Below are 72089 nucleotides of genomic sequence, written 5' to 3'. Positions count from 1 at the left end.
TGACCAAAAGGGGATTGTGATGTATCATTTGGCCCAGCACCTATGTGATGGGACTCTTTTTTCTTGTCTAGACCCTACAAACATTTTGCATTGTGACATATAGCTGGGTCTGCCACCCAGGTGATGTGAATCTTCTACATAAGCCCTGGCCACAAGAATATTCTGGAATATCTTTTCATTCATCACCTAGGTAGTGATGTGACTCTTCTTCAGCCTCTACACTGCCACAAGGGAATTGTGATGTATCACATCTTTTGACTGGACCTTGCATATTTTGCAAATTGTTACTTTTACTGGGTCTGGCATTACGGGATGAGAGGTTCCTGCCAGGGCCTTCCAACAGATGGTCTTGTGACATATTTTGGCATCCATCACCTATGAAATATGACTCTCCTCACCTACATGCACCATGCACAAAGAAAAGATGGTAACATACCACTGGGATCAGCCACCAGGTGTGTGTCTAACCACTCAGGGTGTTTCTCAAAGAGAGTGTTGTAATATATCACTGGGCCCAGCACCTAGGTGATGTGACTTGTGGCCCGTGCCCATCCTTTCCTTCCTTGTTTCTTCCTCTCTTTCTTTCTTTCTTTCTCTTTCTTTCTTTCTTTCTTTCTTTCTTTCTTTCTTTCTTTCTTTCTTTCTTTCTTTCTTTCTTTCTTTTTTTTTGACAGAATCTCACTCTGTCACCCAGGCTGGCACGATCTTAGCTCACTGCAACCTCTGCCTCCTGAGTTCAAGTGATTCTCCTGCCTATCCTCCTGAGTAGCTGGGACTACAGGCGTGTGCCACCAAGCTGAGCTAATTTTTGTAGGAGTTTTACTAAGTTGGCCAGGCTGGTCTTGAACTCCTCACCTTAGGTGATCTGCCCACCTCTGCCTCCCAAAGTGTTGGGATTACAGGTGTGAGACACTGCACCCAGCCAAAGGTTGTGTTTCTTAAAAGAACATCCTGCTGCCTGTTATAATTGTAACCCCAACATGGACAGAGCCCACTGGTGAGGTCCTAAATCTCATATGCAGATGCAGTCCACAGTTGGGATTGTGACTGAGATATGCAAACATCCAGCCAGGAATGGCTCATTTCTAAAGCTACAAATGATGACTCACTTCTAAATGTAGCTCATAGGCAAGTGAGGACTTTCCTAAATGGATCAGCCAATTGGAAAGATGTTGACTGTCATTCCTGGGCTTAGAGCCACATGTAGAATCATGGGTCCATACCATCACAAATGTCTTGGAGTAGATTGCAACTCACATGCATATTGAATAAAGTATGGGGGATCAGTCAGAGTGGTGGAAAAACTATAGGGAAAGGATGCTAACCTTCTGAAAGGCCAAAAGGTTCTGCAGATCCCTGGGGAAGAATAGCTGAAGGCAGCTGTTCTATAACCCTGAGGCAGAGGGCAATGAGTGGATATAAGGGAATTTAAGGGAATTTATCTTAAACAGGCTTGTGTACTTATGTTGACCAGGAACTGACCTTTGACCAACTGCCCGTGATGTTTCCTGAAAGGGGAACTATAAATGTTAATTACCTACAGGTTGTGTTGGCTCCAAGTATTTGACGTTGTGCCTGCAATGAACAAAAGCAAGCAGCTCCAGCTTCTCGGTGCTGCAATCTGGTCACTAGAGCTGGGCAGTTCCCTAGCTTCTTTAACACTGCATATCTATGTCTTAGTACTTATTTCATCTGTCAGCCAGGATCTGTGGGACAGGACTGGCAGGTGGTGCCCCATGTGGGGAGCGACACAACGGATCATGACAGAACCCTCCAAAATGAAAGGGAAGTGACTGCACAATAAGTAATTGGTGCCTGCTGGGGATTTCCAAGTTCCGATGGATTTTTTCAAGCCAGGGTTTTATTTATTTATTTATTATTACTATTATTATTATTATTATTATTATATTATTTTGAGATGGAGTTTCACTTTTGTTTCCCAGGCTGGAGTGCAATGGCTCAATTTTGGCTCAAGAAAACCTCCACCTCCCAGGTTTAAGTGATTCTCCTGCCTCAGCTTCCCAAGTAGCTGAGATTACAGACATGCACCACCACGCCTGGCTAATTTTGTATTTTTTAATAGAAATGGAGTTTCTCCATGTTGGCCAGGCTGGTCTTGAACTCCTGACCTCAGGTGATTCACTCACCTAGGTCTCCCAAAGTGCTGGGATTACAGGCATGAACCACCATGCCCAGACTAAAGCTAATTTTATCATGGGAAAACAATCATCAGTTCAACAGCAATAGTATATAAAAATATTGAAACAACTGTTAAAAGCTAGTGGAGCCTCGGTTTCGAAGGCTCAATTAAGAGACCTAATGCAAACTGTTGTTTTCCACAGCCCGTGGTTCCCAGAAGAAGGCACACTAGACCTAGAGCTCTGGGAACAAGTGAGAAGAAATCTTAGACATTATGCACACAGGCAACAAATCCGACTAACATCTTTAATGTTCTTTAATGTTATGGTCCTTAGTTAGGACTGCTTTTGTCCTGCTCTATACAGAAGAGCCTAAAAAGGGAAGGGAGGAAGAAATATCATCTACCTTACTGCTGCCTCCTCCTCCTCCTCCTCCTCCTCCCGCCCCCCCCGCCCCCGCCTCAGCCCCACCATTATCTGGTAAAGGTGCCACAGAGGAGACAGAGATTTTCCCTGAGCCCTCTCCCAATAAATTGGGGAAAAGACAAGGGATACATTATAGTTATGGGACCCTGTCTTAGGTAAGTGGCATTAGAAGGGGAGCTCTTGGTCTGCCCGATGAGGGAAGATCAACAAGGCAGTCAGGTACATGAACCCATTACTTTCAAAACTTATAAAGAAATAAGAAAAAGCATTAGAGAAAATGAAGTCACTAGCCCATTTAGGAGAGGATTACTTGAGGGCATAGCAGAAAAATACCATATGACCCCATGGGACTGGTCAATACTAGCTAAAACAACTTTAGAAGCCAGTCAATACCTCCTCTGGAGGGCAGAATATGATGAGTTATGTGAACAGCAAGTTAACCAGATCAGTTGGCCAGGCAAAACATAACAGCTGCTATGCTCCAGGGGAGGGGTCCCTATGTTAATATATAACAACAATTAAAAATTTCCCCCAAGCTTATGTGCATATGTCTTTGTGCACTCACAGGGCCTGAGAATGAATTCCCAAAGGTAGAATTCAACAGGGATCTTTTGTAAATGCACAACAAGGGCCCCAGGAGCCATTTGTTGAATTTATCAGTTATTTAACCCAGATAACAGTGGGATGTACCCATTCTACCCTTAACAGTATGCTTAAAAAAACAGAAATGGGCCGGGCGCGGTGGCTCAAGCCTGTAATCCCAGCACTTTGGGAGGCCGAGACGGGCAGATCACAAGGTCAGGAGATCGAGACCATCCTGGCTAATCCGGTGAAACCCCGTCTCTACTAAAAAATACAAAAAAAAAACTAGCTGGGCGAGGTGGTGGGCGCTTGTAGTCCCAGCTACTCGGGAGGCTGAGGCAGGAGAATGACGTAAACCCGGGAGGCGGAGCTTGCAGTGAGCTGAGATCCGGCCACTGCACTCCAGCCTGGGCGACAGAGTGAGACTCCGTCTCAAAAAAAAAAAAAAAAAACCAGAAATGGGGAATATGAGTAGGAACCCTATAACGTTACTAGCATGAGCCTTATTTACCCTTAATTTCTTAAATTTAGATAATAAATTTCAATCAGACATAGAAAAGCACTTTGCAAAAACCTCTCAAAATATAAGACCTTAAGTGTTATGGAAAGATGTAATAAGTTGTTGGGAACAGGCCCCCAAATCTGGCCATAAACTGGCCCCAAAACTGGCTAAACAAAATCTCTGCAGCACTGTGACATGCTCGTGATGGCTATGACACCCATGCTGAAGGTTGTGAGTTTACTGGAATGAGGGCAAGGAACACCTGGCCCACCCAGGGTGGGAAAACCGCTTAAAGGCATTGCTGAACCACAAACAATAGCATGAGCAATCCGTGCCTTAAGGACCTGTTTCTGCTGCAGATTACTAGCCAGAGCCCATCCCTTTGTTTCTCACAAGCAATACTTTAGTAAATCTATAATCTATAGAAACAATGCTTATCACTGGCTTGCTGTCAATAAATATGTGGGTAAATCTCTGTTTGGGGCTCTGAGTTTTGAAGCCTGTGAGACCCCTGATTTCCCACTCCACATGCTATATTTCTGTGTGTGTGTCTTTAATTCCTCTAGTACCACTAGATTAGGGTCTTCATGACTGAGCTGGTCTCGGCAAATAGTAATGTATAGTGTGGTCCAAATTATTTGTTAACATGGGGAAGAGGATATGCTTGTGTTCACGTCCCCTCAAGTCCTCTTTGGATTCCAGCGCGACACACCAAACCTTACCACAGCATGGCCAGGACCCAACCCAGTACCAAAAATGAAGGAAATGATCCTGCAGAAACTGCAACCCCGGAAAATGCCACTTCCTTGGACATCACAGGCCACTGACATTACCTGGGAGATGCTGAAGAAGACAACTCAGAAGGCTAAGTGAATTCTGCTGCAGAAAAAGAAACCATTCACTCAGATAATGTGTTCCTTTCTATGCTTTCTGTTGTACATTGCAACTCTTGTAGGGTATTGATTCTTCTTATTCTCTCACTTTGCCTGAAACCTGTAACTGCTATATTCTATTGGGCCCATCTTCTAGATCCACCTTTCTTCCACACTGTTACTTGGGCAGAGATCCCCTTTCTAGCCTCTAAAAATGTGACTGATTGACTGGGAGGGATTGACATAGCTCTGGTGGGGTCCCTCAGTAATGGCATACATTGGACTGAGGTGGCAAGTACCACTACATACCACTCCTTGATTGCAAAAGAATAATATTGATTATACTCATGTTTGTTTTATATTATTTACTGGTTCTAGGATGCAAAGCTGGGACACAAGCTGTAACCACTATGCCAGTTAAACCTGTCACTGCTCACATCTGTATGCTTCAATAATCAAAACTTGATGCAAAAAAAAAGGGGGGAGAAGTGAGGGGATCGGTCAGAGTGGTGAAAAATCTATAGGGAAATGCAAACCTCCTGAAAGTTTGGAAGGTCCTGCAGAGCCCTGGGGCAGAATAGCTGAAGGCAAACTGTTCTATAACCTTGAATCAGGGGGTGAGGAGTAAATATAAGGGAATATGGGGAAATTTATCTTAAACAGGCTTGTTCATTTATGTTGACCAGGAACTGACGTTTGATCATTTGCACACATGACATTCCTTGAAAGGGGAACAATAAATGTTAATTACCTGCAGGTTGTATTGGCTTCAGGTTTTCAGCATTGTGCCTGCACTGAATAAAAGAAAGCAGCTCCAGCTTCTTGGTGCTGCACTCTGTCCAATACAGCCAGGCAGTCCCTTAGCTGCTCTTACACTGCATACCTGTGTCTGAGTACTCATTTCATCCATCAACCAGGGTCTGTGGGACAGACCCAGCAATAAAGCCCTCACATACCCTCAATAAAGACCCTTACATGGTCCAGCACACAGGTGACATTGTGATACTGGTATTCACAACCAGTCAACCATAAATATGTCATCCTTTTAGATAAACACAGTCTTATTCTGAAGTTCTGAATCTCATCCCTGGAGGCAGTGGAAAGTTGCAAAATTGACTCTCATATGTGGATCTGGTCCACAGCTGGTGACTCAGATCAAGATTCAGCACACCTATGAAACAATGGAGTTTACTGAGAGACACAGTCTGAAGGAGAGAATGAGGCTCTTATTCATGAATTCATCCACATTGAGATTGTGGTTTGTGTACTTAGACCCAATCTCCAAATGGTCTTGACTCTCATATCTAGAATGGGAATATGTGAAAAATTATTCATGTTATCCCTGAGCCTTTTTGCATATGTGATTGTGACACATGTCTCTGTTCATAACCTGAGTGATTTGACTCTCCTGCCTGGGCCCAGCACACAGATGGGATTGGGACATATTGTTAGAACCAGTATGTAGATGATGTGACTCTATACTTATGCCTTGGTGCTGCCAAAGAGGGCATTGTGACATATCACTTGTCCCTGCACCCAGGTAATGTGCTTGTCCTTTCTGTGCCCTGCCCACATTGGCTACTGTAACATATTGCTGGGTCTAACACCCAGGAGATATGAATCTCCTACCCAGACCCCGGCTACAGGAGGCATTTTGCCATATTCCTGGACTCATCTATTTGATGTTACTCTCTACTTTTACACGGGCTTTTCCCTAGGAGACATTGTAACATATCGGGGCCAAGCACCTATGTAATGTTTCTCTTTTCTCCTATCTGGGCCCAGACCACAGAAGCCAGAGTGACTAATCCCTAGTGACATTTCACAGGTGATGTAATTTTTCTGTCTCATACCTGTCCACAGAGGACATAGTGAATGTCCTTGGCCCACTAAACTAGATTATATGACTTTTTATTTTTGTCTCAGACCTGTCAACAGTGAGGATTATGACAGATCACTCATCTAAGCATTTACATAATATTTTTCCCATGCCTGGGCATTGCCCACTGGGGTGATTGTGACATGTAACTAGGTGAAGGCCCTAGGTTATGACTTTTCTACATGAGCCTCACCCACATAGGGTGTTTTGACATATCTCTGAAGTTCTAATTTAGGTAGACTGCTGCATGGGCTCTTCGTTTTTCAGGAAGTATGGTCCCATATTTTTTTGACCTAGCAATAAGGTGATGTTACTCTCTTCTAGTGCTTGGGCTCTGTCCAAAAAGGGCATATTTCAAGAGTCACACGGTGTTGGGCCCAGCCACATTTCAATATACAAATTGTATATTGTGTATATTAAAAACTGTGTATGGCTGGGTCCAACACCTAGGTGACCTAACTCTCCCACATGAGCCATTCTAATAGGGGAATTATGACATATTTTGTTTATCACCTAAGAGAGATGTAACTCTCTTTTTCTAGCTGAGCCCTGTATAAAGGCAGGATTGTGACCTATCACTGGACCCAGCATCTGGTTGTATCACTCTCTTTTTTCTTTTTTCTTTTCTTTCTTTCTTTTTTTTTTTTTTTTTTTTTTTTTTTTTTTTTTTTAGATGTCTCACTTTGTATCCCAGGCTGGAGTGCAGTGGTGTGATCATGGCTCACTGCAACCTCCATCTCCCAGGTTCAAGTGATTCTCCTGCCTCAGCCTCCCGAGTAGCTGGGATTGCAGGTGTGTGCTACCACACCCAGCTAAGTTTTGCATTTTTAGTAGAGATGGGGTTTTGCCATGTTTGCCAGGCTGGTCTCCAACTCCTGACCTCGAGTGATTTGCCAGCCTCAGCCTCCCAAAGTGCTGAGATTATAAGTGTGAGCCACTGTGCCAGCCCTTATCACTCTCCTCTTTCAAATTGGCCCTGTGTGTTTTAGGTATTAAGACATATTGGTGGGTCAAATCAAGTAGGTGAGAGGCTCCAGCCTGGGCCCTGCCCACAAGAGGCCTTGTGACATATCTCTGCATCCATTATTTTGAGGTGTGACTTTCCTCTTGCATCTGCATCATGCCCACACAGAAGATTGTGATAGACCCCTGGGTTCAGCAACAAGGTGGTGTTTTTCTTGTACCCAGGTCTTAACTGCGGAAAACATTGTGACATATAGCTGGGCCCATTACCCAAGTAATGTGTCTTTGCTGTTTGTGCCCTGCTTTCTGGAGAAAATTGTAACATAACCCTGGCCAGGCAACCAGGTGATATGACTCTGTGCCCTGGAAAAATTGTGACATATTTCTGACCCAGCACCCAGGTGATGTTAGTCTTTTGCTTTCTTTCTACTCACAGTTTGGGTTGTGACATATACCTTACCCAAGCTCACAGTTGTGATAATGACACTAATACCATGAATCAGCCAAAAGGAGAGATGCTGGCACTTGTAACTAAACTTAGAGAAATGGGTATATTCCTGGGTCTTCTCTAGATAATAACGTCATAAAGGATTACTTTTCTTTCACATTTGTATAAAGACTTTGGATGGTATAGAGAGTGTCATCACAGGACCAAGCACACAGGTTAGACTGTGTTTCCATATGCACAACCTACCAAATGTTAGCACTGTTACCCTGACACATGGACAGTGCCCACTGGAGAGGTACTGATTTCACAGGTGAGTGCAGTCCACAGTAAAAATTCTGACTGTCATATGTGTTCATGACCCCAGAGTCAACATAGTGACTCTTCTTCTTTTCTTTTCTTTCTTTCTTTCTTTCTTTCTTTTTTTTTTTTTTAGATGGAGTCTTGCACTGTTGCCCAGGCTGGAGTGCAATGGCACAGTCTCAGCCCACTGCAACCTATACCTCCTGGGTTCAATCGATTCTCCTTCTTCAGTCTCCAGAGTAGGTGGGATTATAGGTGTACGCCACTAGGCCTGGCTAATTTTTTTCTTTTTTTTTTGTAGTTTTAGTAGAGATGGGGTTTCACCATGTTGGTCAGACTGGTCTTGAAGTGTTGACCTCAGGTGATCCACCCACTTTGGCCTCCCAAAGTGCTGGGATTAGGGACAGTTGTTTAAAGACATTTTGTTTCTGACTAGCAGTCTCACCCATTATCTCTTTATTCTGGAATTTCTAAAACAAAAGAATATATGTAGCCAATCAATAGCTTATGCATTTAAATATGAATTCTTGGTAAACAACTTAGGGATTACCTTCTCACTTTTTTGAAAAGACTCACTTTCAATGGCTGTTAATTGAAACATATATTCAGGGCAACTTAAATCTGTCCTCCTGGTGGCCATCCTCAATATCTGACCTTGAGTAAATATATTTCAGATTACATTTTAACCTTTTGATTATCTTAAGTTGACTCAGGGCTGGCCTGGAACATTCTCCTGGTTGTAAATACTCCGACTATAAGCTACCTGCTCAGTAGAGGAAACTCATCAACAGCATGACCTAGAAAGTTCAAAGACACATGTGGTGAGAAGCTCATTGGGGCCTGGCTCCTAATTGCAAGGACAGTTGCACAGGTGTGTCTGAATGCTTGGAGAGCCTGGTCTTTCCTCACCCAATGTCTCTCACCAGCTGTATCAACCACATCTTGGCCTTTTGTCATTCTGTTCTCTGGGGTGAAAACTCATCTTCAGGACTGTCTACAACAAAACAGAAACATCAGGTTACCAAAACCTCAGGATCAGTGATTACAGATTGGGTTAAGAGTGTGCGCTTTCTTAAGGATGATAAGCATGGAAAATCAGCAAATAACTTCAGAATGATACAAGAAAAAATGCCTCTAATGAGTACTTATACAGTAATTCAACTTGATTTGTTCTGTACGTGGTAGGGAAAATGGGATAAAATATCGTAAGTTCAAGCATTTTTGCTGCTCAGTCAGAATGAAACCCTGCAGCAGGCATGGGCATGTTTCATGAGGGAAATAGAAGAAAAAGAGTTGGACATACAAGATGATCCTTTATGACAAGCCCCCCTGCCACTTGGTTCAGTGGGCATTTTTAGGTGAAGTGGAACCTCTTTCTGTCAGGTCTGAAGGTTCAGATGTGTCGGTCCTTTCTGCCCCTAGTCCACCTGAAAGTTCTATTGGGAACACTTTGTCCCTCCACCTTACCCTTCTAGTCCCTCTCTACACCCACCACACCCTGAAGAATGGATCCCAGTGGGTACTACTCATAATGGAGCTGCCTATCAACCTCCAAAGGGAAATCTCTGTCCACTTAGGTTGCAAATGGGGAAGAAGGCACTGTGAGAGGACATGGACCCTTTTCTCTGTCTGGTTTGGCTCTATAATAGACAAGTTTGATCATTTCTCTGAAGATCAAGAAAAATTCATAGATGAGTTTGAAAAGTTAACTCTGGCCTGTACTTTATCTTGGCAGGATCTGTATGTTTTGTTGTCTCTGTTGTACAATGGAAGAGAAAAAATGCATTTTGGGGAAGCTAGGATCCATGCAGATGCATTATTGGCTTGCAGCCTGAACCATAATATATATCAGACAGGAGGTATAGCAGTTCCAGATCAAGATCTAGAGTGGAATGTCAAAGGGCAGAGAGGACTTGGGAGAAGAGATCATATGGTCACTTGTTTGTTGGAAGAGATGAAGAAATGTAAGAAAAATCCTGTTAACAATGAAAAGGTTAAGGAAGTTTCTCAGGGCAAAGATGAGAATCCAGCTTTGTTTCAATAGCGTTTAGTTGAGTCGATCAGGAAATACACTAACACTGATCCTGCCTCAAGGTAAAGATAAATCCTTCTGGGAGTCCATTTTATAACCCAGTCTACCCCTGATATCCACAGAAAAGTAGTAAAAGCAGCTATGGGTCCCAAAACTTCTAAGGAACAGCTTTGGATATGGCATTTTTAGTTTTTAATAACAGGGACAAAGTGGAGGAAGGAGAAAGAGGAAGAAGGACCTCCACAAGGTGCAGCTGTTGGTTGCAACCTTAAGCTAACCTCCCATGTGGGGTTGCCCTCCTAGGTCTTGGCTTGAACAAGGGAAGCTGAAACGTGAAAAGGCCAAAGCTGGGCATCTGAGTCATTGTGCTTTGGGCATAAATCAGTGTGCACACTGTAAGAAAACAGACTATTGGAAGAGGGATAATCCAGTGTTCTTTTTTTTTTTTTTTTTTTCTTTTTTTTTTTTTAGAGACGGAGTCTCGCTCTGTCGCCCAGGCTGGAGTGCAGTGGTGCGATCTTGGCTCGCTCCAAGCTCTGCCTCCTGGGCTTACGCCATTCTCCTGCCTCAGCCTCCCGAGTAGCTGGGACTACAGGCACCCACCACCACACCCGGCTAATTTTTTGTATTTTTAGTGGAGACGGGGTTTCACTGTGTTAGCCAGGATGGTCTCGATCTCCTGATCTTGTGATCCACCCACCTCGGCCTCCCAAAGTGCTGGGATTACAGGCGTGAGCCACCGCGCCCAGCCCTAATCCAGTGTTCTGAAGAGAGCTGTTGGCACCCAAACTAATGATGAGTGAAACAGCCAGGCAAGTGCCCAAGAATGACGGGGCCTGAGACCTTCTGCCACAGCTTCCATCAGACAACTAGCCATATATCTGGAGAAGACTCGGTAACCTTTGCCATGGCAGGCAAGGATATTAACTTTCACCAGGCACAGTGACTCACGCCTGTAATCCTAGCACTTTGGGAGGCCAAGGTGGGAGGATCACTTGAGGTCAGGAGTTCAAGAGTAGCCTGGCCAACATGGTGAAACCCCATCTCTACTAAAAATAAAAAATAGTAATAAAAAAAGTCCGGAAATTACTTGAATCTGAGAAGCAGAGGTTGCAGTAAGCTGAGATTGTGCCGCTGCACTCCAGCCTGGGCAACAGAGCGAGACTCTGTCTCAAAAAAAAAAAAAAACAACTTTCTTCTGGACAGCTTACTCTGTTTTGACCCATTATAATGAGTCTCTGTTGCCCCAAAACTGTATGGCCACAGGGGTAGAATGACAAGCCCATAGATGCCATTTTACCTATTCTCTATGCTGTTTTTCAGAGACCTTGGTTTTCTTACACAACTTTCTTATCATGCCTGGATGACTCCAGACAGTTGCACCAACTTCTCTTTTGTAGATGAATCCAATAAACTGGCTTTACAATAACACCTGGAAGTTTAAACCACACCAAGTACAAGGAGTCATAGAAGCTAAAGCACACCAGTGGATGACAATGGGAGGCTTATTGAAATAGCAGGCATTTTCCCAGACACTCCTGATAAACTGTTGACATGAGGTGCTAATCAATGAAAAATAGTTAAACATTTGCATGACTCTACCCATTTGGGAAGAAATTTCCTGTTTCAAATAATGTCTTGGCTTTTTATAGAAAAAGGATTACTTAAAGCAGTAAACCAGGTTACTCGAGCCTGTGAACCACGTGCCTGAAATAACCCAAATGACCAATGTTTATCTCTTCCTTTAGTAAGGCCTGTTCAGCATAGAAGAACATACCCTGGTGAAGATTGGCAAATAGACTATACTTAGATGCCCCCATGTAAAGGGTTTAAATATTTATTAGTATTCATTGACACTTTTACTGTTTGGATTGAGGCTTTTCCTAACCAACCTGAAAAGGCAATTGAGATTCCCAAACTCCTACTAAAAGAAATAATTACGCCCCTGGGTGAGGTGGCTCATGCCTGTAATCCCTGCACTTTGGGAGGCCGAGTTGGGTGGATCACCTGAGGTCAGGAGTTGAAGACCAGCCTGGCTAACATGATGAAACCCCCATCTCTACTAAAAATACAAAAAATTAGCCAGGTGTGCTGGTGGGCATGTCTAATCCCAGCTACTTGGGAGGCTGAAGCAGGAGAATCGCTTGAACCTGAGAGGCAGAGGTTGCACTGAGCTTAGAGCATGTCACTTCACTCCAGCCTGGACGACAAGAGTGAAACTCCTTTGCCAGAAGGAAAGAAAAAGAGAGACAGAGAGAGAGAGAGAAAGAAAAGAAAAGAAATAAAATAATTCCTATATTTGGGCTGTTGAAGAGTTTACATAGAGATAATGGCCGATATATCTTTCACAGTGACAAATACACAAAACATATCTTGAGCCCTAGAAATTTAGTACTGCTTTCACTCAGTGTGAAGGCCACAGTCTTCAGTGAAAGTAAAAATTGCTAATCAAACTCAAAAAAGGACTCTTGCTATGCTATGCCAAGAAACATCAAAGACCTGGCTGTGTTTACTATCTGTAGCCTTACTACAGATTCCAGTGGCCTCTAAGGGAAATCTGCAGCTCAGCTCTTTTGAAATAATGTATGGAAGGCCTTTTTTAGCTACATACCTTCTAGTAGACACAGATACTCTCAAGCTATAGAAGTATGTGACAAGTACAAAACACACTCTGAATATGGAAATCAAAGACTCCCTTCCCCAACTAAGGAATATAATCTTGTTACAACCCAGCCAGGAAATTGGGTCCTATTAAAAACTTGGAAAGAAGGATCCCCAGCAGATCAACTTTCCCCAAAGTGGAAGGGACCCTATCAAGTTCTCTATAGTACCCCAACTGCAGTTAAAATTCTGGGAATAAATAGCTGGGTCCACTTAACTCGAATTAAACCTGCCTTTTATGAAGGCCAGGTGAACACAAGAGACTGATCCTGTTTATCCCCATGAGCCAGTGACCTCCAACTCTTGTTCAGAAGAAATGAAAGGGATGGGTAACATAAAGATATGGATTGGCATTCTACTCTTGGGTATTAGTTGGAATCATGCAGAGAGTAACTTATTTACTGAGTTGGCACAGACTTCATCCTCTCTGCATAATCAAACAAACTGTTGGGTATGTAGATATTTTAACAGAGACCCAAAGGTAACCTGTGCTTTGATGAAAACCAAATGTTTTGTGTATGCTCCAGACTATTTACATAACATTACCCAGGTCATAAATGTTTTAGGCACTCATGTATCTCTGCCATTTACGTGCTATCAGTCAACCATATACCAGTTTGGTTCCAACAACTGCCCACTTCTTGAAAGGCCTTCCTGTTTAGTTTACTTGGAATAATTTTACTAATTTTATTTTGCTGTTCTGGAATATATTGTGGTTGTACTCTTAGTGTAGGAATGCAAGACAAGCTCACTAAATGCTTTCTTAAATTGGACACTTAGTAGTCTTCCAGATATCACCTTTTTTTGGAACTCAAAGTTATGAACGACCTTCACCATACCAACACTGTCTGACTGAGTTTCTCTCTACCCTGAATGCAAGAGAGCCCGATGGTTAGGCAGAAATATTATCGCCCCTAATCAGCCTGAAAAAGTTACAGAAGACGAATCTTAATCTCTCTGCAACACTTAGGATTAAGGGTCCGCTTGTAAAAGAAGGGGAAAAAATGTCAGAATCATTTGAACCAGAGCGACTCCATTTTGAGAGAGAACTAGGAAAATGACGCTGAGACTTGCTGGGCTGCATTCTCAGCAAACTAGGCATTCCTAGCCTCTAGATGTTTATGGTTAAAGAAACGAATTAATAATGTTGACTAAGCAGAACCAGATGGAGGAATGCCCAGATATTCCAACATCTGGGGAATAAAGGCATTCCTAATTTTGCTTTAAGAATAATATCGAGTTGGCCAGGCGTGGTGGCTCACGCCTGTAATCCCAGCATTTTGAGACGTCAAGGCGGGTGGATCTCCTGAGGTCAGAAGTTCGAAACCAGCCTGGTTAACGTGGTGAAACCCCATCTCTACCACAAAAACAAAAATCAGTCGGGTGTCATGGTATGCACCTGTAGTCCCAGCTACTCTGGAGGCTGAGGCAGAAGAATCGCTTGATCCCTGAAGGCGAAGGTTGCAGTGAGCCGAGATCGTCCCATTGCACTCCAGCCTGGGCAACAAGAGCGAAACTTTGTCTCAAAAAAAAAAAAAAAAAAAAAAAAAAAAAAAAAAATTATTCACACATTCAATACATTGAAAAAAAGAGACAGCAAAGAAGAGACAGAATTTTTCCGTGCTCTGGGATGGGCCTGGTTAAGCTCAGGGAGGAAGCCCCGCCCGAAAAGGCTGAAGCTTAGGCTGTCAATCTTTCTTCATTCAGCTCAACGTCTGATGACATCTTCTGTCACTCGGGGCCTTAGAAGGCGGGGTCTTAAACGTTATCCAAACAGAGACGCTGTCCTGGGAACTGTCCAATCAGGCATACAGCTGGAGCGAACAGGGCGGCTTCCGGGATTTGGCGGGGCCTTTGTCTCTAACTGAAGCGGGAGCTTCAGGTCTTCTCCTCACTGCTTTGTGTCTTCTGGTTTTAGGGGCGCAGCCTCTGTGGCCCTGTGACCTGCCCCCTGGAAGCCTAGAAATGGTGAGAGTGCCGGGTCTGACATCCCGAGAGAGGGAACGGGGCTGGCTGGAACCATTGGGAAGCGGCTGTGGCGGGACTCAGGCCTCCCCGCAATCAGCTTTACAATCTGCGCCCCGAGTTCTCCTTCAGCTCGGCCTCCGCCCCCTTCAGCCATGAGATGGCGGCGGCGCTGACAGCCGGGCTCTGGGCGTCCTGTCTCTTCCCTGCGCAGTGACTGTGCCCTGGCCTGGAGCCCTCTCTGCGCAGCTCTGCACCAGTAGCCCCGCGTCTCTCTCAGATTGTGCGGGGACCACGGGAGAAAGGTCAGGGCAGAATCCTGACTCGGGGTGCGGGTTCATCAATGGGAAGAGCTTTGATCCGCGGGGTTTTCAGGCCATTTTTTTCCTATTAAAAATTTATGAGCGTCACTGCAAAAACATTAAATAATTTAATCAAAGTGTGATTCAAAAATTTTAGAGCACCTTGCTGTGGTTTGTAATTTGTAATCCATGGAAGGAAAGGCTTTTAAAAGTTTCATGATAAAGAAAACCAAATTCCATAATTGGCTAGGTACAGTTATGTAGATTTTGTTGTTGTTTTGTTGTTGTTGTTGTTTTGTTTTCTCTCTCTGTTGCCCAGGCCGAAGTGCAGTTGTGTGATCTCGGCTCACTGCAACCTCCGCTCCCCGGGTTCAAGAGATTTTTCTGCCTCAGCCTCCCTAGTAGTTGGGACTACAGGGGCCCGCCACCACATTTGGCAATTTTTTTTTTTTTTTTTTTTTTTTTTTTTTAGCAGAGATGGGGGGGGTTTCACCGTGTTGGTCAGGCTGGTCTCGAACTCCTGACCTCAGGTGATCCACCCACCTTGGCCTTCCAAAGTTTTGGGATTACAGGCATGAGCCACTGTGCCCGTCCTAGTTTCTTAATTTTTACAATCAAGGTGGAAATATCCTGGTTGTGTAATCAGAGCTTAATTGGCGGTTTATAGTTGGTTAAGCCTGGATTTTGTTTCTGCCAATGTAGTAATTTATCAAAAAATGCTCTTCAGTTTAGATTTTTTTTTTTTAGAAGTAGAAATCCAGGAAATAGAGCCACCTAAATCTAATTTCCTGCCAATTAATGATTTTCACACTCCACAGGGGACTGATTTTTCCCTGAATTTTTCACTAGTGTCCCAAGCAGGGCCTCAAGTCTGCCCCTCATCCCCTATTCCTCCAGCCTGACTGGCTTGCAGTAAGATACTAAATTTTCAGTTTCGTGACATTGCCAAATGCCAGTTTCTCCTCCCTAAATAACTTTATCAACTATTTGTCCTTTAGTGTACATATTGATACCTATTTTAATGAATAATTTTTTTTTTTTTTTTTTAATATTTGAGACAGAGCCTTACTCTGTTACCCAGGCTGGAGTGCAGTGGCATGATCTAGGCTCACTGCAGCCTCCGCCTCCTGGGCTCAAATGGTTCTCTTGTCTCAGTCTCCCAAGTAGCTGGAATTATAGATGCCTGGCACCATGCCTGGCTAATTTTTGTATTTTTAGTAGAGACGGGGTTTCATTATGCTGGCCAGGCTGGTCTCAAACTTCTGGCTTCAAGTGATCCACCCTCCTCAGCCTCCCAAAGAGCTGGGATTATCCATGTGAGCTACCGTGCCTGGTGAATTAATTATTTTTTGACAAAGCATTTGATGGCACATTTAAAGAGATTTTATTTTATTTTTTGGTAAATATTTCCTATGAAAATAAAGCAAAGAATAATCTGACACTATTGTAAACTATCTCTGTGTATTTTTTTCTTTTATTTTCCCTAGTCACATATATCTTATCAGGATATTTTTGGGTCAAGATTTTTTTTTTTTGGAAAGTTTATAGGGTGATATGTCTTCAGTCACCCTTCAGTTTTTGCTTGGACCTGGGTTTCAGTACTGCATGGTGATAAACAATGATACCCACTGTGGCTATGTCTGCTAGAGTGTCTAGTGAATATCAGCTACTGGGTCATATTCTCTCATAGGACAACCTGAGGTATTGAGTGTAGCTTCTCAAGTGTGCAGATGGATGCCTTGGGGCTAAGAGGCATTTTCTGGTGCACTTTTGTTTTTTTAAAAAAACTTAATTCCTTGAGACATTAATATTGTCTTCACCCAACCCAACTTTCATTTCTTGGAGACACATTGCTGGTCAGCCAATAGATACAAGCATTGAGGAGAAAAATAATTTCTGCGTCCCGGATTCCTTTAGGGGTCAGAAAAATAGCGCAAGAAAAATAGTAAAAAATTTCTAGAAAAAAAATCAGCATTCCAAAAGACCAAAAAACCACCAAAAACCAAAAAACTGACTCCATTGTGGTGGTGTAAGAACTTGCGGTGTAAAATGCGCCTGAGGCACTCACTGGGGCATAGTTCAGAGTCTCCTGAGAGGGGTTATTGAGCACATAAGTGAGAAGGATGGGATAGGACAATAAACTAATCGAATGGCCTGACTTGACACACGGGTAAGACGTGCCTTGAAAGGATTTGTTCACTTATTTTGACCTAAGGTTTATGTATTTTTTTAAGGCAGAGTTTCCCTCTGTCACCCAGGCTGGAGCAAAGTGGTGCCATCTCTGCTCACTGCAACCTCCAAATCCCCACTTCGGGTGATTCTCATGCTTCAGTCTCCCAAGTAGCTGAGATTACAGGTGTGGACCACCATATCCAGCTAGTTTTTCTATTTTTAGTAGAGATGGAGTTTCATCACGCTAGCCAGGCTGGTGTCAAACTTCTGGCCTCAAGTGACTCACCTTCCTTGGCCTCCTGAAGTGCTGTGATTACAGGCATGAGCCACTGTGCTCAGCTGACCTCAGTTTTTTAACTGTATATTGCATTTTATTAATAGAACTGGAAAGGTAAGAAAATATTTACAAAGGGCATAAAAGGTGAGTTTCAAAAAAATTTCATAATTTATTTGTTGAAAACTGTTACTTTATCTTTCTCAGTGAGTTTAGAAATTTTCTCAAGCATGCGTTTTTATGGCTGAGTGATTTAATACAGAATTCCATCTCACTTTTAGAATGGTAGCTCAAGGAAAAAAAGAAAAATCTCTCTTCAGTTTCGCTGTAGACAATGAATACATTTCCCAAAAAAATGTGGTAGATAATTGGTGAGTTACGTGTATTACTGAACACTTCAGTTCCTTTTCTTAGCAGGATAAAATTTTGACAGTGAATATCTTTGTTCTACATCCTTTTTTTGTTTACTACATGATTTTTAATACAAATAATAATACATTTACTGCCTGAAAGGAATACATACTTTTGCTTTTCTTACTGAGGTATAAAATGTAAGCACCTTAAAATGTTCTTTGGTTATATGAACACTGTGCTTGAGTACTTTTGCTGAGTTTTTCTAACAGTTTTAGTTTCAAAAACGAAATTAATAACTCTAACATGGAAATTAAAGCTTAAGCTGCAGGAGGGTGCCCCTTGTAAGTCACAGGTCTGGTTGCCATGAGGAACAAAGCAAAGTAGGGGAGTTTTATTACCTCTAAAGCAGCTTGTCTTTCTTACTGTGTCCTGCCTCCGTTGGCTGGAGTTGGACGGCACCATCCGATTGGCTAAACCCAGTTGGCTAACTTGAAAAGTGCAAGAATGCGGTTATATCGGTGGGAAGGCAGGAAGATCAGTTTCAGCGGAAGTAGCCCTTGCGATGGGAGGAGTAATTCACAGAGTGTGTAGCAGATGGGGGATGTGAACTCCATAGATAAGAACTGGGGAAAAGGTTGTTTACCAGGGAAGGGGGAACGCAGAGAGTAAAGAAGTCGTCTCGTCTTGAAAGCAAGGAAAAAAAGGGCAAAAAAACTTAAGTAAGCTAAACTTTTGAAGAAGAATTTCTTACAGTATTCAACATCTATGCATTCATTACACGATTAAGAAAATGCTCATTTAAACAGGATGGCATTTATTACCCAGGAAGTTATGAAAAAACTATCGGGAGATACCTGCTTATTAGGGTGCTAAAGAAAGACTACTTAAAATCACTATTAAAAATTGTAGAACATGGAAGATATCTGTATCTTGGACTTTCCATAAAAATGATATTTTCTTATGGTTAAATTCAGACTGTAATTTACTTTCGTGGGGGCAATATCTCAGTAGTGATGCTGTGTCCTGGGTGCATCAGCACACTATAGAAACTTGTCCTGGTGCAGTTGATGTTAATAACTCACTTAATAAGCTCTCACAGATTTTTTCTGTATGGAGTTATTTTTCTCTTCATCATTAAGTATCTTTATGCCGCCGATGTGCATAAACCATCACATTTAATTGGCAGCTGCCAGTTTTTTTTAGGTATTCTTTGCATTATCTTTTGTTGGTAAATGAAAGCTCTCATCTTTGTTTACAGACCAGAAAAACTGAAAAAAAACAGACTCTTCCACTTATTGGATATTTGACAAAATAGTCTTTTGGGGCCAAAACATTTGCATTACTAGTGAGCTTGATAGGGATTCAGTAACTCAGACTTTATTTCAGATCTCCTGAAAAAATAATCTGCATTAACGAGATATCCAGTTTATTGTACACATTTAAATTTGAGTGGTACCTTCTAACTCAACATGTTTATTTTGTCTGAAAAATATAAACAGCTATGTCTTTTTCATCTGAAAAATATACACAGCTCATTCTGTATTATGTAAATACAGCACTCAAAAATGTACATGTTAGTACATTTTTACACTTTATCATTCAGACAAGTATCATATATACACTGATGTGGATATTATGCCACTCTCTCAGAGTTAGAGAATACATTAGAAAACGTTTGTGTTTTGACAATTATTTTATTGGATAATTTCAGTCCCTCTTATAAGTTAGAATCAGTTCTGTTCACTTTCTGATTTTACCTTGAGTCAAATGAAAAATTCTGCCCATAGCCACTTTGTAAATATTTGTGTTTGTGTGTGTTTTCCAGGGACTGTTGACATTTAGGGATGTGGCCATAGAATTCTCTCTGGAGGAGTGGCAGTGCCTGGACACTGCACAGAAGAATTTATATAGGAATGTGATGTTAGAGAACTACAGAAACCTGGCTTTCCTGGGTGAGGATAACTTTAATACAAAATTTTTAATATAAACTAAAGCTTTTATTTTTCTTTCGTAGTGTTTTCTGGTAATTTATGCCTTCATATTTCTGTTTTCAAGAAAATCCTGGGGATTTGTCTGTTTAGAAAAAATTTCTTCAAGATGTTTCATCTTAACCTGAACTTTCCTCATTCCTGTGCTGATCTGTGCTCTTCACTTTAGATTAGTGGTAATTTCAGAAGCTTAGTGGCATAAAATATTGTTATTCACAGCTAAAAATCTCAGCGCCATTACCAATTTTTGATTCAGTAGTACCAGGCAGTGAAATTAAGAACCTACACAATTAAAATATTCTCTAAATATTTAAAAATGTCTGTTATAAATTAGTATATGATATAAATTTATTAGAATATTCTATTATATCCCTTTTACTTTGCACATTACTTGGTAATTGGAGCATATGAGCAAGATTCATGTTAATTATTTTTAATAAAACAGGTGTTGCTGTCTCTAAGCCAGACCTCATCATCTGTCTGGAGAAAGACAAAGAGCCCTGGAATATGAAGCGCCATGAGATGGTGGATGAACCCCCAGGTAGGTGAGAGTAAATACAACAGATGACATGGATGAGAGGTCTAACGTCAAGAAGAAAGCCAGTCTTTAAAGTGATTTGGAAAGCTGCGTTCCAAAGGAAATAAGTTTCTGGGAAGCCTGAAATTAAAAAAAAATGATACTCTCACATAGGGGCATCTTCTGCTTATGCTTATAAAATCTCAAAGAATTCTACTTTCCCTTCAATGATCTTCCTTAACGTTTACAGTGACAGCCAAAGTACTGTTCATGGCATATAAAAGAACGTGCAGTCTGACTTTTTCTTGTTTTTGTGGACAGATAGATATCTGCGTAATTTTGAGACACTCTATGTTAATTTTTTTTTTTTTTTTAAATGGAGTTTTGCTTTTGTGGCCCAAGCTGGAGTGCAATGGCATGATCTCGGCGCAGTGCAACCTCTGCTTCCCGGGTTCGAGTGATTCTCCTGCCTCAGGCTCCTGAGTAGCTGGGGTTGCAGGTGCACGCCACCACACCTGGCTAATTTTTCGTATTTCTAGTAGAGACGGAGTTTCATCATGTTGGCCAGGCTGGTCTCAAACTCCTGACCTCAGGTGATCCACTCACCTCAGCCTCCCAAAATGCTGGGATTACAGGCGGGAGCCACCGTGCCTGGCCTAAACTATTTTTTAAATTCTCTTTTTGCATGAGAGTAGTGGTTTCTGTTTCATTGGGTTTTTTGTTTGTTTGTTTGTTTTTCTGCTCATTTCATCCTGTTTTTTTCTTTCTTTCTTTCTTTTTTTTTTGTTTATTTAATATGACCAATTTTACTTCCTGCAGAAAGGGGACACTCGCCAGCAGTTTTGCCACGAGAGTACACTGAACAAAGGAGACAGGGTCATTGATAACCTGACATGTTCACTTTACTGCTGTGTCCGGTTTCCATTGGCTGCAACGGGCATCCTGTTTTCATTACTATAGTCTTGAAATATAGTTTGGGCTGGGTGTGGTGGCTCACACCTGTAATCCCAGCATTTTGGGAGGCCAAGGCAGGTGAATCACGAGGTCACGAATTTGAGACCAGCCTGACCAACATGGTGAAAGCTCATCTATACTAAAAAGAAAAAAAATTAGCTGGGCGCCTGGTGGGCGCCTGTAATCCCAGCTACTCTGGAGGCAGAGGCAGGAGAATCGCTTGAACCTGGGAGGCGGAGGTTGCAGTGAGCCGAGATCGTGCCACTGCACTCTAGCCTGGGTGACAGAGCAAGACTCTCTCTCTCTCTATATATATATATGTATAGTTTAAAATTATAAAGTATAATGTCCTTTGCTTTGTTATTTTTCCTCAAGATTGCTTTGGCTATTCAAAATTTATTGTAGTTTCATGTACATTTTAGGATTATATTTTTCATTACTGTGGAAAAAAAACTGGAATTTTGATACAGAGTTTATTGAATCTAGAGATCACCTTAGATAATATGGCAGTTTCACAATCCTTATTCTTTCAATAGAAATAAAATAGTTTTAAATTTATTTGTGTCCTCTCTAATTTTTTTTATTGATACATCGTTCACTTAAAAGACTTATGAGCTCCTTGGTTATATTTGCTCTAAAATTGATTATTTTATTGCTATTGTAAATAAGAATGTTTTTCCTCTATTTTATCAGAGATGGTTTTAAGTGTATGGAATGATAACATAATTGTATGTTAATTTCATATTTTGCTAATCAACTGAGTGTATTCATTAGTTTAAACAAATTTTAATGTACTTTTTTATATATAAGATTACATAATTACAAACAGCAACATTTTACTTACTGGTTTTCAATTTCAGTGATTAAATTTTCCTTTTGACTATTTCTTTCACATACTTTCAGTGCTATGTTAAAATAGAAGCACTGACAGCAAGAAACAATAGTTTTGCATTGGTGTCTGTAAATTTGAAGGAGCAAACACCTCTTCAGGATTTTATAAACTGGTTTCAGAAACTAAAAATCTGTTTTTGTTGTACCCCCAGGGTGATAGAATGCCCTCTGGGCTTGTAGTGAAGAGGGGTTGTAGCTTGGTTTTAAGTCTGCTGGGTTTGCACAAGAGTTCACTTTTAGTTGTCTGCTTAAATTGGGTTTGGATAGTTGTAATTCTCATTTAAATTTTAGACAGAGTGAATATCCTTCAGGACTTTGCTCTGCTGGGCAGACCCAAGGGCAGGTTTCTGCAGTCAGGTCTGTATATGGTGTTTTTTATATCAGGATGTGGATGAGCATGGCTTTCACCCAGTACAAGAGAGGATTTTCCCAGGTCACTTTGGATTTCTGCATAGGCAGAACTGGCCATGAACTGTGGCTAGGGGAGCTGGAACTGGAGGCATGAAACTGCTTCAGGGACCACAGTGAAGGCCAAGGTCTGAGGCCTGCCATCATGGCTATAAATGGAGGTTTTCCTCCAGGCCTCTGGGAGGGCAGCCCCCCTGCCCTGCTCCCCACTGCTGGCCCCCAAGATTGTGGCTGTGAAGAGTTTGGGCTGGTTACAGAATTAAGTTTAAAATTCTCCGTGGAACCAAGTTAGGTGGAGCACTTTCTTGTCTGTAGCCAAAAACAGTAGTTTGCATGTAGTTTGCAGCCCGAATGGGGGCCTGCCTTCTAAACAGAATTACCTTGAATCTTGGGCTTTAGCAGAGTTTCACAACCCCTTTCCTGGATCTGAGAGCTCTCTTAAAGGCACTTTTTCTTTTAGATGAGGTCTTGCTACATAATCCAGGCAAATCTTAATATTTTGACCTCAAGCAATTCTTCAACTGTAATGTACCATATAGTTTTCATTACAGGTGTGAACCATGATGCCTCGTTCTCTCATAAAAGCATTTTTGTGAGGAATGGGTGACACATTTTCTTGCTGTCAGGGGATAAGCAAATAGGTCACCTTTTATTTTTTTATCTTATTAATGTCACTCTCCATATAAATTTTTACATTCTGTTTTCTACTTCAAATGTGTCTGTAATTTTACATTCTGACATTTAGGGCAATATTCTAGAATTTGCATGTTGTTCCTGAATTAAATTAGATAATTAATATGCAGGCAGGCAAAAAGGAATTATAGAATTTTCAACCACTTTTGTCAGCCTATATCTAAATAATAACATAATTTATTCCCCAAATATTTGTTTTATATATGAGGCTCTGACCATATTCTGCTAAATATATATATAATTTAGCAACGTAAGGCTATTCTTTGCTTCTAAACTTGGATTACAGTAGTTTTATTTTGTGTAAAAATAGCATATGTTTAAAACATAAAAATGGACACTAGTTTCTTTTAAATGCTTAAATCTATTAAAAGTTTCTCATTACCATCTCCTATTTACGATTGTACTGCATTTTCTCTGAAATTTTATTGCCATACAATACATGCCAGTAATTTTAAATGCCTGCCTTCCATGAATGCACAGTTACAGTCAAACACTGCAGTTATCTAGACAAATTATCTGTTAATGTACATAAATGTTGCCAACTAGATGTAATGAGTAAATATTTCTGTTATTGTGTTGCAGTTCTATATTAGTATTTTTTGTAATGTAGTGTAAGTTTCCTAACGTCAGTTTATTGTGCCTACTGCTTTTACTTATATATTATGTTCTGTATACTTTAATGCGGAGTTTAATTAAAAGATAAATGAGCCATGTCTATCACAATCAAATTATATATATATCTACAAATATGACCCCAATTTTGGTTATACCTTATATATTCTTTCTTAGCTCTTTTTTTTTTTTTTTTTTTTTCCTTTGAGAGGAAGTTTTACTCTTGTTGCCAAGGCAGGAGTGTAATGCACGATCTCAACTCACCGTAGTCTCTGCCTCCCGGGTTCAAGTGATTCTCCTGTCTCAGTCTCCTGAGTAGCTGGGATTACAGGCATGTGTCACCACACCCAGCCAATTTTGTATATATCTTTTTTAGTAGAGATGGTATTTCTCCATGTTGCTCAGTCTGGTCTCGAACTCCTGACCTCAGGCGAAATGCCCACTTTGACCTCTGAAAGTGCTGGAATTACAGGCATGAGCCACTTTGCCTGGCCTCTTAGCTCATTTTCAATGTTGGTTTTGTCTTGTCTAAGGGAGTAGCCTTGGAAATAGCCTTATTTTCACCATGTATTTAATGATGAATATGTATTTCCTTTGTGTGAGAATAATTCTTTTGTGATTTGAAGGTAATTTTTAAAAAAGATTTGTAATCCTGTATCGTTGCCAGTTTTTAAAAAAATTATTGTTTTAAAAACACATAACATATAATTTAGCTTCTTCAATCTATTTAAATGTACATGTCAGGGCCAGGCATGGTGGTGGCTCACATCTGTAAAACCAGGAATCTGAGAGGCCGCGACAGGAGGATTGCTTGAGCTCAAAAGATTGAGACCAACCAAATATGGAGACACTCTCTCTACAAATATTTTTTTCTAAGAAATAGCAAGGCATGGTGGTGTGCACCTGTGGTCCCAGCTACTTGAGAGTTTGAGGGTCAGGATTACTTGACCCTGGGAGCGTGAGGCTGCAGTGAGCCATAACTGTCCCATTGTACTCAAACTTGGGTGACAGATTAAGACCCTGTCTTAAATATAAATATATATATATATTTTTTTATTTCAGGCATGTCATGTATATTCACATTGTTATGCAAAAGACTTCTTGAAATTTTACATCTTGTAAAACTAAAACTCAATATCCATTAAATAACATTTACCCATTTTGTACTCTCTTTAGCCCTTGAGAAACACCCTTCCACTTTCTGTTTTTACAAGTGTGACTATCTTATATATTTCGTATAAGTGAAATCATAACATCTATCATTTCGTTAATGGTTTATTTCAGTTGGCATAATATTCTCAGAGTGTATCTTTAAATGTGACAAGATTTTTTTTCAAGGCTGAATAATATTCCATTGTATCAAATATGTCTTCAAGGTCCTATGTTAGATATTTTAGATATAGAAACATAAATGGAATCACTGGATTTAATAATTTATTAATTATTTGAAGTACATTTATAATATTATAAAATAATGGGTGTATCCTTGTTTTCCACCGACAATCAACCCAACTTTTGTATTTTTAGTAGAGACAGGGTTTCACCATGTTGGTCAAGCTGGTCTCAAACTCCTGACCTCGGAATTCTCCCACCTCGGCCTCCCAAAGTGCTGGGATTACAGGCTTGAGCCACCATGCCCAGCCAAGGGTTTCATTTTTATTGCGTCATCAACAGATTTGGTGTTTTCAAAAAATTGTTACTGGCAATTTAAGTGAGTGTGAGGGGATTTTGTTTTTCATTATGATGTTTATGCATTTCTCTGGAAATTAGTTTTGAGTGTCCTTTCAAATGTTTTGATGGAAATTTATTTCAATTTGTCTATTTCTAAATAAAGTTATTCAACTTTATTGTTCAGTTTTTTTTTTGGGAGACGAAGTCTTGCTCTGTCGCCCAGGCTGAAGTGCAAATGGTGAGATCTCCGCTCCCTGCAACCCCCGCCTTCGAATTCAAGCGATTCTCCCACCTCAGCCTCATGAGTAGCTGAAATAACAGGTGCGTGCCACCACGCCTGGCTAATTTTTATATTTTTAGTAGAGACGGAGTTTCACCATGTTGGTCAGGACGGTCTGGAACACCTGACCTCGTGATCCGCCTGCCCCTGCCTTTCAATGTGCTGGGATTACAGGCGTGAGCCACCGCACCCAGCTATTGTTCAGTTTTAAAAGTTGTTTGTAGTTTTTGAATATTGACTCCTATCACATGTAATTTGTAAATATTTTCACCCATTTTCTAGGAGGCATTATCCCTCTTTTAAATATTTATATGTGCAGAAATGTTGAAGTGTAGTGTAGTTAAATTTTTTGTTTTTTTCTTTGATGCTCATGCATTTAATTTTGTATCTAAGAAAATGGTGCCAAGACTAATGTCGTGTTTTCCCTATATATTTTAAAGAGATTAAGAAGTTATCCAGTCAGGCGTGGTGGCTCATGCCTGTAATCCCAGCGCTTTGAGAGACTGAGGTGGGCAGATCATAAGACAGGAGTTCGAGACAATCCTGGCCAACATGGTGAAACCCCGTCTCTACTAAAAATACAAAAAAATTAGCCAAGCGTGGTGGTGTGCATGTAATCCCAGCAACTCGGGAGGTTGAGGCGGGAGAATCACTTGAACCCAGGAGGCAGAGGTTGCAGTGAGCTGAGACCACGCCACTGCACTCCAGCCTGGGCTGCACTCCAGCCTGGGCAACAGAGCGAGACTCTGTCTCCAAAAAAAAATGTTAATCTTCCTACGTCTAATTAAAAGATTTTTCACATATGATATAGGTCAATAATCGACCTTCATTTTATCAGTATGGATATTCAGCTTTCAACATAATTTTTTGAAAAGATTATCTTTTTTCTGTTGTGTGCTCATATCAGTTTTGTGGGAGATTATTTGGCCTTATACAGTAGGGTTCATTTCTGGGCTCTCTATTCTGTTCTTTCATCTTTGTGTCAGTACCACGTTGTTTTTGTTATTGTTGCTTTTAGTATGTTTCAAAATCAGAAAATGTAATGTCTCTTTGTTGTTTTTTATGGGTGTTTGGCTGTAGTTCATAATAAAATTTTAACATTTTAAACAGTATTTCCTTAAAAAACTCCTATTTGGATTTATATAAAAATTGCTATTGCTATTTTTTGAGATGGAGTCTCGCTCTGTCGCCCAGGCTGGAGTGCAGTGATGAGATCTCAGCTCACTGCAACCTCCGCCTGCCAGGTTCAAGCAATTCTTCTCTCTCAACCTCCAGTGTAGCTGGGATTACATGCCGAGCTAATTTTTTTGTATTTTTAGTAGAGATGGGGTTTCACTGTGGTGCCCAGGCTGGTTTCGAATTCCTGAGTTCAGGCAATCCACCTGCCTCAGCCTCCCAAAGTGCTAGGATTACAGACGTGAGCCAATTCACCCAGCCATAAAAATTATATTGAATGTGTGTACCACTGTAGGTTGTATTGACATTTTGAAAAATTAATGTTTTTTTGATTCCTGAGCAAACATATGTTGAAGAGTATGTTTTATTTTCATATATTTTTGGATTTTTTTTAATTTTACTTTTAATTTCTAGTTTAATTCAGTTTTGATCAGACAACACAAAGTGTAATTTTGGTCTTCTTAAATTTATTTGTTATTGTTGTTGTGTTTGTTGTGGTTTTTGTTAGGAGACAGCATCTTACTCTGTCACCCAGGCCAGAGTGTACTGCCATGATTTTGGCTCACTGCAGCCTCAGCCTACCAGGTTCAAGTGATCTTTCCACCTCAGTGTCTCATGTAGTTGGGACTACAAATATGAAGTACCATGTCTGAGTAATTCTTTGATTGTAGGAATAGAGTCTCACCATGTTGCCCAGGCTGGCCTCAAACTTCTGACTCCAAGTAATCCTCCCACCTTGGTCTCTCTAAGTGTTGGGATTATAGGCATGAGCTACACCACCAAGCTGGCATTCTTAAATTTAGTAAAACTTAATATGTGTCCTAACATAATACACCAGGTGCAAATAAGAATATCATGTATTCTCTTGCTTTTGACTGGAAAGTTTTGTACTCATCTGTTAAACCTAATTGGTCTATAATATGGTTTTGATGTTTATGTCCTCCAAACCTTATGATTAAATGTAATTTTTAATGTTGGATGTGAGACCTGGTGGAAGGTGTTTGGGTCATGGGGGCAAAGTCCTCATAAATAGCTTGGCACCATCCTCTCAGTAATCAAAATATTTACACTCCATTAATTCAAATGAAAGCAGGTTTATTAGAAGAACCTGGCTCCTTCATCTCATACTTGCTTTGTCTCTCATCATGTAATATGTACAGTTACTCTTCATCTTCAACCATGACTCTAAGTTTGGTGACACTCTCACCAGAAGCAGATGCTGGCACACACTTTTTCTACAGTCTGCTAAGTTGTGAGCCAAATAAATATTATTTCTTTATAAGTTATCCACTGTCCGATATTCATCTATATGCAAAATAATTGATACAGTCTATAACGTTGCCTAGATTTTCTGTTTTCTTATTTTTTGTTTAATATGAATTTTCTATTATGGAAAATGGGGTCTTGATGTCTACAATTATTATTTTGCTATGTATTTCTTGCTTTACTTTTGTCAATATTTGCTTTATATATTTTGGAACCCTGATACACATACACATACAGATAGATAGATAGATACATAGATAGATAGATATAATAGTTATATATTTGTGATAAATCAACCTATATTACCAATATATACTATCAATGTTTGTCTCACGTTAGCACTTGACTTAAAACATGTCTAATACCTAACTGTAGTTACTATTTTCATAAAATACAGGTTTTTTTTCACTATGTAATTTTCAGCCTATTTAACTCAATGCTAAAATGAGTCCCTTGTAGGTGGCATATTGTTTACTTTTTCTTAAGCCACTAAAGCATTTTATTTTTTCTTTTTATAATTTCATTTATTTACTTGTTTATTCATTTATTTTTGAGATAGGTCCCACTCTGTCAACCAGGCTGGTTTGCAGTGTGGTGATCATGGCTCACAGCAGCCTCAACCTCTCAAACTCAGAAGATTCTCTCGTTTCAGCCTCTCAGGTAGTTGGGTTACAAGTGTGTAGCATCACACTCAGCTGGTTTTTTTGTATTTATGGTTGAGATGGAGTTTTGCCGCATTGCCGAGGCTAGTCTCAAATTTCTGAGATCCAGTGATCAGCCCACCTTAACCTCCCAAAGTCCTGAGATTACATTTGTTTCTATTAAATAGTTTAATTAATTTATATTTAAAATTATTTATTAAAAATGAAGTTACTACTTTTATTGTTATTGTTTTACGTGTTCCTCAGTGGTAGTTTTTTATATGTTGGTTTATTGCCTTAAATTTCATTTTAATTGTGTAGTGATGTGCTTCAATTGTTTTTTATATCTCATTTTGCATAGTTTCTATAAATATTATCTTCATAATCATCTTGTGTATTAGTCAGTTTTTATGCTGTTGATAAAGACATACCTGAGATTGGGCAATTTAGAAAAGAAAGCAGTTTATTGGACTTACAGTTTTGTGTGACTGGGGAGACCTCACAATCATGGTGGAAGGTGAAAGGCATGTCTCACCTGGTGGCAGACGAGAGAGAGCTTGTGCAGGAAAACTCTGCCTTATAAAGCCTTCAGATTTCATGAGACTTATTCACTATCATGAGACCAGCACAGAAGAGACCTGCCTCCATGATTCAATTACCTTCCACCACGTCCCTCCTACAACATGTGGGAATTAAAGATGTGTCTTGGGTTGCGATATGGCCAAACCGTATCATCTTTAAAAATGGAGTTTACATGAAACATCTCAAAATTAAAACAGTATATTTCTATCTCATGACAACTTCGATTGAATATAAAGGTTATACCTCTATATTTTTCAGTTTGTCATTAATATTAAAAATTATTTCATATTGTGTATTTATTAACATTCATGCAGGTTTTTATTTTGTTTTAAATATTCTACAGAATAGCTTTAAGAGTTATATGCATCATCTTTATGATAGTAAAAGTTTCTATATTTGTCTGTATATTTACATTTAATAGAGAGCTTTATGTTATATATGGTTTTATGATGCTGTCCAGTAGTATTTTATTTTTAAACAAAATTGACTCATTATAACAATTCTTATTGCTATATGTAGAGTCTCACTGTATTACTCAGGCTGACCTGAAACTCCTGGCCTCTAGTGTTCTGACAGCCTTGGCCTCCTAAAACTGTAAAATTACCGGCATGAGCCACAGTGCCTGGCCACCATGTACCATTTTTTTTGGTAGGACTGTGCTACTGGTGAACACCCTCATCTTTTATTTTGTTTTTTTTTTATTTTCATCTTTTAAAGAGAAATAACTTTAAATCAAATACTATTGGTTAGAAATTTTTTTCCTTTTATTACATCAAAATTTGGGAAGTTCTCACCCTTTTATATCTTCAAGTAATCTCTATGTTATTTTTTTTCCATATTCTTCTTCTGAGATTTTCTTAGTTAATATATTGATACAGTTGATAGTATCTAATAACTTTTACATTCCATGTTTTAATTTTGTTTTGGAATTTTATATTTTTCTGTTATATATTTTAGGGTATGCCATCACACATCCGTTAATTGTGTTTTGATTTTTTAGTATATATTATAATTGTGCATGCCAATATTTAACTTTATACAATTTAAGACATTGTGGAGCAAAATTATATATGAATTAGCCATATGTCTTTTTCTAATAGAATTATCTCTATGTTTGTTTGCCTGTATAAATGTTATCCTTGTATTTTTTTAATAACATGTATATTTGTTGTGTAAGTTTGTTGTGAATGTTTTTCTAATCCTGTGTAGATGAGAAGTCATAAAATTCTTGTAATTTCAACATCCTATTTATTTGTGAATCTATATAATTTTTGTGAGGTAGAAACACTTGGATTTGAGTATAATTTAAAACAATCATAATTCTGTATCTCTTTTAGGTATTATTGTTTATTTTTACTTGTCCAAAAAACACAACAAAATTTACCACAAAATATTTTAAATATTCAGTTTAGTCATATTAGTTACCTTGACATTGTCATGCAACATATTGCTAAAATGTTTTTCTCTTGCAAAGCTAAATCTTCATACATATTAAACAACTACCAATTTTTCCTTCTTTTTTTTCTTTTTTGAGATGGAGTCTTGCTCTGTCAACCCTTGCTGGAGTGCAATGGTGCGATCTCAGCTCACTGCAACCTCCACCTCCCATGTTCAAGCAATTTTAGTGCCTCAGCGTTCTGAGTAGCTGGGATTACAGGTGCCCATCGCCATGCTTGGCTAATTTTTACATTTTTAGTAGATGGGGTTTCGCCATGTTGGCCAGGCTGGTTTCAAACCCCTGACCTTAGGTGGTACACCCGCCTCGGCCTCCCAAAGTGCTGGGATTACAGATACAGATGTAAGCCACCATGCCTGGCCCCAGTTTTTTCTGTTTTATGGCACTTTGCAAAAACCACTCTGTTCTTTGTTTCTAAGAGTGTAACTCCTTCATATATCTCATACAATCTCTGTCTTTTTGTGGCTGGCTCATTTCATTTTGCATAATGCTGTCAAGATTTATATTTATAGTTCGTAGAATATTTCCTGCTTTTTGAATACTGAGTTATATTCTAGAATTTGGTTTTTTTTTTTTTTTTAGACAGAGTTTCACTCTTGTTGCCCAGGCTGCAGTGAGTGCAATGGCACAGTCTCGGCTCACCGCAACCTCTGCATCCCAGGTTCAAGCGATTCTACTGCCTCAGCCCTCCAAGTACCTGGGATTACAGGCATGTGCCTCCACACCCGGCTAATTTTGTATTTTTAGTAGAGATGGCGTTTCTCCCCGTTGGTCAGGCTGGCCTCGATCTCCTGATCTCAGGTGATCTGCCTGCCTCAGCCTCACAAAGTGCTGGGATTACAGGTATGAGCCGCTGTGCCTGGCCTCAGAATTTTTATATTTCAAATTATATCTACTGAATTATTTAGTGAAAGAAATTTGCATTGCTTTCACCTATTAGCTTACAGTAACAATGCCGCTATAATTAGGAGTATGTAAATGACTCCTTATATGATAATCTATGTAAAAGTTTATATACGTGCTGCATTCTATTTTATAGTCTACTTATTTACCTTTATGTTCGTACCAAATTGTTTTAATTCTGTAGCTTTGTAGCGTGTTTTGAATTAAGAACTTTAATGCCTCCAGCATTTTTTTTTTAAGTTTCCTGGGTACTTTATTGTCTCTTGAGCTTCTATATACTTTTGGGGTTGCTGTTTCTGTTTCTTCAAAAATGCAATGAGGAATTTGGAAAACATTGCATTAAATATGTAGATTGCATTGAGCAGGATGGACCTCTTCACAATTTAACTATTTCAATCTCTGCATAAGAGCACACTCAGTAATGTGTTGTTTAATTTCTGTGTATTTGTAAATTTTTCAGTTTTTTTCTCTTGTCGTTGTACACTCATTCCATTTTGGTCATAGAAAGTAGTTCATAAAATTTTACTTTTAAACATTTTGAAGGCTGGGTGCCATGGTTCACACCTGTATTCACAGCAGTTTGGGAGGCCGAGGCAGGTGGATCACCTGAGGTTGGGAGTTTGAGACAGCCTGACCAACATGGAGAAACCCTGTCTCTACTAAAAATACAAAATTAGCCAGGCATGGTTGCGCATGCCTATAATCCCAGCTACTCGGGAGGCTGAGGCAGGAGAATAGCTTGAACCTGGGAGGCAGAGGTTGTGGTGAGCCTAGATCGTGCCATTGCACTCCAGCCTGGGCAACAAGAGCAAAACTCCATCTCAAAATAAATAAATAAATAAAAATAAAAATTTTGGTAAGATTTCCTTTTTGGCGTAAGATGCAGTCTATCAAGGAAAACATATGAGCTATTGAGAAGGGTGTGTATTCTGATGTTGTTAAGGAGTGTTCTCCATAGCTTTGTTTGGAGTAATTGTTTTATACAACCTTTAAGTAGTCTGTTCCCTTGTTAACGTTCTTTCTTGTTTTAGTTTTTGTTACAGAAAGTGTATTATTAAAATATCTTCATCTAATTATATTGCTTTCTTTGTGTTTCTTCCTTTCTACTAATTTGCTTTATGTATTTGGAACCCTAATGTGAGACACACACACACATACACAAACACACACACACACACACACACACACACACACACAGATTTCTCATAGGTTTCCAGTGAATTAATATATGTTTTTTGATGTCCTTCTTTGTTTCTTTGGAGTTTCGATGTCAAGTATATTTTATAAAATATTATGCTTTTTGACTTAAGATGTAGCTTGTGTATGATTATTTTTACTGTTTCTGCTCTCATTTGATTAATGTTTGCATGGAATGTCTACTTCCATCCTGCCACTTCCAATCTTTTTTAATCATTAGATTTATTTTATTTATTTTGTTTTTTTGAAACAGAGTTTCACTCTTTTACCCGGGCGGGAGTGCAGTGGCGTGATCTCCGCTTACTGCAACCTCCGCCTTCCAGTTTCAAGTGACTTTCTGCTTTAGTCTTTCGAATAACTAAGATTTCAGGTGCCTGCCACGACACCTTGCTAATTTTTGTATTTTTAATAGAGACGGGCTTTCACCATGTTGGCCAGGCTGGTCTTGAACCCTTGACCTTGTCATCCATCTTTCTCAACCTCCCTAAGTGCTGGGATTACAGATATGAGCGACTGCACCCGGCCTTAAAATTAGATCTCAACTGACTCTTGTAGAAAGGCAAAATGTATCTTGGCTTTTTAAAATGTTTTAATAAATCTATTTATTGAAAATATGTCTCAATTTAAAAGTTAATTTTCTATATATTTAAATAATTTTCTGAAAGAAACTTTGTTATTTTATTAAGCATTTTATTTGATTTTTATGTCTGTGTCTCTCATTTATTCTTCTTCCATTGTTGTCTTTTTGAAGATTGTATTTATATGCTTTCATTGTTTTCTTTTCTCTTTTTTTTTTTCTCTTTTTGAGGTGGAGTTTCACTCTTGTTGTCCAAGTTGGAGTGCAATGGCATGATCTCAGCTCACCACAACCTCTGCCTCCCGGATTCAAGTGATTCTTTTGCCTCAGCCTCCCGAGTAGCTAGTATGACAGGCATGCGCCACCACACCTGGCTAATTTTGTATTTTTAGTAGAGACAGCGTTTCTCCATGTTGATCAGGCTGGTCTTGAACTCCTGACCTCGGGTGATCCACTCACCTCGGCCTCCCAAAGTGCTATAATTACACGTGTGAGACACTGCACCCAGCCTCTTTTGTGAATTTATAGAAATATTTTTGTGGTACCTTGGGCATTACATATAACCTCTAAAAGATACAACAGTTTATTTTAATCTGGCAAAAAATAAATAAATAAATAAACTTAAGTTGCATACAAATTTTTTTTTTTTTTTTTTGAGATGTAGTCTCACTCTCTCACCCAGGCTGGAGTACAGTGGTGTATCTCAGCTTACTACAATCTTTGCCTCCCAGGTTGAAGTGATTCTTCTGCCTTAGCCTCCTGAGTAGCTGGGAATACAAGCATGTGCCACTATGCCTGGCTGATTTTTCCTTTTTTAGTATAGACGGGGTTTCACCATGTTGGCCAAGGTGGTCTCAATCTCTTGACCTCATGATCCACCCGCCTCGACCTCCCAAAGTGCTGGGATTACAGGCATGAGCAATTACACCCAGCCTGTTTTGTGTATTTATACAAATATTTTTGTGGTACATTGGTGATTACATATAATGTGTAAAAAATACAATAATATATTTTAATCTGGCAAAAAAAAAAACTTAAGCTGTATACAAAAATTCTTTTTTATTACATCATCTCTAAAACTTGTCATTTATGTTGCTATTTATATCTTTTATATTGTATATTCATTAACAGATGTTTATAATGATTTCTCTGCTTTTATCTTTCAAATTTCAGAGAATAATTAAAAATGTTTTCTGCACCACTAGGATAATGCTAAGAAATTCTACTTTTGTGTATTTGCATATATATTTGTTGAGCTTCTTTTTTTGTTTGTTTGTTTGAGACAGAGTCTGCCTCTGTTGCCCAGGCTGGAGTACAGTGGCACGTTCTTGGCTCAGTACAAGCTCAGCCCCCCAGGTTCATGCCATTCTCATGCCTCAGCCTCCAGAGTAGCTGGGATTGCAGGCACCCACCACCACGCCCGGCTAATTTTTTCTATTGTTTTAGTAGCGATGGGGTTTCACCATGTTAGCCAGGATGGTCTCGATCTCCTGACCTCATGATCCGCCTGTCTTGGCCTACCAAAGTGTTGGGATTACAGGCGTGAGCCACCGCCCCCCAGCCAAAACCTCAACAGAGCTCCTTTATTTTTACATCTTTTTTTCTAACTTTTAGGATCTTTTAGTTTCCTTTTGTTTTTTTTTATATCCACAGTTTTTTTTGAAATGTTAAATATTTTTGTTCTCGTCCTCATTTTTCTGATTTTCCATACTTGTCTCTGTTCTTGTTTTAATCAGTATTCAATTTATTAACAATTCTTAAAATTAATGTATAAATCTTAGTTTTTTATATTTCAGAAAATTTTATGCTATTTTTGATGGGATGATACTGCCCTATTTTGTATATATTATAAGCTTTCAGTTTTTTACATTAAAAAAACTACCTGTCAAAATTTTTATAATGTAGCTCCTGGCATAGTCTGAAAACAATTATCTTGGCTCCTGATTATGGGAGTTTTTCAGACATATTCTTAGGACCTGTGTTGCCTGAAATTTTGTGTTTATTTTTTAGTTAGAGTTTATTCATGTTACTTTGTAGGAGTCAGTAATCACTTGCTACACTTGTTCCTTTTCTGTGGCACTGCAGTCTCGCTGCTGCTGGAACATTTTTCTTTGATCTCAGCAGACTGAAACTCTCATTCCAAAGTATACCACCATTTCTGTCAGCACTTTATGTCATGAGAGACAGAAAACAGTGTCAAGAAAAGCCCCTAAAAGCCAGAAATGACAATGAATGTGCCAGTATCTTACCTTTCTTTTAAAACAGAAATCAAGAGTTTGCAATTTACTTCTAAAGGCACTATGTTATAGTGGGAAGCAGGAAAAGCTGTGTTGGGTTAATTTAGACTTTTCTTTTTCTTCTATGTGGTTTTTTGCATTGTGCTCATCTGGAACACTGCACACACTTAACTGATTTATAAATTTCCCACAGATGTATTTTGGTTTGTATGTTTTTCTTACATTTAAATGTCTGTGAAAGAATTAGGGTCTGTGGTATTTTTGCAAAACCATCTTGTTTATGTAGGTTGTATAATTTTATAGGTAAGATTTTTAAACTATATTTATATAGTAAGTGGAGTAAATTATTTTAATTTTTTTTTTCCAGGTATATGTCCTCATTTTGCTCAAGACATTTGGCCAGAGCAGGGCATGGAAGATTCTTTTCAAAAAGTAATACTAAGAAGATTTGAAAAATGTGGACATGAGAACTTACAGTTAAGAAAAGGTTGTAAAAGTGTGGATGAGTGTAAGGTACACAAAGAAGGCTATAATGTACTTAACCAGTGTCTCACAACTACCCAGGGCAAAGTATCTCAATGTGGTAAATATATGAAAGTCTTTTATACATTTATAAATTTAAACAGATATAAGATAAGACATACTAGAAAGAAACCTTTCAAATGTAAAAATTGTGTCAAATCATTTTGCATGCTTTCACACAAAACCCACCATAAAAGCATTTATACTACAGAGAAGCCATACAAATGTAAAGAATGTGGAAAAACCTTTAATTGGTCCTCAACCCTTACTAATCATAAGAAGCCTCATACTGAAGAAAAGCCCAACAAATGTGAAGAATATGGCAGAGCTTTTAATCGATCCTCAAATTATGCTACACATAAGATAACTCATACTGCAGAGAAACCTTACAAGTGTGAAGAATGTGGCAAAGCATTTAGCCAATCCTCCACACTAACCATACATAAGAGGATACACACTGGAGAGAAACCCTGCAAATGTGAAGAATGTGGTAAAGCATTTAGCCAACCCTCAGCCCTAACCATACATAAGAGGATGCACATTGGAGAGAAACCCTACAAATGTGAAGAATGTGGCAAAGCATTTGTATGGTCCTCAACCCTAACTAGACATAAGAGGCTGCACACGGGAGAGAAACCCTACAAATGTGAAGAATGTGCCAAAGCTTTTAGACAGTTCGGACACCTTACTACACATAGGATAATTCATACTGGAGAGAAACCCTACAAATGTGAAGAATGTGGTAAGGCATTTATATGGCCCTCAACCCTAAGTAAACATAAAAGGATTCACACTGGAGAGAAACCCTTCAAATGTGAAGAATGTGGCAAAGCTTTTCATCGATCCTCAAATCTTACTAAACATAAGATAATTCATACTGGAGAGAAGCCTTACAAGTGTGAAGAATGTGGCAAAGCATTTATATGGTCCTCAAACCTTACTGAACATAAGAAAATTCATACTAGAGAGAAACCCTACAAATGTGAAGAATGTGGTAAAGCATTTAGCCGATCCTCAGCCCTAACTACACATAAGAGAATGCACACTGGAGAGAAACCCTACACATGTGAAGAATGTGGCAAAGCTTTTAGCCAATCCTCAACCCTTACTGCACATAAGATAATTCATACTGGAGAGAAACCCTACAAATGTGAAGAATGTGGCAAAGCTTTTATATTGTCCTCAACCCTATCTAAACATAAGAGGATTCACACTGGAGAGAAACCCTACAAATGTGAAGAATGTGGCAAAGCTTTTAGTCAATCCTCAAATCTTAGTACACATAAGATAATTCATACCGGAGAGAAACCTTACAAGTGTGAAGAATGTGGCAAAGCGTTTAATCGATCCTCAAATCTTGCTACGCATAAGATAATTCATACTGGAGAGAAACCTTACAAGTGTGACGAATGTGGTAAATCATTTATCTGGTCCTCAACCCTTTTTAAGCATAAGAGAATTCATACTTGAGAGAAACCTTAAAAAGGGTAAAGCATGTGGGAAAGCATTTATAAGTTTCTCAACCCTTACTGAACATGAGATAATTCATACTAGAGAGAAACCTTACAAATGGGAAGAATGTGGCAAAGCATGTATATGGTCCTCAACGCTAAACATAAGAGGATGCACACTGGAGAGAAACCCTACAAATGTGAAGAATGTGAAAAAGCTTTTAATCCTCAAATCTTACTAAACATTAGATAATTCACACTGGAGAGGAACCTTACAAGTGTGAAGAATGTGGGAAAGCTTTTAATCGATTCTCAAATCTTACTACACATAAGATAATTCATACTGCAAATAACCCCTACGAATGTGAAGAATGTGGCAAAGCATATGATCCTCACCCCTAAGTAGACGTAAGAGGATGCACACTGGAGAGAAACCTTACAAATGTGAAAAATGTGGCAAAGCCTTTAAATGTTCCTCAACTCTTACTAAACATAATTCATACTGAAGAGAAACCTTAAAAATGTGAAAAATGTGGCAAAGCCTTTAAGCAGTCTTCAATCCTGAGTAACCATAAGAGAATTCAAACTGGAGAGAAACCCTGCAAATCTGAAGAAATGTGGGAAATCTTTTAACCTGTCTTCAACCTTTATTAAACATAAGATAATTTCATACTGGAGTAAAACCCTACAAATGTGAAGAATGTGGCAAAGTGTTTTTCTAGTCCTCAGCCCTAACTCAACATAAAAAAATTCATGTTGGACAGCAACCCTACAAATGGGAAAAAATTGGCAAAGCCTTTAACCAGTCCTTACATCTCACTACAGATAAGATAACTCATATTGGAGAGAAATCTTATAAGTGTGAATAATATGGAAAGCCTAAAAAAGTCCTCAATTCTTAACAGATATAAGATTATTCATACTGAAGACAAACTGCAGATCTGAAAGATATGCCAATGCTTTTGACAGCACCTCAAACTTTTCTAAACAAAGAAAATCATGCTCCTGACAAATCCTAGAAATGTGAAGAATGTGACAAAGACTTTAAATGATTGTCAACAATTGATTGTGGGTAAGATAATTCATACTGGAAAAAACTACCACTGTGAACAATGTGGCCAAGCTTCTAACCAATGCTTACAGCTTATTGCACCAGAAAGCGTTTATATTTGAAAACAAATGTACAAATATAGACAAAGTAAAAAAACCATTAATACCTGCTCACATCTTACTCAAAATCAAAGAGTTCATACTAAATAAAAGCATTAAAAGTCTAATTACCATCAAAAGATAAGAACGTATGTCTTTAAAGTGCAGAAGAGTATTTATTTTGAAAAAGCATTACAAATATGAAGAGGGTTGTAATACCTTTACTTGTATCACAGAGCTTATTGTACACATTTTGTACTACAGGAAAACCCTGAGGGAGTTATTAAAATTTTGTTCAGTATCAGGGAGTTTATATTGAAGAAAACCCTACAAATATGCTGAATTTGGAAAAACATTTTTTCAAAAACTACAAATTATAAAACACCAAAGAGTTCATACTAAAATATATTTTTGCAGATGCATTAAATATGAAAGATGTTCAATCCAAAATTAAGTCTATGTAAATATCAGGGAATAATTCACGGTAGAAATATCTAGGGCACTCAAACTTTAGACATTACACTAAATCAGAGTGCTGAGTGTAGGAAATAATACGAACTAAAGTTTGTGTAAGCATTAATTGTGTATAACTTTAAAAGAAGTAGAATTTTTTTGGAGAGTTATAATTACATTCAAAGTATACTTTTTTTTTGAAAATACAGAATTTTTTAAAAGCGAATAATAATGGAGTTAAACTCTTAAATTACTTCATGCTGTTTCACCATTCCTAGTGTATTCACATGTGAAAACGTGACTAATTGTTGCTGCATAAAAGATATGAGAGATTCTTTTTTATTAGGTAGGTATTATTTGTGACCTTTTCTATGGAAAGGTAAGGACCTTAAAATGTAAGATACATGATGAAAATTTAAGTAAAGAGGCTCTTTGGGTTAACATAATATTGAGTTATGCATGAGGTAGGTGTTCAGAGTAATATTTTTCTGCATCATTATGAAAGAAAAGCTTTCTTATTTAGTTAACATTAAGTTAGTAATATTGTACTTTTATGGAATAATATACATTATATTTTAAAATTATAAATTATGTGTGAACTTTTTAATTCAGCATTTTTAACATGTTAAATACTATCATGAATTCATTGAAGCATTATGCCACTAACTTTAACCTATTCCACCTTATTCAGTGGTGTAGGTAAAAGATGGTAACAATACACTATTTGGTAAGATAATGGACTGAGATCTCTAGTAATCTTTTTGCCAGTGGCTTTAAATTGCCAATAAATTAAAAAATATTGTTCCTATAGGTTAAATTTTATTCTTATTTTTACATTCAAATTTATTTTTCTTAATTTTTGTGGATATGTAATATGTGTATATGTTTATGCCATATATGGCATATTTTGATACAGGCATGTGATATGTAATAATCACATCAGAGGAAATGACATATCCATTACCTCTAGCATTTATTCTTTGTATTACAAGCAATTCAGTTCTTCAGTTTTAGTTATTTTTAAATGTACAATTAAGTTGCTATTGACTATAGGGTCATTTTTATGGTCATAATGAAAATTATATACAAACCCAAGTAAAATCCATACATTTCTGTGTCCTGAATAAATATTTTTTAAAATTTTAATATATTTTTATTTTAACATGTGGCCTCTGGCTGCAAGCATATATGAACTCTTAGTATTGATTTACATGGAATTAAATATACAGATCTATTAGTCTAAAGATAAATCTTAGGTGTAAATAAATTATGTAGTGTGTTTGTGTTAGTGTATGTTTGAAACTATTTTTAGCCCAAAAAAAGTAATATTGGAACAAAATAAATCATTTTAAGAAGGTGTCTAATTTACTAGAGAGAAAACAAAAATTCTCAAAATTACTGAAAGTAAGTCTATGCTCTCTGCTTTGTATTAAATTTATTACGGTATAACTTTTTGGTTTATGCTTCAGAGTCTCCCCATGCAAAATACCTGTTTTAATTTGACTGTTACTCATGTTAGACCCATAATTTTTTGTTTGTTTGTTTAGTAGTTTTTTTCTTTTTCTTTTTCTTTCTTCTTTTTTTTTTTTTTTTGAGATGAAGTCTTGCTCTGTTGCCCAGACTGGAGTGCAATGGTGTGATCTTGGCTCATTGCAACCTCTGCCTTTCGGGTTCAAGCAGTTCCCCTGCCTCAGCCTCCCAGGTAGCTGGGATTACAGGTGCCCGCCAATACGCCCAGCTAATTTTTGTATTTTTGGTAGAGGCAGGGTTTCACTGTGTTGGTCAGGCTGGTCTCGAACTTCTGACCTCAGGTGATCCACGCACCTCGGCCTCCCAAAATGTTGGGATTACAGGTGTGAGCCACCGTGCCCAGCCTGTGTAATAGTTTATGGAATATTCATTATGTGAGCTGGTCTGTAAGTATAATAATAATTTTTTTAATTTCATTGTGCCATTATTTATTGGGGTACAGGTGGTATTTGGTTAGATGAGTAAGTTCTTTAGTGGTGATTTGTGAGACCCTGATGGACCCATCACCTGAGCAGTATACACTGCACCATATATGTTGTCTTTTATCCCTCTCCCTTCCTACTCTTCTCCCCAAGTCTTCAAAGTCTATTTTATCATTCTTATGCCTTTGCATCCTCATAGCTTACCTCCCACATATCAGCAAGAATATATGTTTGATTTTCCATTCCTCAGTTAATTCACTTAGGATAATAATCTCCAATATCATCCAGGTCATTGCAAATGCTGTTAATTTCTTTTTGTGGCTGAGTAGTATTCCAACATATATGTACATGTCATAGTTTCTTTATCTACTCATTGATTGATGGGCATTTTGGTTGGTTCCACGAGTCTGAAATTGTGAATTGTGCTGCTAGAAATACGGATGTTCAAGTATCTTTTTCAAGTAGTCAGTATTTGGGTTTATTTCTGGGTTCTCTGTTCCATTGGTCTATGTTTCAAATAATGACTTCTTTTCCTGTGGGTAGTTACCCAGTGGTGGGATTGCTGGATCAAATGGTAGTTCTACTTTTAGTTCTTTAAGGAATCTCCACACTTTTTTCCGTAGCAGCTGTACTAGTTTACCTTTCCACTAGCAGTGTAGAAGTGTTCCCTGATCTCTGCATCCAAGCCAACATCTACAGTTTTTTGATATTTTGATTATAGCCATTCTTGCAGGAATAAGGTGGTATGGCATTGTGGTTTTGATTTGCATTTCCCTTATCATTAGTGATGTTAAACTTTTTAAATGTTTGTTAGCCATTTTTATATCTTCTTTTGAGAATTGTCTATTCATGTCTTTGGCCCACTTTTTGATGGGATTTTCTTTTCTGACTGATTTGTTTGAGTTCACTGTAGATTCTGGATATTAGTCCTTTGGCAGATGTATAGATTGTGAAGATTTTCTCCCACTCTGTGAGTTCTCTGTTTACTCTGCTGACTGTTTCATTTGCCATGCAAAATCTCTTTAGTTTAATTAGGTCCCAGCTATTTGTCTTTGTGTTTACTGCATTTGCTTTTGGATTTTTGGTCATGAAATTTTTGCCTAGCTAATGCCTAGAAGGGTTTTTCCAATGTTATCTTGCAAATTTTTATAGTTTCAGGTCTTAGGTTTAAGTCCTTAATTCATCTTGAGTTGATTTTTGGTATAAGGTGAGAAATGAGTATCCAGTTTCATTCTCCTACATGTGACTGGCCAATTATCCCAACACCATTTGTTGAAAAGGGTGTCCTTTCCCCACATTATGTTTTTGTTTGCTTTGTTGAAGATCAGTTGGCTGTACGCATTTGGGTTTATTTCTGGGTTCTCTCTTCCTTTGGTCTATGTGCCTATTTTTATACCAGTACCATGCTGTTTTGGTGACTACAGCCTTATAGTTTGAAATCAGGTAGTGTGGTGCCTCCAGATTTGTTCTTTTTGCTTAGTCTTGCTTTGGCTATGTGGGCTCTATATGAATTTTAGAATTGTTTTTTCTAACTCTGTGAAGAATGATGGCGGTATTTTGATGAGGATTCTGTTGAGTTTGTAGATTGCTTTTGGCAGTATGGTCATTTTCACAAATTTGATTCTACCCATCCATGAGCATGGGCTGTGTTTCTATTTGTTTGTGTCATCTATGATATCTTTCAGCAGTGTTTTGTAGTTTTCCTTGTAGAGTTCTTTCGACTCCTTCATTAGGTATATTCCTAAGTATTTTATTTTTGTTCAGCTATTGTAAAAGAGGTTGAGTTCTTGATTATTTCTCCATTTGCTTGCTGTTGGTGAATAAAAGAGCTACTGATTTTTTTACATTAGTCTTGTATCCAGAAACTGCTGAATTCTTTTATCAGTTTGAGGAGCTTTCTGGAGGAGTCCTCAGGGTTTTCAAGGTAAATGATTTCATCATCAGCAAACAGGTACAGTTTGACTTCCTGTTTACTGATTTGGATGCTGTTTATTTCTTGTCTTATTTCTCTGGATAGGACTCCAGAACTGTGTTGAAGAGGAGTGTTGAGAGTGGGCATCCTTTCTTTTTTCTGTTCTCAGAGGGAATGCTTTCACCTTTTCCCCATTCACTATTATTTTGACTGTGGGTTTGTCATAGATAGATTTTATTACATTAAGTTGTGTCGCCTGTATGCCAACTTTGCTGAGAGTTTTAATCATAAAGGGATGCTGGCTTTTGTCAAATGCTTTCTCTGCATCTATTGAAATAGTCATGTGAATTCGTTTTGAATTCTATTTATGTGGTGTATCACATTTGTTGACTTGTGTGTGTCAAACCATCCCTGCATCCCTGGTATGCAACAAACTTGATTATGGTGGATTATCTTTTTGACATGTTGTTGGATTTGGTTAGCTAGTATTTTGTTAAGAATTTTAGCATCAATGTTTATCAAGGATATTAATCTGTAGTTTTCTTTTCTGGTTTTGTCTTTTCCTGGTTTTGGTATTAGGGTGATGCTGGCTTTACAGAATGAATTAGGGAGGGTTCCTTCTTTCCCTATCTTGTGGAACAGTGTCAAAACGATTGGTACCAATTCTTTGAATATCTGGTAGAATTCTGTGAATCTGTCTAGTCCTGGACTTTTTTTCTCGGTGATTTTTAAATTACCATTTTAATCTCACTCTTTGTTATTGGTCTGTTCAGGGTATCTAATTCTTCCTCATTTAAGCTAGGAGGGTTGTATTTTTCCAGCAATTTATTCATTTCTTCTAGGTTTTCTAGTTTATGTGTGTAAAGGTGTTCATAGTAACCTTGAATAATTCTTTGCCTTTCAGTGGTGTCAGTTATAATATCTCCTGTTTCATTTCTCAGTGAGGTTATGTGGATTTTCTCTCTTCTTTTCTTGGTTAATCTTGCTAGTGGCCTATCAATTTTATTTATCTTTTCTAAGGAGCAGCTCTTTGTTTCATTTACCTTTTTTATTTTTTTCTTTCAGTTTCAATTAGTTCTGTTCTGATCATGGTTATTTTGTTTTTTCTGCTGGGTTTGGTTTGTTCTTGTTCCTTGAGATGCGACCTTAGATTGTCTGTTTGTTCTGTTTCAGACTTTTTGATGTAGTCATTTGGGGATATGAACTTTCCTCTTACCACCTTAGCTGTATCCCAGAGGTTTTGATCGGTTGTGTCATTATTGTCATTCAGTTTGAAAAATTTTTATGTTCCATGTTGATTTTGTTTTTGACCCAATGCTCATTCAGGAGCAGGTTAATTTCCATGTATTTGCACGGTTTTGAAAGTTCCTTTGGGAATTGATTTCCAGTTTTATTCCACTGTGCTCTGAGAGAGTGCTTGATGTAATTTCAATTTTCTTAAATTTACTGAGGCTCGTTTTAAGGCCTATCATATGATCTATCTTGGAAAAACTTCCATGCGCTGTTGAATAGAATGTGTGTTCTTCAGTTGTTGGATTAAATGTTTTGTATATATCTGTTAACTTCATGTGTTCCAGGGTAGAGTTAAATCCTTTGTTTCTTTGTTTACTTTCTGTCTTAATGACCTGTCTAGTGCTGTCAGTGGGAGTATTGAAGTCCCTCACTCTTATGGTGTTGCTGTCTATCTCATTTATTAGGTCTATTAGTAATTGTTTTATAAATTTTGGAGCTCTAGTGTTAGGTGCGTATATGTTTAGGATTGTGATGTTTCCCTGTTGGATCAGGCCACTTACGATTATATAGTGTCCCTCTTCGTCTTTTTTAACCACTGTTGCTTTAAAATTTGTTTTGTCTGATATAAGAATAGCTATCCCTGCTTGCTTTTGGTGTCCATTTGCATGAAATGTCTTTGTCCATCCCTATATGTTATTTGAGTCCTTGTGTTAAGTGAGTTTCCTGAAGACAGCAGGTGAGTTCTTATCCATTCTGCAGTTCTGTCTTTTAAGTGGAGCATTTCCATTTAGTGTTAGTATTGAAATGTGAGGTACAATTACATTCATCATGCTTTTTGTTGCCTGGATAGTTCGGTGTTTTTTTTTGGTTGGGGAGGGGAATGGATTCTCACTCTGTCGCCCAGGGTGAAGCGCGGTGGCTTGATCTCGGCTCACTGCCACCTCCGCCTCCCAGGTTCAAGTGATTCTCCTGCCTCAGCCTTCTGAGTAGCTAGGACTATAAATGTGCACCACCACGCCCAGCTAATTTTTGTATATTTAGTAGAGATGGGGTTTCACTCCCATCTCTAGAAATTCAATGGCAATAAATATTGTTGCCCAAATATTAAAATCTAATATCCAGGACCAATTTTAAATTCAGTAGTATTGGATAGCAGAGCTACAGACCCAGAAATGTAAAATATGTTCTAAATATTCTAAAGGTTCTATCATAAAACAGTATTTTGGAATTAAATATCTAGAATCTTTCATAATATTTTCTCTACTGAACATGGTACTAGGTTGGTAACTGGAGAATCCTAGCAAGTCATGTTACTTTTTTCTAACAAAACGGGCCTTACTGTCTCTAACTCTGATCTGATCTCCTGCCTTGAGCAAATAAAAGAGCCCTAGAATGTGAAGAGACATGAGACAGTAGTCTAAAACTCAGGTAGGTAAGCATGAATGAAGCAGATAACACAGATGAGAGGTTCAAAGGTCAAAAAGAATGCCAGACCTTAAAATGTGGTATGGGATGCTCTGCTTCAGTGCAAAGATTTCCTAAAAAGCCATTTTTTTTTCTCTAGCTCTCAAGTAGGAACATTTTTGTCCCATATCCTTAAATTCTTTCTAAGGACTCTACTTCCTATTTAGTGATTTTCCTTTGAGGGTACCGTGAGAACTAAACTCCTCTTTATGGCTTATAACGTACTGCGTGGTATACCTGCTCTTCCATTGCTTTGGGGGAATATAAAAATATCTCTGAGTATTTTTGAGGAACTGCATGTTAGGTTATTTCTTAAGTTTTCCCATCATGTCTGAAATGTGTGAGAGCAGTGGTGATATTAAGATTTGTTTCAGAAATCTCAGGAACAACAATGACAGATGTTACTTATTTCTCTATTTTCTGTTTTTGATATTAGCAATCCTAACACAGTTCAAGTGATAGGTCATCATTGTTTTCATTTGCAATTGCCTGTTGGTAGGTGATATTAATCACTTATTTTATATACCTATTGGTCATGTGTATATATTTGCTGGCAAAATATTTTTTGAGTCTTTTGACCATTTTTCAGTTGGATTTTTATTGTTATTATACTTCTCTTTGCTTTGAATTTCCTGTATAGTTTGAATATTAAGCTTTTCTTGTATATATGGTTTGCTATTGTGAGCATGCAATAAATATTCAAGTATAGGTATCATTTTCTTATAATAAACTATTTTTCTTTGAATAGATACCCAGTGATGAGACTTTTAAATCAAATGCTAGCTCTATTTATAGTTGAGATTGAGCATTTTTGTCATGTGTTGGCTATTTGCATGTCTTTATTGAAAAATGCTTAGTAATGTTATTTACCCATTTTTCAATGGGATTCTTTATTATGATATTTTTGAGTTGTTCAAGTTACTTGTAAAATCTGAATATTACTTTCATTTTGGCACATAGTTTGCAAATATGTTCGTTTATTCTGTAGGTTGCCTGTTTAGCCTGTTGATTTTTTTTTTGCTGTGCCAAAACTTTTTAAAGTCCCATTTGTCTATTTTTAATAATAACATAATAAATAATATTACAATAATAGTTTTCTTTGTTGTGTTCTTGCTTAATGTTGGTATCAGGGTGATACTGACCTCAGAGTGACTTAGGAAGAATTTCATTATCCTCAATTTTTGGGAAGAGTTTCAAGAGGATTATTACTCTTTGTACATTTGTTAGAATTTGGCTGTGCATTTTTCTAGTCCTAAGCTTTTCTTTGTCAAGACATTTTTAATTACTGACTCAATCATGCTACTCATTAATGGTTTGTTCAGGTACTCTATTTCTTTCTGGCTCTATCTTGGGAGGTCGTATGTTTCCATAAATTTATTTATTCTAAGTTTTCAGGTTTGTGACTGTCTAGTTGTTTATAATCATTTCTAGTGATCTTTTGTATTACTGTTGTATCCATTGTAATGTCTATTCTTTCATTTCTGATTTTGTTTATTTAGATCCGTCTTCTGTTTGTGATGAATCTAGCTAGCAATTTATCAATTTTGTCTTTTTGAAAAACCAACTCTATTCTGTTGATCGTTTTTATTGTTTTGGTCTGTATTTCATTTGGTTCTGTTCTGAGTTTTGTTATGTTTTTCTTCTTCTAACTTGGAATTTGTTTTGTTATTAATATTCTAGTTCCTTGAAGTGTGATGCCAGGTCCTTAATATGTAAGCTTTCTACTTTTTTGGTGCAGGCATTTAGGCTATAAACTGCCCTCTTAGTACTATATTTACTGTATCTCACATTTTATTATATTGTGTTTCTATTTTCATCTTTTTTTCCCACAAACTTTTAATTTTCATCTTAATTTTCTTTTTGAGATGGGTTTTACTCTGTCACCCAGGCTGGAGTGTAGTGGCACAATCTTGGCTCACTGCAACCTCTGCCTTCCAGGCTCAAGCGATCTTTTTATCTTAGCCTCCCGAGTAGCTAGGACCATCGGTGCGCACCACCACATCTAGCTATTTTTTTGTATTTTTTGTAGAGATGGGGTTTGCCATGTTGCCCAGGCTAGTCTCAAGCTCCTGACCTCAGGTGATCCACCTGCCTCAGCCTCCCAAAGTGCTGTGATTACAGGTGTGAGTTACCACCCCTGGCCGTCCATGTTAATTACTTCATTTACACAGTGACTGTTTATGAGTATGTTGTTTAAATTCTTTGTAAATTTATAGTTTCTGAAATTTCTATTGATATTGATTTATAGTTTTATTCTGTGGTCTAGGTAGTTGATATAATTTTGTTCTGGGGATACTTTGTTGATTTGCCAACTTTTCTATCTCAGTGGTCTCTCTAGCGCTGTGAGTAGAATGTTAAATTTTTCCACTATTATTATATTACTGTCTATCTCTTTCTATAGGTTTAATAATATTTCTTTTAAAATCTGGGTGCTTTGATGTTGGGTGCATAGATATTTAGAATTGTTATATCCTTTTGCTGAAATGATTTCTTTATTATTGGATGATGACCTTCTTTATCCTTTTTGTTACTGCTTTTTATTTAAAGTCTGTTTTACTTGATGTAAGTATAGATATTGCAGTTTGCTTTTGGTTTCTAATTTGTATTACTATTTTCCACCATTTACTTTTAATCTACATGTGTCTTACAAGTCAGGTGAGATTCTTATAGGCAACATATAGTTGGATCATTTTTTCTTATTCATTTTATAAATCTGTACATTTCAATGAAGGATTTCATTGATTTATATTCAAGGTTAATATTAATATGTAAGGTTTTGTTACTGTCATAATGTTAATTTTTGTGTGTGTTTTTTTTCTTTTTATCTACCTTTGTGGTTTAATAAAGTTCTGTCATGTTGTAATTTGATTTATTTCTTTTCTCTTTTGTTTTATAAGACCTGTTAGTTTTATACTTTTATATGTTTTAATGATGGTGAATATTAAACTTTATTTTTATACTAGAAATCCCTTGAACATCTTTTATAGGCCCAGTCTAGTGGTAATTGGTTTCCCTAGCATTTGTCTGTCAGGATAAGACTTTATATTCTTCGTTTGTGAAGGTTAATCTAGCTTGATGTAAATTTTTGGCTGGCACTTTTCTTGCAACACTCTAAAAGTGCCATCCCATTCTCTCCTGATCAGTAAAGTTTCTGCTGAGAACTCTGCTTTTTGTCTGATGTGGTTTTCTTTATTTCATAATTACTTCTTTCACTTTCACTTTCACTTTAGATATTCATCATGTGCCATGATGAAGTCTGTTTTGCAATGTATTTTGCTGGTGATTGCTGAGCTTCCTGTATATGTATGTCTAATTCTATTGGTAAAGTTGGGAAGTTTTCATCAATTATTTTCTTAAATAGTTGTTCTAAACTTTTTGGTGTGTTTTATTCCTCAGAAATAATGATAATTTTTAAGTTTAGTCACTTTATATAGTCGCAAACATCTCACAGTCTTTGTTTATTCTTTTTTATTCTTTTCTCCTTATTTTTGTCTGAGTAGATTTTTTTAAAAAACCTCTTTGGTGGCAGTCTTACACTGCTGGGGTCATCAAAAAGGAAAGGGAAATAGAAGGGAACCGCCAAGCGGATATTGAAGCAAAAAGAGCCGCAAGGCAGGACCCTCCATTAGAAATGCTTATAGAAGGACCCCTAGTATGGGGTAATCCCCTCTGGGAAACCAAGCCCCAGTAGTCAGCAGAAGAAATAGAATGGGGAATCTCACGAGGACATAGTTTCCTTCCCTCAGGATTGTTAGCCACCAAAGAAGGAAAAATAATTTTGCCTACAGCTAATCAATGGAAATTACTTAAAACCCTTCACCAAACCTTTCACTTAGGCATTGATAGCACCCATCAGATGGCCAAATTATTATTTACTGGACCAGGCCTTTTCAAAACTATCAAGCAGATAGTCAGGGCCTGCAAAGTGTGCCAAGAAATAATCCCCTGCACTGCAGGCCATACATTTCAATCTCTGTATCTTTAACATCCTTGTTAAATTTGTCTTTTCCAGAATCAAAGCTGTAAAGCTACAAATCATTCTTCAAATGGAGCCCCAGATGCGGTCCATGACTAAGATCTACCATGGACCCCTGGACTGGCCTGCTAGCCCATGCTCCGATGTTAATGACATCGAAGGCACCCGTCCCAAGGAAATCTCAACTGCACAACACCTACTATGGCCCAATTCAGCAGGAAGCAGTTAGAGCGGTCATCAGCCAACCTCCCCAACAGCACTTGGGTTTTCCTGTTGAGAGCGGGGACTGAGAGACAGGACTAGCTGGATTTCCTAGGCTGACTAAGAATCCCTAAGCCTAGCTGGGAAAGTGGCCACATCCACCTTTAAAGACGGGACTTGCAACTTAGCTCACGCCCGACCAATCAGGTAGTAAAGAGAGCTCACTAAAATGCTAATTAGGCAAAAACTGAGGTAAAGAAATAGCCAATCATCTATCACCTGAGAGCACAGCGGGAGGGATAATGATCGGGATATAAACCCAGGCATTCAAGCAGGCAATGGCAACCCCCTTTGGGTCCCCTCCCATTTTATGGAAGCTCTGTTTTCACTCTATTAAATCTTGTACTGCAAAAAAATAAAAACCTCTTTAAAGGTCTGAAAATTTGGGCCGGGCACAGTGGCTCACACCTGTAACCTCAGCACTTTGGGAGGCCGAGGTAGGTAGATCAGCTGAGGTCAGGAGTTCAAGACCACTCTGGCCAACATGTTGAAACCCCGTTGCTACTAAAAATATAAAAATTAGCTGGGCGTGGTGGCAGGTGCCTTTAATCCTGGCTACTCAGGAGACTGAGGCAGGAGGATTTCTTGAACCCAGGAGGCAGAGGTTGCAGTGAGCAGAGATTACACCACTACACTCCAGCCTGGGCAACAGAGTGAGACTCCATCTCAAAAAAAAAAAAAAAAAAGGCTGAAATACTGGAGAATTATTGTGTTTCTTTGAAAGTATCATACACCTTGCTTTTCTGTGTTTCCTGTGTCTTTGTGCATCTTTATGTTGATTTCCATACATCTAGAGGAACAGTTCCTTCATTTTCTTTCTGAATTTACATTCATTGGAGAAAGCTTTTTTTTTTTTACGTTATTACCATGATGTTTATTGCATGGAGCCATTTGGCTTTACTTTTGGGTTTGTGCATAGGAAAGACTGTATAAGTTTCTTGAGTATAAGCATATATATATATATGTGTGTGTGTATATATATGTGTGTGTATATATATATAACCAACATTGTATTGGCTTAGGAATCATCTTTTCTCTTAGGTTGATTTTTAAATGTAAGTCTCAGAAAACAATTTATCTATGTTGTGTTGTTCATTGAGGGCCACGTACTCCTGATGTAGAAGGGTGAGAAGGTAGTAGGGGGTGTATGATGACAAATTACTTAAGAGTTATAATGTACATTATTTGAGTGATGGATACCCTAAAAGTCCTGATTTTATCACTCTGCAATCTATGCATGGAACTAAATTACACTTGTACCCAACACATTTATATAAATAAATTAAAAACAGCCACTACTAAGAGTTTGCTATCTTGCTTATTCATACATAAAAATACTTTACAAATGTTTGCTATGACATTAACTATTATTGTTACAGGAGTTGAAAAGAAATTATTTAGGCAGATAGAGCAAAACAGTCCTTGATAAAGTTTTCTTTTCAATAAAAAGAAGTCCACAAATTATTATTATATATATATTTTTAACAAAGAGCAGCCTGTAAAATTGAGCTGCAGACATAGATAAGCAAGCTGGAAGCTTGCATGAATAAATGCCGGCAGCCATGCTGCAGCTTGCTCTGCAGTGAATGCCAAGAAATAAGTATTCAGACAATTACAGCTGAACAGGGAGGGGAGCAGCTCCTCCAAGAGAGTGCTGCTTTAAGATTCATCTGCCAAGTACTTATTGAGAAGGCTAGTTGAATTACAGTTTAGACAAACAAGAAACATCCACCATGTGGCTATTTGGGGTCGGGTCATGAGGCACATATGGCCTTATTACATCTAAAAGCACTCAAACCACATTCTTAGGAGGCTGTGTTTAGCACTCCTTATCACACATTCTGTTCCTTGTCCTATTTTCAGGGTCAAGGAATTAGTCTCATGCACAAACATACACACAGTGCCTCAGTATTTTTCCATGCCTTGACCTCAAATGCCTTGTAGATAAGCTTGAATGTATTGTTGTACACTCCACACATTTCCCCCTTCTTTAATTCTTAGAATGTGCTGATTATCCAATGTAAAGTAAACTTCTATCATTCTTCCCTGGTCGTAGTTGGGTTGAGTGGCCACACAAAGCCATTTGCAGATGCCTAAAAGATACACAAAAGAATAAACATAGCGACCACCACCCCAATGCGTATGTTTAGCCCAGACAACCAAGTATTTGGGTTCAACAACTGAAAGTCTTCTTGTAATAACTGAAGGGTATTTGTTTGTAATTGCTGAGACCATCACTTAGGCTGTTTATTTAACTTACACTAAAGAGTAGAAACTTAAGAAGACAGGTAGTGGTGGTAAGCCCCATGTAGGTGTGCCTTCACTCTCCCAGGTATATTGGGAGCTATTATATGGCATAAGTGTGACACTGATTGAATTATATTGCTAATCACAATGTAAATTTTGACGGGTAATGAATGCCTGCTGTGGATCCCCTAGCCATTCAATGACAGCTTCAAGGGCCACTAGGTGAGATTAAATATTTTTATCAGTATTTACTTGTTCTTAAAATTCATGGGTTACATTGTATACCATGTGGTTCACCACTGAGGCTGTATGAATAGATTCCATCAAAGAGACAGCTGCAGTAGCAGCAGTTGTTAGTATAATAATAGCTGAAACTAAAAAGGCAATTAGAGAGGCCAGACATTTTTTTTTTTTAATATGAGACAATGCTTTTCTAAATAACTGCAAAATAGAATCCCCTTTCCAGTTCTGGGTTGGATATACAGGGAGCCACAATCCTGACCACCATTTTAAAATAATGACATAGGGCCGGGCATGGTGGCTCACGCTTGTAATCCCAGCACTTTGGGAGGCCAAGGCAGGCAGATCACGAAGTAAGGAGTTTGAGACCAGAATGACCAACATGGTGAATCCCTGTCTTTACTAGAAATACAAAAACTAGTTGGGCGTGGTGGTGCATGCCTGTAATCCCAGCTTCTTGGGAGGCTGAAACAGGAGAATTGCTTGAACCCAGGAGGCAGAGGTTGCAGTAAGCTGAGATCATGCCACTGCACCCCAGCCCATGTGGCAGAGCGAGACTCTGTCTCAAGAAAAAAGAAAGAAAATCATGACATCGTTTATATTTAATTGTGTAACGTTTTGATGAGACAAGCATGTAGCATATCAACTACTGGAAGAAACAGAAATACTATAAAAGGATTGATTCTGTTCTATGTTAGGAATACCCTGCCCAAACAAAAGTATGTAGGGGTGCATAGCACAAATCAGGACTGTATCAGTAACATTATTGTGCAAGGAGAGGGTGTAGTTGTCACCACTATAAATGTAATCACTTTTATTATGAAAGAACCCATTCAAAAAAGGGAAGACCTAGTTTCCAAATTTGGATATGCACAGGGCCTAAAACTTGTTCCCCTTTCGATTGTAATATTCGTCCTGAAAGCCCACACTCTGACCAGGTGATGGAACTATTGGCTGGACTCCCAAATCCAATAGTCTGATTTGCAGACATGGGATCTCCAAGGGGTCCCCAATCAAGTAAGGTGCCACTATCAAACAGGTCCTTGACGCGGCACAGGTTGTCTGCATGGGGACCACTGGACAGCCTCAAACTTATATCGCCAGTCTTTTCTCGGATGGCATATAGGAAGATCAGGCATTTGTATAATTTCATTAGAAACCTCAGTAAGGTTACTGGTAATGGCAGAAATAAAAGTCAAGTTTGTGGGCTTAACATCCCTTTTGAGCTGATAGTAAAGATACTCCTGAGGAATGTGAGTAATACACTTATGTGCCAATGTAGAGAAACAAAGGGGAGGATTGCTAGACAATAAAGACAAGGAGTCATTAAGTTTAATCCATCCCAAATTTTCAGTGAGGGAGTAGGGGGCATCCATCGACCTCCCATCCAAGAAGTATTATTAGATGACAAAGGCGGGTCAGCATCCCACCACGTAATAACATTGGAAACCGAGGGATTCAGAACATGACTCCAATAAAGATGTTCTTGAGCTAAGCCCACCTGGCAAAGAACAAGAATTACCAGCCACCCCAACATCCGTGTCTGTCTTACTTTCTCAGAAGCTTCCCCAATTACCGCCAGATACATAAGAAATTGGTTCTCTGCAGTTGCAGGGGTTCCCATGGATGCAAGCCAGATAGTTCCCTGTTGGTCCCTATCTGGGTAATGTCAGGTGCTGTCCCCAGGTAATGTCAGGTGCCTTCCAAATCATCACTGTCAGTTTTGGTCGATTCTCCAACGACAGGTCCTTCATTATCAGGAGGGGCTTTCTTCAGTGGTCTCTAACTCATAATATGGCTTCACTCATTTTATGGGGATCCATTCTAGTCCTATATTTCATGAAACACAAACCGCACCTCAACTCCATTGCAATGCCTCATAAAGTCCCTCCCAATTCCCTGTACAAACGTCTCAAATTAACATCTTTCGTTTTGTGACTTCAACCAGTTTCATCCTACAATCAATAACCATCTGGCCATCTTGTCCAATATTCAAAAAATTGAGAGTAAGATTTTTGCTATCTGTTCTCAAGGAGAGAGCTCCCATATTCCCTTTTTCATTTATTAAGATATACTTTAAGGGTTTGATGAGCTTGTTCAACAATGGCCTGACAGGTCGAGTTATAAGAAATACCAGTTTTGTGTTGTACGTGCCAAAGTTGCAATGCATATAAAAACTAGTGCTAAGATAGCAAGGACCATTATCAGTTTTAATAGTCTGTGGAGGGCCTAAGGTCATAATAGATTCAAAAAGATAAGCAATTCATCTTTAGTTTCTTCTCCAGTCTATGGAGTCACGTATATCAGGCCCGTATAAGTGTCCACAGTAACGTGGAGAAATTTAAAGCGTCCAAAAGGTGGATGCTGAGTAATAACAGTTTGCCAGGTAGCATTAGGTACCAGACCTCATGGGCTGGCACCAAGTCCCAGTGATAAAAGGGACAGAGAATGCTGTTGGCAATCAGGACAAGTTTTAATAATCATGCAAGCTTGATCGAGCATTAAATGAAACTGTTGTTTAAGACTGTGAGCAGGCTGGGCACAGCGGCTCACACCTGTAATCCCAACACTTTGGGAAGCTAAGGTGGGTGGATCACCTGAAGTCAGGAGTTCGAGACCAGCCTGACCAATATAGTGAAACCCCGTCTCTATTAAAAATACAAAAATTAGCTGGGCATGATGGCATGAGCCTGTAATCGCAGCTACTCGAGAGGCTGACACAGGGGAATCGCTTGAACCTGGGAGGTGGAGGTTGCAGTGAGCTGAGATCGTACCACTGCAGTTCAGCCTGGGCAACAAGAGTGAAACTCCGTCTCAAAAAAAAAAAAAGACTGTGAGCATTCTGATGAAAGAAGAAATGATCAGCTTGAGCTTACAAAAATGCAGGAGAGTCTCCAAACCTCATCTGTGTTTGTACCAGAGCATCAGCTTGAGTGTTCCCTTCTGACAAGGGACCAGGTAGCCCAGAATGAGAGCGAATATGTGTGATATAAAAAGGTGACAATGGGGACAAAGGAGCTCATGTGTTGTGAGAAACAGGGTTAGTAGGGGTTCTTTAGTAATGCCTTTTAAATGTGCGAGATCTAAATGAGTAATACTATACACTGCATAAGCAGAATCACTAATTATGTTCATGTCTTGGTAAGGAAAAGTTTGTAAGACCAATATTAGGGCACCTAACTCAGCCTGTTGTATAGTTTTGAAGTGTTCCTGGATTTTGTGCTGCCAATTTTGCATGGCATCTTGCCACACTATAGCTGACTTTCCCATTTTTCTTGAACCATCTGTAAAGACAGTAGTGGTGCGAAGCAAGGGCTCAGAGACAACAATAGATGCAAATTTAACAGGCACAGTTTGTAAAAAGTTCAGGAGCTTAGAGGCTGGTAAATAGAAACTGATATTACCAATAAAGTTGGTCATTGCAACTTGTCAATCAAGATCACAGGCTAAGAGAGTATGAAACTGTCCCTTGCTTAAAAGTAAGAAAAGAGTAGCAGGGTCATATCCTGACAATTGGATGCAATGTTGGCATCCCTTTATGAGAAGCTATTAAATCTGTGGTCTTTTTTAGGTGTTTTGAGGGGGTTACGAGACAGATAAAGCCACTCCAAAGGAGAAACATTTGTTCCAACTTGCCCAAGCATTCCTGTAGGGCTTTGAGGGGTATTAAAAATCAAAAGATTTTGATTTTTTTCTGTCTGTCTGTCAGGATCTAAACCCAATATGCACCATTGGGCCAAGACTTGCTCCACAGCCATAAGCTTTGCCTGTGCTAGCCAAGAGAGGTCTTGCAGTGAATTTAAAGCAGAGTCACCTTTCAGGGTGTCAAAAAGATTAGTCAAGTAATTTGCAGGAATACCTAAATAGGGACGTATCCAACTAATCTTTCGTAGGACTCGCTGTCATGTATTAAGGGTTAAGTGCTGTGGAAGAATTATTTTCGTAAGTTGTGGCCTGAGCGTAGTAGATAAAATAAGACTTCCTATATAGAGCCACAGAACCATCAGCTGGACTTTTTCTTGTGCAATAACGAGACCATATTGTAACATATGCTGTACTACCATTGCATGAAGTTGATGCAGTAATGACTGATGCTGAGCAGCTATCAAAATATCATCCATATAGTGGAAAATATTTGCCTAGGGGAAGGATTGATGCACAGGAAGTAAGTCTTCATGTACATAAAGCTGACATATAGTAGGGCTATTCATGATCCCCTGGGGTAGAACTGTCCATTGATAACATTAAACTGGTTGCAGAGTATTATAAGTGGAAACAATAAAAGCAAAATTTTCTCGATCCTCAGGATGCAAGGGTATGGTTTAAAAAAAAATCCTTTAGATCAATTACAATAAGAGGCCAGTCTTTGGGGATCATAACCGGAGAAGGTAATCCTGGTTGCAAAGGCCCCATAGGAAACATTACAGCATTAATAGCACAGAGGTCATACAATAACCTCCACTTTCCTGACCTTTTAAGAATGTTAAAATAGGAGTGTTCCAGGGACTAGTCCTAGGCTCAATGTGGCCAGCGTCTAGTTCTTGTACAAGACATTGGATGTGTTGCAATTTTTCCTTCTTAATGGGCCACTTACCCGCTCATACTGGGCTAGTAGTTTTCCACTTGGTGTTTGATAATTTTCAAAGGAGCAGTGGCCCTACCAAAAAGGCGGCAGGACAGAGAGGTTTAAGCCCCAGTGTTCTAGGGCATCTCATCCCCACAGAGAAAATGGAATCTCTTCAGATAAAGGGCTTAACATGGGTGATCTTGCCTTCTGGGCCCAAAAGTGGATGAATATGCCTACTTTTTTTAAAAAAACAACAACAACAACAAAATTCTGCTTTTTTATAAAACTTGATTAAAAATAGTATTTCAAACTGTACAGTCACCAGAAGTACACAGTTATCAAAAATGCACACACTTCACTTGGCATCTCCAGCACCTTCAGCTTTCTGTGCCTGGTCTGTTTTGGCATCTCCGTTTTCTGCAGGGTTATTCCCCTCCTTGCCAGCATCAGCTTTTCCCTTTTTCCCTTTGGGTACCGTCTCTCCCTTCTTTGCAGGGGCCTTTTTGGGCCTGGGCTCTGGCTTTGGAGGAGCAGGTTTAGCAGACAACCTCGCGGATCTTCTCTGTGGTTCGTCCTTCACCTTGGCTTTATCTCCTTTAGCATCCCCTTCAGCTTTTCTCTTGGGCATGGTGGCGACGGCAGCAGGACGTAGGTGCTGGACGCCGGATGCAGCGGCGCGCGGGCTTTGGTAGGTCTGGGGGTCGTTCTCGCCTCTTCTTCAGAATATGGCTACTTTTTAATGGCTGTTGATACCCTCCAACACCCATGATAGAATATCAGGCAGGAGAGGCCCAATCTGAAGGCCACTGTTTTTTAGCTGTTATAGTTTGATCAGCCACTATATCAATAATTCTCATAAACATAACTCCATTAATTGTTACTTCCAAGTATGGTCTATGACATGACACTGGAGTACTCCAAAAAACTTTCATCCCTGAGTGGCCGAATCCCGAGGCCCCACAGGTCTTCTGTTGAGCATTACCTTGAAGGTAAGGAATAAGAATAATCTGAGCAAGGCAAGTTCCTTTAGAGATGGTGTGGACTCCTGACACCTGTGCCATAATTTAATTTCTCCTAAATAGTGTGAATCTATGACTCCAGGGAAAATTTGAATTCCTTTACGTGTACTATAAGACCTTCTGATAATCAATCCAAATGTTCCTCTGGGTAATAGGCCATAGATTCCAATAGAAAATAGCTGGACCCCATCTTGCTCTTTAAGCACCATGTCTGTTATGACTCCGAGGTCCAGCCCTGTGCTGCCAGAGGTGGCTGAAAAGAGGTTATGGTTGCTATTTCTGGTCCTGACTAGGAGGGAAAGTCATTTCCCAAGTCTGGGAATTGGTGTTCCTCCATGGATTTTTCTGAGCGCTGGAGGTCTTGCCCCTCTTCCTGTTTCCCGATAATGGGTGTCCATCCTTATCAAATTTTGATTTTCACTGATTAGCCCAGTGCTTACCTTTGCCGAATCACCAGCATTCTTGAGAGGGTATTTTAGGGGCCTTTGATTTCTTTGGGACTCCCTTCTGTTGGCATTTTCCAAACACGTACGTAAGCTTAGTCTTAGAAGTATTCTTCTCAGCATCTCTTCACCAAACTATATGAATTTTATTATTTATTTATTTATTTTTGAGATGGAGCTTTGCTCTTGTAGCCCAGACTGGAGTACAATGGTGCAATCTCGAATCACTACAACCTCCGCCTCCTGGGTTCAAGCGATTCTCCTGCTTCATCCTCCTGAGTAGCTGGGATTACAGGCATGTGCCACCATGCCCAGCTAGTTTTTCGTATTTTTAGTAGAGACGGGGTTTCACCAAGTTGGCCAGGCTGGTCAGAAACTCCTTACCTCAGGTGATCCACCTGCTTCAGCCTCCCAAAGTGCTGGAATTACAGGTGTGAGCCACCGCACCCAGCAACTATTTTAATTTTAAAAAGTAAGAAGTGGGGAGGGCTTTTTAATGTTTTATTCCTTTCTATTCAGTTTATCTTATCCTATACATAAATGGAATAAAGCGTGGTGTCTGTCCTAACCAAATTTATGTTGCGGTGATGCAGAAATGTCTATGCTCCCAAGCAAGAGACGAAAAATCATGTTACCTGGGGCCCAAAGAGATGTTCAGGTTACATCTGTCAGGACTGATACCATAAGAGAAAGTCATCTTTTGAGCCCAGTGAGATTTTGGTGAGTCATTTGGATGACATCAGAGACAAGCATTACCCGAACTTAGAGTCCTTATAAGACTCTCATTTAAGATTGTCTTAGAATATGGTGGCCCAACTCACACAGAAGAGGATGGCTGTGCATCCAAGTGAGACTGATATTTTTTTCTCAGGAGCAGAAATCTTAATGTAGGAGATGGCCACTCACTGAGTAGTCGAAGCATGCCCTGATGGAACTCTCTCGGGGTCGCATTGCACACTGTCTCCCTGAGTTGCATAAAGCACAGAACAGCATATCTGCACTCTGGCTTCTAGTGTGTACCAACTCAGCAGAAAACACATCCCTATCTATTTTGTTTCAAAAATACTTTGTTTGCCATGAAAAAAGTGAATTAATATAGTAGAAACCCAAGGACTGCCTAGGGGTAGGTAGCAGGTCTGTCATCACCAGAAGTATTTAAATGCTGGCTAGATGAATACTCTGTGGAAATGGTTCACTCTTTGTGAAAGGGGTAAAATAAATCTTTTTCTTGGGCACTGACAGATCTAGCGAAGATCCTACCATACAATAGATAAACAGCAACTTCTGTTTACTAAATAAACTTTATTTTCACAGATTACAGGTGAAGCAAAATATTGATATAACATTAAGGTATCACAAGACCACTTATGTTCTTCACGGGGTTTCAATTAAGAAATTACATGAAAAATAAGTCCATGAAAGGAATTCTGATACTCTTAATTAGCATCTGAACTGCTCTGATGGGCTTAAGCCATTGTGAAAGTCCTAGCTTGGTTCCTACCCAGAGTCTCTTCTCATGAATCCTATGCTTAAAAGTCAAACCGATAAAGCATCACTACGTCAAACACAAACTTCAACACTCTTAACATGTAGGTGTAAATCTCATCTGAAAATCATTGAAAAGGTCAGGTCATCTACAAGAAATCTGTCCTTTGCATTTTAGTATCAGTAAATTAAAAGGAAAGCAGTAAAGGAATAAGAGAAAGCCATTTAATTATTTTTGTAGGTAAGAACATAACATTGGTTTATCAGTTACATAGTATTTTTCATGCTTCATCCATGCCAGGTACTTAATTTTTAACCAACTCGAACACATTACAAGTGGAGAAATAGCTAAAAACATGGAAAACATATACATAACTCTTTAAAGGGTAGAGAACATGCCCAGTTCATATACATTGCTTAATCCAGCATTCCAATCTCAGTAAGGCACCACCATCCACCCAGCTATAAAATCCAAGATCAGGAAGTCACCTATCCCTTCCCCACACCATCCCACCAGCAAGCCTCTACTACCTCTTAAACCTCTATCAGATCCATCTGAGGTCCCATCTCTACTGTCCCTATGCTTCAGGCCACCATTGCTTTTCCAATTTTTCATAAACTAGCCTTCTAACTGATGTTCTTCCAAACAGAAGGCCAGTCATTATTTCCTTCTACCAGGTCGATTTACTACTACGGGTAAAAATAGTCCATAACATTCAAATCTCACCATGGTACTTCTGGACCCAACACTTTTGACAGCTTTCCAGAGCTCTTACAAGCCTACTCTAGCCCCCGCCTACTTCATCATTCCTGCCATTCCCCTCATTCAGTGTCTTTTCTTCTTCCAAACACACTGTACTTCTCCCACTTCCCTGGACACATCCACCTTTTCAACCTCAGCTTCTGTACCTGCTGTTCTCTGAAGGATTGTTTTTCTTCCTGTCACCATTCTTCAGATATTAGTTCAAATATCACTTCCACAGGATGCCTTCCTTGACCTGCATCCCGACATCCTCCATTCCTCTCCCATACCCAAAGGCCAAACTTTACTTCATAAGTTCTTGTCATACTTTGAGCAGTTAACACTGATATAAGTGAGCTTTTCATGGCTGGATGAGTCTCTTTCAATGTGATATATACTCTCTGATATTAGCAACTGTCTATCTTTGCAATACAAGTAAGCTTGGTTGTAAAGACAGAATCTTCACAAGCAGATAATTGGATATTTATGGAATAAATAAAAATGTGTAAATGTAAAAAAAATCATGGGAATGGTAAATGTGATAGTGAAAAACTGTCTCTTTTAAAAAGAGGCTAAATCTGATACAGAACTGTACTTAGAAAAAATAAATTGTAAAACCTTAATAAGCTTTTGAACACAAAAATGGCCCTTGGAAAACTTATTTTTATGATTTAAATACAAATCAAATCCAGAGAAACACAAGTTAAGCCTCCCTTAAGTTACTCTTGGTTTACAACTTTTAAGTTGAGTGTTTTAACCAAATACATATAGATTTAACTGACCAAATTACAGAAAACCTGTTTGAGATGTTAAACCATTATAAAACAATCCACTGAACCAACAATTAAAAGCTCTAAAGTGAAAGATAAAATAGCCTAAAAAATCTATTTTCTGTATCACAGAGGAAAATATAGAAGCCTCTTCAGAAATAAAACTAAGTTAGAATATTATATCTAAATGTATCTGCCAGGTATGAATCTAAATTCTAGTTATCACACAAGCACTTATTAATCGACATTTACAGTTAGTAATGTATCCTTAATCAATCAGGCTTTCATCTTGTATAAAAGATACTAAGAATTTTTCACTCACAATGCTAGCATTTTCTTTGTTAAAAATTTAATCTTTGAAAAGAAAAGAATGGTCAATGGTTCACCTTGTGTTTCAGAATACCCACCTTATCTTCTGGGTATCTCTTTTATTTATAAAAATATATGTACCTCTATTAAAAGAAAGTTAAAATTTTGACTGTGTGTATTTAGAGAAGTGCTTTGTTGTTGTTTTTAACAATAAAGTACCAGGGTAAAATAACTTCCCCCGAAACAGTAAAAATGGTTCTTTTTGTGAGTGTGATATATAATCAATTATTATCAAGTGGGTGCATTGCACATACACACATCAAGCAAGATTTATACCCTGCCGGTTTCTGGTTTTGAATCAATTTTAAAACCAAGAAGTAATGGAATGAAGGGAAGTTAAATTATATATAAACAAACACTTCTATTAACTCATACCACTAGTGAAACAAAACTCTAAATAAGTAGAGAAAATGAGTTCACACACTGAAGCTCTGAAATGTTCTGGGTCTTTTATCTGTGCGTTTATTTTTCCTATTGAATTTAAAGTTCAAACCAAAATCCACTAATAATGTTTAGAATTATTAAAGGCCACAGTATGACAGCTTTTAGTGCAACCAGGCATTAAGAAGCATTTTCTTTTCTCTTTAAGATGAGCCAACTTTTATTTTAGAATTTCTGTAATTTAACATTCTTTCCCACCAAAGCACCTAAATCTTTTTCATGTAGCTGCAAATGACTACATGACAGATATGCCAAAGTTGTTAGTTTATGTCCACTTCCTTTACTGAATGTGTAGTGAAAGGCCTTAGTTTTCAATTTACATGTGGTTCTTCTCCAAGATCTTAAAAAAATCTCATGTTTATATCAGAAATCAATATGCAAGTTCAAGCCCGGTGGCTTATGCCTGTAATCCCAGTACTTTGGGAGGCTGAGGGAGGCCAATCACCTGAGGTCAGAAGTTCGAGACCAGCCTGACCAACATGGCGAAACCCTGTCTATACTAAAAATACAAAAATTAGCCAGATGAGGTGGTGGGTGTCTGTAATCCCAGCTACTCAGGAGGCTGAGGCAGGAGAATTGCTTGAATCTGGGAGGCGGAGGTTGCTGTGTGCCAAGATTGCACCACTGTACTCCATCCTGGGTGACAGGTCATCTACAAGAAATCTGTCAAAAAAAATCTATCAAAAAAAAAAAAAAAAAGAAATCAACATGCAATAGTCAGTGAGCACCAACCATGCAATGCAATTGTACTAGGTACAAGAGATAGAAAAAATAGTATTGAGGTGGGAGAAACATGTTAACAGATAAATTGCAGCAGACAGACTTGACACATGGGGGTAAAAGTTATTAGGAACAGAAGGCCTAATTCTTTCTAGAAAAGGTAGTGTTTGAGATGGGTCTCAACAGAAGAGTGAATGTTCTTTGCTGGGGGAAGGGGATGGAGACACAACAAAAAGAACCCATGCAGCAGCAGAGGCAGTAAAGAATTATTCAGTGTGGCAGTGATGTGGAAGATAGAGACAAGAGCCAAGACTAGCAATTTGGTTTGGAAGCAGATGAGGGTCTTTGTAAAACAAGTCAAGGAGTTTGGACTTTTCTTTTTGTAGACAACAAGGCGCCAAAAGATGTTATTAGGCAGGCAAACAATGAGAGCAGCTTTAGGTTTTGAGGATAATGCCTCTGGCAGCAGGGTAGAAAATTAACAGCAGTAGGGATAAACTGGTGGCAGAAAATTAAGAGGTGTTTATGACTCAATGAGGTCCTTAGGTCAGGAGTGATTAAACAGCCCATGTCAGTGACTGAAGCATGGTTTTGGGGAGAGCCTGGTGACTGATGGACATGGGAGTGAGAGAGACATGCATTAGGACAGCCAGTAGTAATGTGCCTGGCTTAGTAGGTTGTGTGCCTGGCAATCACCTTCCAGAGGAGATGGAGATTACTTTCATCTTTACAAGTACTTGCAGGATGGGGGAATCGTACAGTGATCACGATGACAAAAGGTTACAACTTCAGATAAGTCATAAGTGAAAATATAGAGCTGGAGTTGCCAGTTTGTAGGTTAGAGGACAGGTCAGAAAATGCACAGGGCATTCTGCAGGAACAGAACTCACTCCCACGTATAAGATTGCAAAGGTTGCTGCAGAGAACAGGCGTTGGGTACCTGGCCACTGGCACCAATGGGATGCTTACAATCTGTCCACTGATTTAAGAATTTTAGGCAGGGTACGGCTCACACCTGTAATCCTAGCACTTTGGGAGGCCGAGATGGGCGGATCACGAGGTCAGATTGAGACCATCCTGGCTAACGCGGCGAAACCTTGTCTCTACTGAAAATACAAAAAATTAGCCGGGTGTAGTGGCGGGCGCCTGTAGTCCCAGCTACTCGGTAGGCTGAGGCAGGAGAATGGCGTGAACCCGGGAGGCGGAGCTTGCAGTGAGCTGAAGTCACGCCACACTCCAGCCTGGGCGACAGAGCGAGACTCCATCTCAAAAAAAAAAAAAAAAAAAAAAAAGAATTTTAAAACAACTATTCTCAAGTGTTGCACATGTCTCTAAGGTAAGTGGGGGCCCATAGCACTTTGGGGGCAACTGTCTGCTTACTGCAGGCAGCCCTTTCTTTTCTGGAATTCAATCTCCTCATCTTCCTGCCTTCTCCCTTGTATACCTCCTGCTTGTGTAATAGGGTGGAACATGGGAGGGCAGGACAAAGTTCAGACCAGTGGCACTGGTTGGCTAAAAGAGCACTCCTTTCATTATACTAGACAGTTCTGGTCTGAGGCCTGGGATCCCAGAATGTAAAAATTATCACTCTCTCTTTTATTGCATCCCTGTATTATCCCCATCCCTCTCAGCCATAGCAGCTGGCTGACATCCACCCTCTCAAGAGGACATGTATGGATAGAAGACCTGGCTCACAAACACTGCTCTATGAAAAGGGCAGATAGTTATGTAAGAATTTTGCAAAAACTTGAGAAATTAAAATAAGAGAGACTATGAATGCAAAAACATTAACTGTCAAGCAAATAAGAGCTGATTCAAAGAATTTTTTTAAAAGATACGCTCCACATAACTGAAAGCATGAGGAAGACTGGCAGATGACAGCATCACAGCGAATTTCCTCAATAACTGAGGTGGTGACTGGGAAAACTGAGCCACCTACCAAAACAGCTTTACAGAGCCAATGCATCTCATTTGTTGTAGAAGCTGATGAGTTCTAGAACTCTTATTTACTATGGAGTTTTCAAATACATTCAACAGCACTTCATGTTTTCCTCAATCCCAAGCTTCTTGTAAAACTTTGACCCTGCCAACCATGGCACCTTAGAGGCAGATAAAAGCTTACCTACTTTATGGAATTTCAGATTTCTAAATATAGCACATGCAGTACAGGGAATGCACCCAGTGTGCTTGTGGATGCAATAAAGGCCACTACTATACCTCTCAAGCAGGCTTCGTTGTCTTCAGCTCTCCTGACATTTGGGGCTGTCCTATGCATTGTAATATGAGGAGCAGCATTTCTGGTGTCTGTACACTAAATGCCAGTAGCACTCTTTCCCAAAGCAAGACAGTAAAAAATTTATCATTCTGGAAAGGAAATCCACAGTGGACACCCACAAAGCTTCCTGATCTTAAAATATGCCACTTTATTCCATATGTAGGTTTTGAGTTTCTGGAACAGTTATATTATCCTTACAACAAACCCATGAGGTAGAAAAGCTACTGACAAGATGCCTGTCATCATATTTATCAATGGTAATGCCACCAAAGGCTAAAGTTTCATTTTAAATTCCCTTATACCTTCAAAATCAACCGAATTTATTTTGAAAAAAAAATATGGTCTTCTTTATTAAAAATAACAACACACATACACAGAGGTAAATAAGCAGTATACATTTAAAGCTACATAGTTTTGAGATCAAGCTGACTCTATAAAGCAGCTGTTCCATGGGGCTAAGCGGTAGTTAGGAACTGTGGATTCTGAGCTTCATTTATTGCCAGCCCTTGGGTCGATCATAAAGCAGCTATAACAGGTGTCAATATATCCACCCGACCCTAATAGTTTTGCTCTGAGTAGAAATGTGAAATCTTTGCTGAATGCTTTCAAAAAACCAGGGTGAAAATAACTTAGTCCAAGAAGGTACACCAAAATGAATACGGAATATCTTAAAGTAATTAAACCACCAGAAATATCCAATATATAATCCTACCCCATTGTCTCTGAGAAAAGGGAAAAAAGAGAAGAATACAAAGCAAGCTATCGAAAGACAAATACAGCTTTTAAAAGTTCTATCTAATTAACCCCACTGAGAAATGTTTGGCTACCCGCAGGCACTATACAGTGTAGGACAGTGGCTTCCAATCTTTTTGACAGCAGGGTCTGGTTTTGCGGAAGACAATTTTTCCGCACGTGTGGCGGGATGGTTTTCATTTGGGATGAGTCAAGCGCATTACACTTACTGTCCACTTTGTTGCTAATATGATTACATTGTAATACATAATGAAATAATTAAACAACTCACCATAATGTAGAATCAGTGAGAGCCCTGGGATTATTTTCCCGCAACTAAAATGTTCCCAACTGGGGGTGATGAGGGGCAGTGACAGACCTTAAGGCATTAGATTCTCAGAAATAGTGTGCGACCTACATCTCTCACATGCGCAGGTCACAATAGTGTTTGCCCTCCTATGATAATCTAATGCTGCCGCTGATCTGTAATGCAAGTGATGGGGAGTGGCTGTGAATAACGTCGAAGCCTCACTCACCCACCATTCATCTCCTGCTGTGCAGCCTGGTTTGTAACAGGCCACAGACTAGTATCAGTCTGTGCCCCGGTGTTGAGGATCCCTGATGAAGGGCAACTACATTGACTGATTGATTGAGTGAGTGAGTGGGTGAGTGCAATGGCGCAATCTCAGCTCACTGCAAGCTCCACCTCCTGGGTTCTAGGAATTCTCCTGCCTCAGTCTCCCAAAATAGGTGTGATTATAGGCATGTGACACCACGCCCGGTTAATTTGTACTTTTAGTAGAGATGAGGTTTCACCATGTTGGTAAGGCTGGCCTCAAACTCGTGATCTCAGTTTATTCACCCGCCTCAGCCTCCCAAAGTGCTGGGATTACGGGCCTGAGCCACAGTGTTCTTCTGACTACATTTATTATCAGTCATTTATTACCAGGGCACCTATGTTGTACAGTGCCTGGCATACACCAGGTTGTTAATTAACAGCTATTGATCTAATGCAGGACTAATAAGATAAGGTTTATTTTTTCCCTTCAACATGCTGTGCCTGTTTCAGATGCAAATAAGACCTCAGGGGTCTGCCTGAAGTGACTTAAAATAAAAAATGTTCCCCTAGATGGGAACGTTTAGTTGCAGGAACATCAAATAGTCACTTGGATAGTGTAATAAGTTAGGTATGAATGTATAACCTGTACTAGCTTAGTGAGATGCATGTTTACATCACATAACCAACACCTGTCTGCCACGCTCAGGGCTTACAGTCTGAATTGCTGATGAGAAATAAAGTGGTATCTAGACAACCCCAGAGAATGCTTATATCCATAAGCATTAGTAGCATTTCTAAAAATTATCAAACATCCAACAAGTCCTTTAAAAACAAGATATTCTAACATGCAAGCAGTTTAGCAGTATTTTAAAAAATGATAAACAGTGCAACTTCATTCACTTGAAATGGAGCACAAGACCCTTTGAAAGGAACTCCTACCCATTCCTGCAAAAACTGTCGACTCTTGAAGGTACCACAGAACTAAGCGTTTCTTTTGTGTGTGTTTCCAAAGAGGTTTTAGCCAAGACTTTGGCCTCTAACAGACTCCCTGATTAAAATATGGCTTAGAAATTCTACCTGCCTACTTGAAAAAGCATCAAAACTAAAGAATGCTTTTCATGGGCGTGAAAAATGAAAACAAAATCACATTGTTCTCTTTGCAATTCCCTTTCCCTCACTTTCCCCTTCTATTAAATATACTTCAGCATCATTGTGCACAGGTGCAGGGACCACTACATATCTAAAAAAAGGAACAAAACCTTCAAATATATGGGGATGGTCTGGTAACTGCCTTTGCAGAAATCATTTTTTTTTCCTCCAGATGGAAGTGTCTCACTGTTTTCAGCCTTCTCATCTAACAGACAAACTTAGTTTCCACTGACTTTGAAAGGGATAAGCTTGAGTCTAAACTCTTAAGCAAGAACGAGGGTTCAATTTTCTAATAATGAAAATCCCAGACAGGTTTTTCAACCTACCAAATCGTTACAATTTTATTCACCCTTCTCTCTCTCTCCACAACCACTAACATCACCACCCACAAAAGAAGAAGAAAATCCCTCCCATGTTCCCCGAATGTGTACTGCTGCTAGCTCCGAAGCTCTATAGAGTTTTGTAATGGAGTGTGAACTGCTGGCCCGGATCTGGGCTCGTGTTCTATCTCCTAACCACTAAGGAGAGAAGGAAGACAAATCCGCTGAGCAGAAAAAACAAACAAACAAAACAAAACAAACAAACAAAACTTTACTCCTCATTTATAACCTCTCATTGATGCAGAGCCGAAGAGGGTCGCCAGGTGCCCAGGGCGCCTGACAAGCGGCCCACTGGCCAGCGCGTTCTGCCCTGGGCCGGATCCCAGCGCCCTGCAGGTGTCCGCCCTGCCAGGAAAGGAAGCGGCCCCGCCAGGCAGTGGGATCGGGCACAGCGTCCCGTCCTCACCCTTGGCCACGGAGTGAGTGACATCCTCGATGTGCCTTCGGTTGAGAAAACGCGCCGCTTCCCAGGGAGGGCGTCGGTGACGGGAAGGACCTCCCCTGCTCCTTAGTGGGATGAGGGGAGGGGGGACCAGGCAGAGGCTGGTGCTGGGGACAGAGGAAGCGACACTAGGTTGCAGGCTGGTGTGGGGGGAAAAAAGGAAGCCCCGGAAACAGCCACAGATTTTTCCAGCTGGAGAAGCCCCCCCACCCCGCCCCTGCCTTTTTCCTGGACTCACGATGGAACCCGGCACGGAGTCCCATACTCTCACAAGGAAGGTGCACTCCACACTGACGGATCCCTGTAAAACACACACCCCGCCAACGGAAGCGAGAGGAACGATAAGCGCACCCATGGCAGGGCCCTGACCCTGTTCTTTCCTGGGCCTTAGGTGGTAGTCGGCCACACCAAAACCGCCAGCCAGGAAAGGGCCAGGGCGCAGGGCTGCCTGCTGCCCCCTCGACGCCAGTGTCCTCTGCCCAGAAATTTCAAATCCGCAAAGCAGGGCTCGGCAGGCGCTTCCACCAAACACCCTGGCGAGAGCGCCCCGGGAGGCCACCTCCTGGCCAGCACCCCTGATGCTTTGCGGCTGCGGGGGAAAGCAGGAGCCCTAGTTTCCAGGCTTCCCTGCCAGAGAGGGACTGGAAAGGCCATAGAAGGAAAGTTCCTCATTCCACAGGGGAAGGATGCCAGGAAAGAGAGGGCAGAAGGTGGGGAGCAGCGTCCGGAAGATGTTTCTGGCCTACAAGGCTTGCACCATCCGAGTCCCGGCGGCTCTATAACAAATAAATTCACCCCAGTGTTCCGGGAGGCCAAGGCAGGAGAAGCACTTTTGTCCAGAAGTTTCAGAGCAGCCTGGGCAACGTGGTGAGACCCCGTCACTACGGAAGACATTTAGTCAGGGGTGATGGGCCACGCCTGCAATCCCAGCTACTGGGGAGGCTGAGGTGAGAGGCTCTCTTGACATTACAGTGAGTCATAAGCTTGTGCCACTGCACTCCAGCCTGGGTGACAGAGCAAGACCCTTTCTCATAGAATAAATAAATATATAAATAAACTCTGTGCCTCGGTTGGGCCAGATTCCTACCCTCCAAAAGCTAATATGGATGCACATCAGGTCTTTCTTGGGCAGCACTGCAGAGACCGTCACTACACGTGCTGGGTGCTGCTTGACATGGCCAGTAGCTCAGAAAGAGGAGGAGTAGGAGTGAAGGAGTGGAGAAAGAGGAGGAGGAAAAGAGGAAAATGTAGAGAGAAAAATGGAGGAGGAAACAAGAAGAAGAGGAGAGGAGGAGAAAATGAGAAGATAGTAAGAATAGAGGAAGAGGAGAAAATAAACAGGAGAGGAAGACAAGGGAACCAGGATAGATGAAGAGAAAAACAAAGCTGGGAGGAGGACAGAAGGAGGAGGAGAAGAAGAGGAGGAGGAAAAGAAAAGAAGGATGAGGAGAGGAGAAGGAGAGGAGGAGGAAAAAAAAGGAAGAGAAGAGGAGAAAAAAGGGAGGAGAAAGAGAGAAGGAAGAGAAGCATGAGAGACAAAGGATGACAGGAGGAGGAGGAGAAGAGGATAAGGAGAAAGAGGATCAAAGGAAAATGAGAAGGAGGAGAGGAGACAGAGGAGAAGAAGGAGGAGAAGATGAGGAGGGGGGAAAAGAAGGAGGAGGAGACAAAGAGGAAGAGAGGAGAATGAGGAAGATGACAGAAGGAGGAGGAGAGAAGGAGGCGGAGAGGAGAAAGAAGAGGAGGAGGAAAAGGGGAGAAGGAGCAGAGGAGGAGGAGGAGGAGAAAAAGAAAAGGAAAAGGAGGAAGAAAGAAGGAGGAAGAGAAGAAAAAGGAGGAGAGGAGGAGAAGGAGGAGGAGGAGATGAAAAGAAGGATGAAGAGAGAAAAAGAAAAAGGAGGAGGAGAGGAGGACAAGGAGAAGAGGAAAAGAATAAGGAGGAACTGAGAAGGAGGAGGAGGAGCAGGAAGAGATGATGAGGAGGAGGAGCAGGGAAAGGTGAGGAGAAGAGAAGGAAGACAAGAGGAGGAGAAAGAGGAGCAGGGAAAGAAGGAGAGGAGGAGAAAAAGCATAAGAAGAAGAGAAGGAGAGGAGGGGAGGAGAAGAGGAGAAGGAGGAGTAGAAAGAGTAGGAGAGGAAGAGGAGGAGGAGAGGAGAAGGAGGAAGAGAAAAATAGGAGGAGAAGAGGAAGAGGAAAGGAGGAGAAGGAGAGGAGGAGGAGAGAAGGAAGTGAAGGGGAAAAACAGGAGATAATGAGGAGGATGAGGAGGAGGAGAGGAGGGGGAGGAGGAAGAGGAAAGGAGCTGATGGAAAAGGGAAAGAGAAAAGGAGGAGGAAGAGAAGAAAGTTATCACTTTGTGACATTCAGTAATTATGAGTATTGTCATGGCTTTTGGATTAAAGTTTAAACTCAATAGAGATGAGAACAAAGATCAAAGATCCAGATTATTTCAGAGCTCAATTTCAGAGCTAAAAAAAAGATACGTGGTAATACACCTGTGGACACTGCCAACATTGCCAATGCAAAAGAGTTGCATTACTTTGGTTTTGGATCCAGCCGTATGTCACTATATGCAATGTATGCAGTGCCTAGGAGAGGGCAGAGAGCCACAACACTTAGGTGCTGGGCCTAGTGATATGTCACAATCTCTTTTTGTTCAGAGCCCAAACAGTAGAGGAGAGCCACATCACCTAGGTTCTAGGTTCAGCAATACATCACAATACTTTCTGAGAGGAAGACCAAAGAAGGAGAGCCACATCACCTAGGCGAGAGCCCCAGAGATACGGCACAATGCCTTCTGTGGGTGGGGATCAGGAAGAAGAGGAAAGTGACATAACCTAGGGACTACAGCCAGCTATATGTTACAATCATCCCAAGGGGCAAGGACGATGCATGAGAGGAGAGTCACATCAAATAGGTGGTGAGCAAAGCAATATGTAACAATCAGAGAAGAGTGTCATCTCCTACATGCTGGCCCATGAGATATGTTACAACCTCCCTATGGGCAAAGCCCAGGTAAGAGAAGAGATTAACATCAAATAGTTGATAGGCTAAGGGATATTTTGCAATGCCCCCTGTAGAAAGAGACTAGGAGAAATAAATCCGATTGCCTGTGTGCTTGGCCCAGGGATGATAAGTCACTTTTTCATCTGTGGAAATGGCCCAGGCGGGTGAGGAGAGTTACATCACTTAGATGCTGGGAACAGAGATATGTAA

At 39.5% G+C, this 72089-nt stretch overlaps 2 pseudogenes across 2 annotated transcripts; one reads left to right on the top strand and one right to left on the bottom strand.

The window, feature by feature from the left end:
• Positions 1-14633: 14633 nt before the first annotated feature.
• On the top strand, positions 14634-50654 carry LOC700285 (uncharacterized; annotated as a pseudogene). Its single transcript, XR_001441329.3, has 4 exons — positions 14634-14771; positions 19696-19822; positions 20304-20399; positions 36287-50654. The product of XR_001441329.3 is annotated as an uncharacterized LOC700285 (transcript).
• Positions 50655-57627: 6973 nt separating this feature from the next.
• On the bottom strand, positions 57628-58005 carry LOC697705 (non-histone chromosomal protein HMG-17 pseudogene; annotated as a pseudogene). Its single transcript, XR_001441330.3, has one exon. The product of XR_001441330.3 is annotated as a non-histone chromosomal protein HMG-17 pseudogene (transcript).
• Between the last annotated feature and the right edge of the window lie 14084 nt (positions 58006-72089).

Source organism: Macaca mulatta, chromosome 19 (genome assembly GCF_049350105.2).
Source record: "Macaca mulatta isolate MMU2019108-1 chromosome 19, T2T-MMU8v2.0, whole genome shotgun sequence".
Lineage (NCBI taxonomy): Eukaryota > Metazoa > Chordata > Mammalia > Primates > Cercopithecidae > Macaca > Macaca mulatta.
This window is presented reverse-complemented; position numbering and strand designations above follow the sequence as displayed.